Source organism: Amblyomma maculatum, unplaced genomic scaffold, assembly GCF_055883805.1.
Source record: "Amblyomma maculatum isolate TAMU_Amacu unplaced genomic scaffold, ASM5588380v1 scaffold_18, whole genome shotgun sequence".
Lineage (NCBI taxonomy): Eukaryota > Metazoa > Arthropoda > Arachnida > Ixodida > Ixodidae > Amblyomma > Amblyomma maculatum.
Genome location: NW_028146743.1, coordinates 2,477,908 through 2,549,996, shown reverse-complemented (window position 1 = coordinate 2,549,996; position 72,089 = coordinate 2,477,908). Strand labels below are relative to the sequence as shown.

At 46.2% G+C, this 72,089-nt stretch overlaps 1 protein-coding gene across 1 annotated transcript; it reads left to right on the top strand.

Moving 5' to 3' along the window:
• Positions 1-13,935: 13,935 nt before the first annotated feature.
• LOC146171715 (chromobox protein homolog 3-like) lies at positions 13,936-70,065 on the top strand. The gene is made up of 4 exons (XM_084586358.1): positions 13,936-13,999; positions 46,695-46,806; positions 65,026-65,127; positions 68,860-70,065. Exons 2-4 carry the CDS (start codon positions 46,718-46,720, stop codon positions 69,227-69,229), a joined length of 561 nt encoding a protein of 186 aa, XP_084442484.1. The 5' UTR covers positions 13,936-13,999; positions 46,695-46,717; the 3' UTR covers positions 69,230-70,065.
• The last annotated feature ends 2,024 nt before the right edge of the window (positions 70,066-72,089 follow it).

Sequence of the window (72,089 nt, the reverse complement as noted above, 5' to 3'; positions counted from 1 at the left end):
GCGTTTGTTTTTTAAGGCGAAAGCCGTTCTAGGCTCATGGAGCGAAAATCTGTGCGCAGAAGCTGCGCCTGTAATCTGTGCGTCGCATCTGTGCGCTGGTGTGTCAGTCGGAAAAGCGGACGTGCAAGGAGGGAGATTAAGAATGAAAATGATTGATGGTGATGGTTAATAATGACCAAAATGATTTGTAATGACCAGTATATCAAACTACGACATGTAATGACCGCAATTGATTAGAAATGAGTAAAAGTGCTTAGCGATTTGTGGTAATCACTATAATAGCTAGGCATGACTCATCATTACTGCTAATGACTACGAAATGACCAATATGTGAAACGACATGTAATAACCACTGCTGATTCTAAAGGAGTAACCTGCTCAGTTATGAGTGGTAAGGGCTACAATGACTACGCAGGCAGACTCATCATGAATGGAAAACGACCAATATATCAAACGACGACTTGAAATGAACTGTGGCAAACGATGAGAGGTAAATGATAGGAGAAGGGTAGGCTTTCGCCGTCCTCCGCTTAAGAGACATCTAAGAGACCCTCTAATTTTATCTGTTGAGCTCGCTTCAGGCAGACGCAGCAGCGAGGAGTGGAAATGCACTCGCTTCCTCTGAAATGAAAGCGGCGCTGAGGTTAAAAAGTCTAGATGCTAAAGCATAATGCCCTATCAGCTGCCATTGAATTTGCTACAAGGGACAGCAGAGTGGACTTGGTGATTAATTATAGGTTAACAGTGCAAACAACGTGACGGGAACACAGGAGAAGAGGACGGCACAACCGCGCTAGTTGTGTCGTCCTCTTTTCCTGTGTTCCCGTCACGTTGTTTCACCTATTTAGTTACCAGGGAGCTGGCCAGTGAACTAGGATGTTTAACGATGTATTGTGAAGCAGATAAACGCGATGCGGTAGCACCAGAAGCTTTTCTCGCAGGTTATGTTGCGAGAACGTATCAGAAAAACGTACGAAGGTTTTTCTTTTTATATATATGTATATATATATATATATATATATATATATATATATATATATATATACAAAGGTGGGCATTTGACCTCAAAAACTTCGGCCTCACCTCAAACTCAAAAAATATTTGGCGACCTCACTCAACCTCAACCTCATAAATTGAGGTTGAGGTCCCCCAGGCGACCTCACCTCACTTTTCAGGTGACCATTGGCGACCTCACTCAACCTCACCTCAAACTCAAAATGTGAGGTTGAGGTCGGGCGCTCGACCTCAAAAAAAAAAAAAAGAATCATCAAATTAAACCGTAACTTAACGCAAATATACATTTCTCGGTAATCCTAGCATATATAGGCAAGCCAGAATTTTGTCCTATGAAGGCTGTATTTTACTCTTAATTTTATACAACAATTAATATCCCGGATAAAAGAAAAACTCCGGAGACTCCATGTCTAATCCTGCACCAAAAGTAGCAATCCTCTCCCCCTCTTCGCCTACCATTTTTGGTCCGTTTTTTCTAAGGCCTACATGGGTACCACATTACTACGCATAGGTCCATAATGCAATACAAAGAGTTTATCCCATCCGACCATCATGAATAAAATCCGTATTAGAAATAAAACAAGCAGTTCTTACTATATACTGAAAAGACAAATGCTGTTGACCCTAGTGACGATGGCAACAATGACAATATGCTCTTTTTCTTAATTCGAAAAAAAGAACAAATTGATGATTGCCAAGCATTGTTTTTTAATACACTGTACATTGTCTTGCGACCGTACACATCAAATTGGGGAAAAAAAGTAGGAATACAGTCGTGCCTCGTTAGTATGGACACTTTGGTTTCCGACCAAAACTGTCCATAACGCGAGTCATCCATAATAACGAGTCATGATAAAAAATGAAAAGTATTTTTTTGAGAAAAACTTTATAATTAATGACAGCTTTTTAAATTAAATTTCTAATTAAAAACAGCCGAGCTGTCGAGGTTACCCCCTTCTCCATGAATCCGTCGACCCAAAATGTCATGTCTGTTCTTAAATCTTGTCAGCTACCCTCATGAGTAGCTGAAGTTAGTAATGCCTATACATAGCGTAGAATACTTTTTCTCAGTAAACATCCCTGTTTTACTGAACAAAACTTCCGTAAGTCATCACAGGTAAAACCTATCAAGACGAAGGAGAAGGAAGGGTGCGCACCCATAATGTTACCGAGGCAGCGAGCCTTCCGTTGAAGCATTTCGTCGCTCACGGCAGCACCATTCGCGCACACATTTCCGAACCACATTAACAATGCTGATTCCATTTCTTCGAACTGTGCTGGGCGCTGTCGGACTGTAGCTGACGCTGCGATGAGCGATGCCGACGTTGAGCCATTTATCAGAGCCCTGTAGTATCGATGCTACCGTCGACCTGGCGAGGCTGAGGCCTAGTTGAACTTGGGTCCAGTCCCTCGCGGCTTGGATTAACTGAGATGGCTTTTGCCGCTTGTATTCACAGATGTCCCGTTTCGCGCCTACGTTCAGTTCCGTTTTTTTTTTTTTTTTTTTCGTTTAATTCCCGCCATGCCAAAAGTCAGACTAAAGTTGAGGGTTACAGGCTCCTGATTCTTTGCACTCTTTTTGCCTAACCTCCCCGCCTTTCCGTTCTTCTGATTCTCTTTTTTCTGCCTTGTACTGTTTATGTGAGGAAGCGAGGGAGTCAAGTTGGCAGGCTGCTGAGGGCTATCGAACAGCCGTTTCTGTGCCGTTTGTATGTGTTCCTATGAAACAAACACTGCAAGCTGAAGTACAGTTTAGAACGACGGCGAGCCGACTACGAAGAGCTCAGACCTTGTCAAGGCCACACCGTTGACTCAAGGCGAAGCCGACATGCGGACCGCCCAGGGCGCGAAATGTGGCAGTTCGGCACCCCAACAGTGACGAAAACCAGGAGCATGAGAAGGAAGGGCGTCCAGAACGGGACGCCCGGTCCTGGTTGCATGCTCGCCGCCTTTCTTTTGTCGCTCTACTTCGTGTGTTTTAACTCTGACCGAAAAGCGTTAACGGCTTCATGGAACACACTTTGTGTTTTGGGAAAGAAAAACTTCAGTTCCCACCCCCACTTTTTGGCGCTTGTCTTTCTTCCTATTATTTCTTTCCTACGCTTTTACCGGCCTCTCTGTTCACGTTCAGCAGAATTTATTGCGACCACATGTTGCTGTTTTCCCGACTGCGGCCTCTCGTTGCGGCGCTGCCGCTGCACCCAGAAATCTCCCGGTTCCCTCCATTCAGGGTCTTTCTTACTTAGCTGACCCTCGGTTTTCTGTGTACGTTCCTTTCCGCTCTTGCGTCCCTCCCCTTCCTAAAACGACCACACGCCCGCTTTGGTTCTTTCCAACTCCACAGGAATCGTTCAGGCATTCGGCTGTATCGGCTGTCGCATAGGTTCCCGGCCTGCGCGCCCTTCTTTAACTTGCGTTCGGACTCCCCTGCTTTTTTCAAACGATGTCCATATTAACGAGACAAAAATACATGGGCCCAAGTGGGCTCTATGCATTCTTCCCCTGTCCATTGTTCAAACAGCGAGTTTTTACATTAACGAGGCATAAATACATTGAAAAAATTTCGTCCCCAGAAAAACTGTTCATAATTTGGGTCGTCCATATTAACGAAGCACGAATTTTTCATAAAAGCTATAGTCATGAAACGATCTGTCGTGATGACTAAATCCCCAACAAAACAAACAAAAGAGGAAAGACAGCAACACACCAAATAATCGCAAAACTCGGCCAACGCCGGGTAAACAAATGTACCTTCAGAAAATTTCAGAGGAACGCTGTGGATGTTACGAGGTCCCAACCGGTCACTCCTAGGTGTTTGTCTATAATTCTGTGATCCCGTGGCGTATTGCAAGAATTGGCGAAATTGCTTCTTCGAACACCACGCTTACATTAAAAAATTACAGGGTTCGGAACTGCTAGGAAAGAGGGTTAAACGTGAACCACTTTGCAGTCAAATTTCGCCGGACCAAAATGTCCAACTCCACCCCCCCCCCCCCCCCCCACACACACAGAATACTGGATACCATTTCTCCAACAAGTCTGAGACGAGCTTCTTTGTATTATTCACTTGTTTTCCTTTAAAGACTGAACTAATAGGTTACACGGTGGTGTCTCCGAAGCTACTTCGTCGCATGCACTACACGTGCATCCAGAGAAACCGTTTCCCCGTTAGTGTCGTGTAGTTACAGCACATAAATGTAAAATAAAGACAAGAACAACTGAAAGGAGGCGATCAAGCAGCCTGGACGGACCGCGCTCCCTGCTGTGCACGCGTTCCTCCCTTCGCCGTCCGTCTCTAGGCTCTAGGTTTTGCTCATGCAGTGAATGACGAACTGTCACCAATACACACCTAAGGCAGCAGCGAATGTGTCAGCTTCGTCTTCAGAGACTACATCGCGCTTTGCAATACTTGCAAAAAAATAAAAAATAAAAAGATAAACTAAATGACCGCTCCGGTAAGTGGAAAGAAGGGTTGTGCTATGGGCCTCTGGAGAGATGCCAAAGAAAGAGCCAAATTCGAGGGAAGAAGCCTGTTCTCTGTTCGCCAGTACACGAACGTAAATGTCATACAAGAAAATATATATAAAGAAATACCATGTTGATGAAAGTATGCGAAATTTCGCACACTAAAAAAAGAAGAGAACTGCGCTTCCCAGAGGGTATAGCAGGCTTGAGACATCGACTTAGTACCGCATTCCTCAGTGCTAGCATGTAATTGGTTTCATTCACATATATTTCAATGGATTTTTAAAGAAAAAACGAATGTCTGAATATATTACTCCGATATCTGACCACACAAATTTTCATCCGATTGATTTGTCCGTCTCGAGCAGACGGCAGCACAAAAGAGACACGCTCAGTTTGCCACACTAATTCGTCTGTCTAGACACCAAAATATTGAGTCAGAAAACATCTCAATAGTTTTTAACTTATAAAAACATGTAGGAGAACGCTTTTCTCTTCTTTTTTTTTCCTGCGCCTGAAGAGATTTCAAGATAGACCTGATATTATGGAGTTAAGAATCTCTTACCATCATCCTTCCTCCTGCATTGCTTGGTTTCACGAGAATTTGAGAGAGAAACAAAGGGCCTTAGCGGAGCAAAAAGATTTTTGTTTTCATTGGGCTTTACTGTATACAAGCCCCATATAAAATTTTTGCCTCTTCTACCTAGGCAAATGGTTAACATGCGCAGGCTTTTTTCCTGTATACCAGTTGCGTCTTATAAGCTGTGCCGTCCGTCTCATCCTCTTGCATGTTTTACCGCTATATTGGTTATGTAAGAAACGCTAGCACCTTCATCCCATGCAATTTCGCTGCACCATTTTCTGTTAAGGTTCCGTGTAATGTACAGCGGGATCCTTCATCGAATGTAAAGCAGCAGCCGTGACGTCAGCGCCTAGGAACGGGCATGCACACGACAAACAGTTCTGCTTTGCGCCGTCTGCGCAAAAGACAATTTGATTCGCTTTTTAGTTCCCTTGTTTGTTTGCTGCATCCGACAAAAGCATCGCGGGTCAGAGTGAGTTATGTGCTTTGCGCGCTCCTGGGTGTTTGAGCCGGCGGCAAGCATCAACACAAACAAGTCAGAGAAAACGGGGGTGGCGGGCGGGGAGCACGAGGAGTTCGTGTCGTAAAAGAAAAAAAAAATCTTCCAAGAAGACCAGAGGGAAGCCTGGACAGGGGCTACGGCATTCGGTCGTCCGAACGGAGGGTAACCGAACACCAAGAGTCGACGGGCACACCGCGGCAGTACGCTCGAACTCCGCGTCAAAAGGGGCGCTCTTCGAAGTAAGCCGCGGCAACAGCAAAAAGCCTGGACCTCACAATTTCGACTTCGCACAATTACGACCTCACTCAACCTCAAACTCACGCGTGAGGTTGAGGTCCAATTTCGTGACCTCACTCAAAATATTTTGAGCTATCGCCGACCTCACCTCAACCTCACCTCGCTCCGTGAGGTTGAGGTCATTATGAGGTTGAGGTCGACCTCATGAGGTCGAAACCTCATGAGGTTGCCCACCTCTGTATATATATATATATATATATATATATATATATATATATATATATATATATATATATATATATATATATATATATATATATATATATATATATATATAGCATACAATTTGTTCTAAATTTTGCCGCGCTATAGTCTGGGTGGCCTTGCAAGCAAAGGAGCCTGTGCATACAACATTTGTTTATACCCTTGAGACTGTCTGAGCCGATGCGATAAACTGAAAAGCCACGTTCCATAGAAAATCCGGCGCCTTCTCTGTCGGCGGAAAGTCGGAAAAATACCTCTCTGGTAATAGGCACTTTAGTTGGGGATATTGCCCGACACCTTTGGCGCAGTGAGAACACATGACATGTTCAATGTGGCAGGAGCTACTAAACCAGAGAGAGTCAGTAAAATGTAAGGGTGAAATGGAAATTATTGAAAGTGGGACCCTTAGATACCATGTCAGGCACACTATACTGCTATAGGGCACGTTCGTACGGCTTCGGTAAAGAGGGGCTTTATATACCTATGTGTAGGGTGCTGTTTCATATAATGCGGTGGCTTAAGGCTGCATTCTAAAGATATGCGACAGAGGCAGCAATTACGGGACACGTTGAATAAGCAGGTAGCAAAATGCGGCTACTCCAACGAGGCTCTGCAAAGTGATTTAAGAACCCCAAGTTTTGTTTATCACTACCAGGTTGTTGCTTAATTTATGCGATATTTAGTAATGGTTTCGAGGCGACATGTCAGTCGTGCAAGAGCCTGTTGCAGGAAATTTGAGTCAACTGGACCAGTTACAGGTTAATGAAAACCAAGAACAATGGAGGTTTGATGTACCCCGCTAAGGAAGTAATCAAGCTTTGTCAGCTTATGAGTACCTTCATTAACAGGCTGATGAAGTCTGAAAAGGTCCGGCGAAGTAGCAAGCTGTGTAAACTTTTGATTTCATCATTGTTTTCTCACTGCACACAGTACCTGCAGCTCATATATGAGAACAATGATCGTGCCCATGCTGAGGCGCTATGCAAGATATCGTTATGTTGCTGCACCCACTGAGAGCGAGCTGGGCTGGAAATGTGAACTCAACAGTAGAGCGACGTTTATGGCTATGGGATAAACCTCTCTCAAGAAAGGTTTTCCATCTGCGATTGGTAATTTTCTTCCTTTTTTGTGTGGCCATTTAATAAGCGTACTCGGCTGTTCGCTGAATCTCGGCTGCAGTTGCACTCTGAAGCGTGAACATTCTTGTGGTCGCAGCTAAGAGTTTCACAACAGGAACACTCGCTGCGCGTTCTTCCATTGAAAATTAAAAACCAGCAAAATTGTATGGGTTTACGAGCAGCCAATAAAGGTAGTAATAAAAAACTTTCGGCGCATATACGTAGCACCTTGAGGCAGACCGGCTCCATGAAGCGCGCTTAGTTCGGTCATTCAAAATGTGGGAAGCCATGACGGATAGAGTTCTGGCGTACAAAATTTAAGGTCTCCAACTGAGTCGAAGGTCCCAGGTTATCATGTAGATTTAACCTAATAAACATCTTCATATTTCCACCATAACATTTGTCAGAATGAGATAGAAAGGTTGGTTACATGTCGCATTTTCACAGAGGTTGCTCATAGTAGGACATTTTTTTATTTTATAGAGCTGTCAGCTTAGAACAGGTTGACATCAATTTGTGTATAAAAGCTGTATGCAGGAATGAGTAAATGATATAAAAATGACACACGTAATTCGCGACATAGTTAAGTGGTTATGCATTAGGCTACCATGGCAGTTGAACAGCTTCGAATTGTTCACAGCCGGGCGACTTTTTCATGTGACAAACAACTTGATCCGAATGCAACATCATGGTAATGCGAGCTCTCCAATCGAGTGGCCTTGAACCACCGTCATATTAGATTTTTCGGGGTACACTCCAGTATACATCGCTGCCGAGCAAGCACTAAGTGCTGACATAATCACACTAGACATGACAGTATATACTAATTCGTGTTGCCAAATTGCGTGAAGCGGAGCTCTTATATCCTAAAATAAAAGGCTTCTACCATGCCGACGCGTTCCTAAAAGCGCAGCCAGGCGCAGCTCTCCGCGCGCGGCTGTCCCCAAACGGTGGCGCCGCGGCGGGGGCGACGAGAAGTAGGCGCCTCCCGCCGGTTTCGGGCGATGTAGCAGGCCGCACCTAGTGCGCTTTCATCGAGCGGCCGTGCACATACATTGCCACCGAGAGAGAAAGCCAGTAGTGAAGTTCCGTTGTTGGTTCTTTTGCTCTGTGCACCAGGGATGCGCTGTCAGGGGTGTGCACGAAACAAGACAGCGTCGAAACCCAGGTCGCTATTCCCATGCAGTATTGCAAATGCGTTATCTCCCCCGCCTTCGAGTCCCCACGCTTTCAGAATCCCTTTGTCCTTCTCCCATTGCCGACAACCCGTCTTGAGGCTAGAGGGTGTTGCTTGAGGACGGCTCCCTCCTCACTCTTTGGAAGATTGGAGAGGGTAGGGAAGAATAGGCGAGGGGAGAAGGAGGGAGGCGAGGGGGGGGGGAGGGGGAGGGCGAGCGTTCTACGCTCTTTTGCTTTTTGTTAGTGTTGGTTAGTTTGTTTTCGACCTTGCGGGCGTAGACCGCTCGCTGATGAGGGCCGGGAGAGCCGATTCGTGCAGCGGCTGATAATGGCATGGTGTCCATGTGACACTCAAGAAAGAAGCAGCTACTTTTTAAAAAGCGCTTTAGTTCATTGTTCAAGGAATGTGAATCGTCAAATATGCAATTCGTATATAACTGTCATTTCTTAACATACACAGTTCTGTTCCCAAGCAAAAGTGTTCGCAAAGCGAGTTGTCTGTAATTTTTAATCGCGAAGAAAAGCAAGGAAAAAAATAGAAAGACCCTGTTAAAAACGCTTTTTTTTTAAAGCCAAATTTGGGCACCGAATGAGGGGAAGTTCAGCTGTAATTTTTAGTTTGCTCAAATGTCTTCAAAGCTGTCACTTATAACCTTCCAACGTGTTGCTGTGGATGAAACAAACTGCACTTTGCTTTGTTTCTGCCAAGGTGAATATGGCTCTTTTCGAAACAAAAAGAAACCTTTTATATTGGCCTCAAGATCAGCTTCTGTTTATTGCAGTGCACAGTGCAGTGAAGATTAGACAGAAGCCTCGGGCTTTGCTATTTTATTTTTTATCCAGTTGTACTCTGTATAAAAAAAAAAAGCGCGTTGAACTTCGACACGCCGAGAGGCTTATTAGACACTTGTAATAGCCGCATGATATGTTCACGTATCTTCTGTTACTGTGTTCACACATCATGGACCTCCACTACTTATATGCACTTAGTCGGTTGACAGCCACCAGCTGCTGTTTTAGACGTAGCAAAAAATGTTAAAATCAAAGGGTTTGGTGTTTCTTAAGCAAAGAAATTATTTGTACAACGCTCAAAGAAATAATGGGGAAGAAGAGGCCATTTTCCCCCTTTTCACAGAACCCAGTTGCCTGATCAAGCCCTATGCTGCTCTCGCCCTCAAGCGCCCTTCACCTCCAGTAGTAAAAAGAAAAAAAAAAAGAAAGAAAGAAAACGCACACAAGCTCGTCGCCAAGACGTCCGCTAAAACCATTAACTTCTGTGGTAGGGCGCTGACCCTTGCTCCCCGGCTTTTTCAACTGCCGACAAGAAGGGTGGGGTGAGAGGGGATTGTGAGCAGGGGGAGCCCACACACGGGGAAACACACGCGTGGCACTTACTTCACGGGATTGCGGAACTGCGGGGAGATGACCCATTGCCTCCGACACGTCGAAACCGCCACACGGGGAAGCGTGCTACACCCACATTTCTAGGGTTTTGTCAAAGAGGCACAGCTGAAATATGGAAGGGGTTTCTTCGATTTCCTCGCACAAATGAGCCCGTCATTGGTGGCGTAAAGCGCGGAGGGGACTCCTGATTCCTAAACCCCCTTTGCTAAGAGAGCGGGGGGGGGGGGGGGGGGAGGGGGGGGGGCAGCATGACAGTGTCCTCCTCCCTCGAGATTCGCCAATTCATCTCGGGACCATTCCGTCCAAATAGAATGATGGGAGGAGCACATGCACCAACGGGGAATCCGCAGGAGCGAGGAGCCTCATCACTTCTACAGCATGACTCAGCAGAATCATACTTTCAACAAATGGTGCTGTCATATAATTACAATCTGTCAACGACCAAAATATACGTCATGACTATCTTTTCTTCCATCCGCCACTCTGCGATCGATACAGAGACGTTAAAAGGTAGTGCGCATTTAAGGATATACTCAGCTCGCAGCTACAAGCACTCCTTGAAGCTTTCATCGGTGTCTTTCTTCTGTGTAAGGCGTAAGGAGAGGATAGCGAGAAGTACAGAGGGAAGCGATAGCAAGAAAGGACAGGTGGAGCTTTGTGCATTCTAAAAACCGGCAAGGCAAGCGCTAAGGTGTACGACACGCCTTGGTGGCATGGACAAAACCAAGCGTCTTAAGTCTTTCAGTGTTCTGTATGTTTTGTGGCAGCTGAGGAGACAGCACTCTGCTGGCGACGGAGTTTGTTCTCGGTTGAGGCTGAGATCATTCCCACAAGGGTTTGCCAGGAAGGTCAAGCATGTGTACGTAGCTGTTTCCTAGCATGGAAATAGCGCTTTTCTCAGCCGAGAAGGGGGTTTCTGGCCGTCGCTGCTATGTCCACCCGGCGGGATTAGGCATGACGGTGAGCCTCTCCTTTTCATGCGGTCGTGCTGCCGGGGCATCCCTCCCCCCCAGCCCTAACTTTAGCAACATATAATGAATGACCTCTGCCATCCTCAAGGCGTGGACCCCTCAGACGGCGGTCGCGCGCTGGCGTCCGCTTGGCGCCAGTGGAAATCGCCCTCTCCAGCTGCGTACCCGTAATTGCCCGGGCAGGCCGGCTCCCCCTGCTATTGAATCGCTGCACCGGTAGCTTTTGAAAGGGGTCAGTTCTGCAAGTGCTGGGCTGTTGCAAATCCATTTGTGCGGTTGCGTGCTTTCTCATTCGTGCTTGAACCCTTATGCACACGCATGATTCAGAGAATTGCGAAAATTTGGCTGCGCAAACGTGAAAAAAAAAAAAAAAAAAGAGAAAATAATAGCGCATCATGTCCACTCCTTGAGGCAAATTGACGAAAACGCCTTTATCATAACGGCGCTTTTAGTGTCGCAATTAAGTGGCAAGATCACTTATTACGTGGAATTCGAAGTAAATACCTTTTTCGATGGTCATCTTTAGAACATAAAAATTTGTTCGATGGCTCAGTCCGGTGTATGCAGCTTTGTTGACCTAATAGTTTGGATTTTTTGGGCGAATAAGGATGAACATTATCATTATTTGAATACAAAATGAGCCCTGAAGGCTATATTCGAGGCTGTAGAGAAAAACGATAACATTCACCGAATGTGTCTACCAGCTGTATGCTGGCTTATGGTTAAAATAAATATTTGGTTAACAGAAATATATCGTTAGCTTGGTTACTAAGTGCCACAGAGATAAGCAAGCGGTTGTTTATTTATGTAATGCTATCAAAGTGCACGCGTATTCTTAAAGCAACCTATTTACAGAGTCATCGCTATGTGCAAAAGCCTATTGATATGCAAGCATATATTTTGGCTTTTAACTATTTTTTTAGGTATGATTCAGCCACTTAAACACCAATTAGTTGCTAACGCAAAAAGGAATGGTACAAAAGGATAGAAGGACGGACTACGAGTTACAGTTAATGAAGTGTAATATATAAATACACACAATGTATAAGGATAAAATGCTAGGCACGATTTCGCACAACGAACCACTCGCGCACACGCTCGGACACACTGCTCCTTTGCCCGTTTTCCGCACTCCTCTCTCCGCACAAAGAGGGTGCTCTGCTCTTCGTCAAAGTTGACAGTCTCGCACTTGAAAGTTGAAAGAAACATAAACACGCCCCGAAAAAACAGAAACACACAGAGATAAGGGACGCACACGTGCAAATGTCTTCTCCCGAGAAACGTCGGTGGTGGAGCCGTCCCGCGTCCGAGCCAAGGTCGCTTGCTCGGAATTGGCAACACTGCGTCGGACCCCTCCCGCACAGGAACTCTCACACAAAGAAGGACCTCACTCCCCTTGGCCGTCAAATAATAAGAATGGCCATTAGAAAAGGGAACACACAGAAAGAAACGGACGCCCGCTACACTTGCTTACATCAGTAAGTAACGATAACAGATAAATGGCTAACTAAATGTTATGATTCCGTGCAAAAGTTTGGTAAATAAATGTGTGCAATAAATAATGCCATGCTTTTTGATTAGGATAGAAATCTTGCCTAGTTCGATGCCGTTGACGATGAAAATTTGTGGATGCGTCTCCTCTTTCTCTGTGCTTGTAAACTGTGCGACGAAAAGTTTCATCGCGAAAAAATTTTTGAGCATTCATGACTGCTGCCCTCCAAACCAACAGCTTACAAGAAGCAGTGGTAAATGCACTATAGGGCAGCAGAAACAAAAGCACAATACAGAATAATGGTCGAACATTCCTCGTTTTCATGCGCTCAAGGCAGAAACGAGTGGCGAACCCAGCGCCTTCCGGGCCCCGAGCTATTTCCACTGCTTGAAGCCCTCCGCGGCAGTTTATTTCTTCCGCAGTCTTAAGAATCGATCTCAGCCCCTTGTGCTCAGCAGTGTTCACACCATCAACATTTCCACATCACCAACCCTTCCTCGCCCCGTGACGAGTATATCTATAGACGCCACTAACCGTATTTACATGAATGCGACAGCCAGAGCATCGCATCGCATTAATTCTCTGAGGACGAAACGCCTGAAATTGTTAAGGTAGTTTCTTGAATCGGACAGGCTTAGCGAGCAAGCGTTATTTGGGCTCCATGGAGACATAATGCCAGTAAGCGCGGCATATTCAAACAGCTTCGGCTTGGATAAACAAAGGCGACGCTGTTTCTATTAATTATTATGGCTTTACTCTTACTCGGGTAAAAAACCAAATTTGGAAGATTTACAACCCGGCCCCACCGTTGCTTTCAAAACGCGACACCGCGTGCCGCTACCACAGCGCTAGAGATTATGCGCTACATGTAAACGATGTCGCATCGCATTACCGTGAGGCGCTACGAAATGTGATGCAATGCATTCCTGTCGCCTAGCCGAGGCAACAGGGTAAGTGCCACTGTGCGCACCTAACTAGTTTTAAACTCCGGCCTTGTTGTGACATCTGACCCTATGACCGCCTTAAATCTTCCTGCTTGGGGAATGGTTGCGACTACTCACAGGATAGCTGCAGTGTGAGAAACTCGCCCTCAGAGGATACTGCTGGTCTCAGGTGCACAGTTCTACTTTGCAGTTTCGTTACGCTGGCGCGAGCTTGCCAATTAAGCGTCGTTCCTGTGTTCGCGGCACTCTATCGTGTTGCCTATTGAAATAGCAGCACTGCGCTTTAGGAAAAGTAATTTCAAAAGGAATTAATCATTTTTGTTGGCAAATTCCTGGACTAAGGTAATGCATTAGATTACATGCTATAAAGAATAATAATTAAGTTAAAGAAATTTTATTACTGCTCATTACTGTAACTCAATTACTGCCATGTCTAATAGCATGTGCTTGTTTTGTTATATCCTCGTCAAAATGCATTCCACGATATTTCATCATAGGGTATGGGGATATACGTTTGCCCCACTCTCCTTACCATTGTCAGATAGAAACAGGACCTGGCAGGAGAACCTGCGCTATCCTGCGCAGCGTCCCGAGGTCACAAATAAAGGAACGCGGAAGGAGTGGGGGAGAAGGCATGCAAGCGTTTCTCTCCCTCCTCATAGAATGCGGCGACGTCACTGCCCCACGCTTTCCACTTAGGGAAGGGAAACAACCGACTGCTTCTCGGCTTGCAATGTCGAAGGGATAAAAAGAGGTGTTCGCGACCGGGAGGTCTCTTTTGCCAACATCGTAGCATCTTGCGTCTTGTCTTCTTCCGTCGACCCAGGTAAGCCTGCCGAACTTTCTATTTATCGATAGAACATTCTTCCGCGGTGTGTGCGTTGGGCTTGAATATTGACTATTACCTAGCGTGCTCTGTTTTTGCCTATTTCGTCCGAACCTGCTGTGGCTGTGACTCTATACGACGGCTTGAGAAAACTTGTCGCGTACGAGAAACACCTGCGCGCAGTTGGCTCGGAACCTGGCCTTCCAAGCAGGCTGTGCGTGAAGTTACAATTAACAGAAGGTTCGAAAGTTGCAAGTACAAGGATGATAATATGAAGCATGTAATAGATTTGACTCATTCAAGCCAATGTGTTGAATGTCGGAAATATTGAATTGCGTGTCATACAGTGTCTTAGAGAGTATATGTCCTTAACAGGAACCTGAGATATCTGGAGGCACGGTGCAACTCGTTGCTGTGTCATGTGAAAACCTGGATATTTCAACTTTTCAAGCATTAGTTGATAGCCATTAGTATCAAAGGGTTTTTGCCAAGTTGCTTCGCAGGTGGTTATTTCTAATTGCGACGCCCATATAGTGAATTACAAAGGCGCAGCGGTGTTTTTCCTTTTGTGTAGCGGTGATGTGTTGAGATTTCTAAGAGGTATTTTTTGCAAAGGGTGATGCAACGATGCACAAAATGGGCCCGCAGCTACTTGCGGTTAATGCACAAATTGTGCGCCTATAGCCTAAAGCTTGCGACAACAGGCTATGCGCGCAAACTTGTTTGCTTCACTACCGTGTGCGTCAGGCGGTGTAGTTTGCTACGATGTGTTATCTTCCTGAAATCACTGCACAAACGTTTTGCGCAGTCTTAATCCTTAAGAAACCTTAACACCAATTTAATTTTTTCTCGTTTTTCCGCCCCCCCATGTCTTGTGTTTCTTTTTTTTTTTTTCGCTCATGTTAGAAAATTTCGCGTGTCGCATGGAAGAAACGTGCCAGGCAGCCAATCGTAAAATGTCTTTAGGGTATTCAACTTCTGTTGTGTTGTTTGTTTGCGAGCGAAGTTTGCTTTCCTGGTATGGTTTGAGCGCAGTGCCTGCAGACGATCACTTCTTTTGATCCGTGCACATATGAGCGCATCGAGACAATTCAGTAAAAGTTTAATAGGGTAGTAAAGGGAAAAAAAGGGCTAGTGTGGCTAGATATTGTTACTGCTTGCGATGCAAGTCTGCATCGCAGTGTAGTAGCGCACCGCTGTGCTGTGACCTTTTTTTCTTTAAGGCGCGATGCGTTACAAGAAATTTTATCAGTGTTTTATCATAGTTTACGCTGTTTAATATTAGAAACGGGATATAGCGAAATTGTATTCCCTTTGACCGAACGAGGCGGCGGACTCTCCGATGGAGTCCCGTTGCTAACCGAGGCGGCAACCCCTGGCGATCCGTCGCGCGAGTAAGAATAACTAGTAGCCGCACTAGCGTTTTATTTTTCTTTTAGGGAACCAAAGCTATGCCCAAGCTCAAGTTTCGCCGCATTCCTGGCATGGTGGCGAAATGTGAAACGATAGGTCGTCGCCGCAGCAGACGCTTCACTAGCTTTATGTGCACGTGCGGCGATCGAGTTGCGCTTGGCGGTTATTTGGCGATACAAAAACGCTTCCGCTGATGCGAAACGGATATACTAAGTAGCATTGTGTCATGGGTAGCCACAATAGTAGGCGAATCGCCAAAAGACGAGGCTCACGTGTGGAACTTTGCAGATTTTATTGGAAGCGTTTCCACAAGACCTGTTTTCCAACCCCATGACTGCATTCTGAGAAGTCTCGCGTTCTTTGTGGAAACGAAAAGGGCCAATTTTCCCCTTCTCCATAAACTCAGAAATGTTCGACAGTTGACAAAGACGTCTTAGAGAGGCATCAAAAGAGTACAATGGTTTAACACCATGTGTATGAAGTGAAGGGGGAGGAGGATTATCCTGCTCTTCGCTCCGTGCGTGTCTTGCTTTGCCGATTTCCTGTGCTCTCTCCCTGCTTTGCGAGTGCTCTAAAAGCAACCAAATCAACAGATATCCAGCATGCGACTTCCGCGATCGACAATGATGTGTGAATGCACCCTACGACCAAAAAAATATCTAGGAACTAGACTTTTTTTTTTCTTGAAAGGGGAGGGGGGGGGAGGGGCACATGCCTTGCCGAGACGCTTTTATAGATTTCCGCAAATTGGCCAATAAATGAACCAACATTATTATTATTCATAACAAAAATATGTTGGAGGTGCAATACAAAAGCGATCCTAGTTATGGCTCGATTGACACAACTCGCACAGAGCACCCTATTCGCGTCACAGGCTTCGTAAATGCAAAGCAAATATAAATGAAGCACAACCATTTAATAAGAACCGAACTAAAGCACGATTGTAGTACAAGCTTCCTTCTGAGCCAGCGAGCCGGTTATGTCGCATGCAGCGCGCGGAGCACGGATGTGCTTTTGAGACTGCTAGCGTTCGTGCCTTTGAAGAAACATCTCCTTCGGACTATAGCTTATTCTTGTACTGCAAGATTTGCTTTAGTAACGTCGTAATAATAAAAACAAAACCGTATATAGATCTCATGCTACAGGCCAAAACGATGATCAACAAGCGAGCAGCTTTATTTCAGAGTACTGATAATACTTCCGCAGTTTTTAAACATATTATATACGACAATATAGTTGCATAGCTGACTTAACCCGATATAAACTTCCTACGTTTTCGCTAACGTGGGAAACGCATTCACAATCAATATTTACTCATCGCCGTCTGTAGTCTGCTCTATAGTGCAGACGTGAATAAAAACTTTCTCACCTATAATTATACGTTTCCTCCATGGAAATACGCGTCAGGTTGTCCAATCATCAAGACTGAATGCAGGCGGCATGTCGCGATGCGCCTGCGGGGCGCATCAGGGCGCGTGCTCATTCGAGAGCAGCACGTCGCGAAAGCAACGAGCCGAGCCTGTGTGTTTTTCTGCCAGAGATGGCGTTGCCCATCAGGAGCCACAGCGCCGCCCAGCGATGCTTTGGGTGCCTTTACTACCCTACTAAGTATATTACTAAATTGTCTCGATATAAGACGAAGTATGCGTCTGCAGGTTCTTTGCTCAAACCGGACTAAATAAACAAACATCACTCGCAAAAAAAAAAAGAAAAAGCAGAATGGAAGTTTAGTACCTCAAAGACATTCTGCGATTGGGTTATGGCGAGCATCGGTTTCTTTTTTTTTTCTTTTTTTTTTAAGTCACGGCGCACAGGTGCGCTACTAGATTGCGATGCAGAGTTGCATTTGCATTTATCGGAAGAGCGTCGTATAATTATTTTGTAGAGAAGCTCTTCTACGTCGCTGATATTCGCCTTATGTTAAAGCCATATCTATGTAACGATATATCTCTCAAAAGTTTTTAAAATTCGAGCTTTGAAGTGGCAAAAATAGCGCTCGGTATTTTACCCGTGCAAAATTGCAAGGTGCCCACTGCTTGTCCATTTGTGCTTTCTGTTTACGTGTGCGCCCATCTTTGTATTTTGGAGAATCTTTTGTTTAGGCTCTCAACAGAGGCGGACAGCATCGTGAAATCAATGTTGAGATTACATTTCACGTAGCGCTACGGCCCACCAGGGTTACCAGATGGGTGCGAGCACTCGCCGCCAAAGGTGTTCAAAATGTAGCCCAAATGTAAAAATGTTAGCCCAAAAATAGCCTAAATTAAATGTTTAAGAATATGCACACACATAAATGGTAACAACATGACTCCCTTTCCGCTTCCTCTTGAATCGCTTTGTTTTGCCATTCTCTTCCTCGAATTGTGCCGCCCGTGCAGCTTGTCTACTGCTTATGATTTTTTTTTTTTTTTGCAACATGTGAGCGACGCTGGTGGCTGGGTAGCAAATGAAGAGCGCTGGCTCGAGGTCATGCGAGGATCGAATCATGGTAGACGAATATTTTGAGTGGTGTTAAATGAAACTGGTTTTATTCCGCATGTAAAACGCACCGCACACTTCTAAACACACAAAAAACGTACATACATATTTACACAGCATATGATCTCCCCGCAGTGCCGAAATCCCGTGACGTAAGTGCAACGCGTGTGTTTATGCGTGTGTCTGCTCCCGCGGCAGCCAAGGCCGGTGGAGTTTTGAAATTAAAACACCAACCATTGTAATTTTTCCTAGAGTCTTTATTTTCCTGGCAAATGAACGTTTTATACTACTACTATCCCTCCTCACAATCCCCTCTCACCCCAACCTTCTTGTCGGCAGTTGAAAAAGCCGGGGAGCAAGGGTCAGCACCCTCCCGCCCCCCACAGAAGTTTATGGTTTTTAGTGGGGGGTCTTGGCGACGAGCTTGTGCGCGTTTCCTTCTTTCTTTTTTGCTACTGGAGCTCAAGGGCGCTTGAGGGTGAGAGGCGTATAGAGCTGGACCAGGTGACTGTTCTGCGAAAAGAGGGAAAATGGCATTTTCTTCTCCATTCTCTCTTCCAGCATTGTACAAATATCTGCTTAAGAAACAGCAAAGCTTTTGATTTTGACATTTTTGCTAAAAAAGAAAATAGTAAAGCCCGAGGGTTTTGTCTAATCTTCGCTGCACTGTCCACTGCAATGAATAGAAGCTGATCTTGAGGCCAATATAAGAGGTTTCTTTTTGTTTCGGAAAGAGCCAAATCCACCTCGGCAGAAACAAAGCAAAATGCAGTTTTTATATCCACAGCAACGCATTGGAAGTGATAGCATTGATGATCTTTGAGCAAACTAAAAATTCGGTGCCCAGATATGACTTTTTTTTTTCCGTGGGGAAGGGGGGCGAGGGGGAGGGGGGAATGCGTTCTCAACAGGCTCTTCCTGTTTTTTCCGTACTTTTCTTCGCGATTTATATTACAGACAACTCGCTTTGCGCACGCTTTTGCTTGGGAACAGAAGAAATGTCACTTATATACGAATTGCGTATTTGACGATTGGATTAAGGGGGTCCCGCTCCGGCAGCGCGAATGTGCCATTTTAGGCAATGTTTTCTTGAGCATTCTGCGCGTTGTTCTTTTTCGAACATCACAATGGGGGGGTAGGCATCATTCGAAAGCTTAATATATGCTGTGTCAAATGATGTGCACTGCTTTAGTGTGCCAGCGTTATCAACTGCATAAGAGGTGGTATTGCAGATGACAAATTCGGTAGCGTCGTTGGTATACCCTACTTCGGATTAATTTGCTGAATAAACTGCTGCACTTAGAACAGTTTCCTTTGGCCTACACATAGAATGGGTATTTATCTTGGACTGAATAACGCATAACAGTTTTAATTTAATCAGTATTTGATCGGCAGCCTTTTAAACATGGTAAAGTTTGGCTGTTTTGGGCATGAATATCTGCGCTTTATCAATGTGCACAGCAGGAAACGTTTTACCACTTCGGGCGCACATTATGATAGTTCAGTGTACGAAATTTCATCGAAATTTATTCGCTAGTTCGTTTTTTATTGCCTTTCCAATTTGAAGATTTCCGTAATTTTGCCTCACATCGCATAGCTTGACCAGAAAAACCGCTCATTCTACAGCCTAGGAATCATGCATGGCGAAACTAAAATAGTAGTTAATTGTGACAATGAGCTCAAATTGCGCTTTATAATTAGCACGATTATACTGAGCCTTCAAATATAATCAATTTTTCCTACATGGCATTCAATCGAGAAGGCCGCCATACTCAACAACGTGAGCCTTGTTTGAGTCGGTTTTTTTTTAATATTGTATTACTGTAAAATAAAGTTAAAATAAGAAGCACAAACCATGGTGATAATTAGTATTTGCACCTGTATTCGCTCATTAAAAGTTTTTGCTGCTAGCGCCATCTAGGTAAAAGCAGCGAAATTGTGAGTTCATTCAATTACCAGGAGAGGCGCCCCTGACTACGCTCCTTCAAAGTATTGAAGCCAGTCAAGAAACCTAGAAGTCAGCTTTTCTGCAGTGCAAAAATCCCTTCACCATGGCGGCCAAACCTGTTTTGGGGGCAGAAATCAGGTGCAGTGCAGTAGACCTCTATTGTGGCAATAATGGCCACCTCCATTTCCTGCACCCCTCTTCTTCTTGTCCCAATTATGGGATTAAGAAACCCTCTGTTTGTGAGTGCCATTCATAACACCTCCCCCTCCCCTACCTCCTCCAGGCTCTCAATAGTGAAGGAATTCTGCTCAACAAATTTGTGCATGACATCAGGCTGGACATAGAAGTATTCTGTGCTTCACCAAACTTCTGCCCTCAAAACAGGTTTGGCTGCCATGGTGAAGGGTTTTTTTGCTCTGCTGACTTCTAGGTTTCTGTAACCCACCTATTACTACTTTTGTGCTGTGAAGTGTTGTGAAGTGTTTTGCTTGTTGCTATTTGCATTGCTGTTTGTGAGGTGTCACGCTTTTCAAAAATTCATTGCCTGTCCAAACAACTTCTTTTGGGCAGCAGATCTGGTTTCAAACATTCCATAGAGGAAGAATTTCCACAATCTTTCACCTGATGCAGAGGCTACAATTTGTGATCTAGAGGAAAGCAGAGTGTCAGTGGAGTGAAAGGAATGAATGAATACCTGGAGGCACCACTGAATCCAGGACATGGTGGGAAAAGCCCACTGGTTCTGGAAACACAAACAGTTCATTAGAGAAGGACAGGGAAGTGAAAGTTTTTTTTAGGGGACAAGACATGACACACACACTGCATGCATGCACATGTTTTGCGCGCATACACTGTGGTTTATGCGGGGGCTATTCTAGCCTGCAGTACTAAGCCGCTAACCTTCACGCCCAATCGCTGAGGGGATTTGCGCTGTTTTGTGCTTTTCTGAATATACTTATTTCGCTAGGCGCTTCAGGCTCCGATAGCAAGTGATACAGCTAGCAAAAACCAAACAGAATGCGCAGAATCTTCCGGTAAATTTACATGTCTCCGGCGTGCTTTTCGGCTTGCGACAGAGGTGCAAATGTATCAAAATGAAGACATGCCTTGAAAGATTGCAGGTTGCTTGGACGAGGTTCTTCATCCGTGCGCGCGGTTCGTAGCCAGTGGCATTTCTCGCAAAATCTAGACATTATGTGTTTGACAGCGAGTGCTACGGATGTCGCCACGTTATTTATTTATTTATTCATATACCCTTAGGGCCCGAAGGCATTAAAGAGGGGAGTGGGAAAGATACATTGGTACAGGGTACAGTGCAGCATAGAACAACATAGGAGAAAAAATAACACGGCGAAAAGTGATAAAAAAAAGATTAACGCAAAAAAAAAGCGAAAAAGCAGGTGAGACAAAAAAAAAAAAACATTTCCGACAGTCAACAACGTCGCCGAAAACGAACAAAAACAATTGACTACCATCTATAAATATAGATTACATACGGCAGTCTTAAAAGAATTTGGGTCCGTAATATCAGCAATGTGCCTAGGAAGGTGGTTCCAACTGACAGAAGTGTTTGGAACAAAAGAATAAGAGGCGTGTTTAGTACGACATGACGGAACACCTACTTTGTGAAGATGATCAATGCGACCTCAAACATATGTTGGGGGTAGTTAGTAGCCGGCTCTTAAGGACAGGATTGTGGTAATAGATTTTGTGAAATAGGCATAGGCGAGAAAGTTTCCTGCGTAGTGAAAGCGGTGGCAATGATAATGTTTTCATAACGGTAACACTGGAGTTACGGTAATAGTTGGAAAGTATAAAACGTGACGCGCGGTTTTGAACAGATTCGATTTCAGATTCTAGAGATGCAAGGCCAGGGTCCCAGACAGAGGCTGCATATTCCAGTTTAGGACGAACAAGGGTTTTATAAAGAAGCAATTTTATTGAACTAGAAGAAAGGTTAAAGTTTCGGCACAGGTACCCCAACATGCGGTTAGCATTGTTAGTAATAGATTCCACATGCAGATTCCAAGAAAGATTAGAAGTTATGTGCACACCAAGGTATTTATACGAAGACAGTTTCAAGAGGAGTATTATTGAGGTTGTAATTAGCTACTTCATTGTTACGACGAGAAATACGCATATGTTTGCAGTTAGTTAAGTTAAGCTCCATTTGCCATAATTTACACCACTCTGAAACTTGGTTAATATCAGACTGAAGAACAGAAATGTCAGTGTCACTGTTAATTTCGCGGTAAATAACACAATCGTCAGCAAAGAGACACACAGAAGAAGCAATGGTGTTAGGCAAATCATTAATATAAATTAGAAAAAGTAAGGGCCCTAGTACGGAGCCCTGGGGAACGCCTGAGCCCACTGGAGAGGAACGAGAGTTCGATTTATTTGCTGTCACGTATTGAGAACGGTTAGTGAGGAAAGACTGAAGCATTGGGAACGCGTATTGCGTCCCGGTCCTGGGTTTTCTTCCACGTCACCAGACAGCAAAAGCAACTCTTTAACAACCATCACGCACTCGCGTAGCAAAGACAAAAGTATTCCCGGGCGTGGGAACAGCAACAAACAGGCATTGTCCGATTTACTAGCGTATAGACAAGAGTCGTGACTGACCTGGGCAAAGAAACGGACGAAATTGAAGAGCCGCATCACGTAGCTGCTCCCACGCCCACTGAACAGTTCCGGAGCACGCCAGCAGTTCTTATCGACGACGGGTGTTGATGGCACAGCCGATCCGGACGCCTTGATCCACGGAGAGGTTATCCAGCAGGGTTGCCGGTGTTGGTCAAAATTTTCATCGTGAAGGCTGACGAAACGCATAGGCGCGTCACTGCAATCCCACGCATCCGAAGTACACTGGGCGCCAAGCTGTAGATAGGAAGTAACCTGGGCAAAGAAACGGACGAAATTGAAGAGCCGCATCACGTAGCTGCTCCCACGCCCACTCAATGCTGCATGGTATGCTGGCAAAATGCTCGCACGTGACATCACGATACGCCAGCTGGCGTACCACGCGTATGATCCACCGTTAGATGTTATGTGCGTCATGCGACTCTCAAATATTGGTCGAAAAAGGAATAGGACAGTGGACCACAAGAAATAGTTTCGGCCAGCGGTATCGAGCGGTTGTCTCTTTCACATCTTCGTTGGTGCGTGCTCTGCTCCCTAGAGCTTTCAGTGGCACACGTGAGTCGGTAGCTGTGCTCTCGGAAAGCACCGTTTTGAATGTAGCTTCGCAGCCGCTACAAGAGACACAACTGCAAAAGGACGACGTCGCATACGGAGTACACATGGAAAAAAAAAAAAGAAAAGGAAACGAAGGAGCTCGACGCTGCTGAACCGAATGTCGAGCGTTAGCTGAAATGAGAATGTATACTGTTTTGGTTCAGTGCTTTTCATGCTTATAAACATTACAAATATGTGCTCATAGATAATCAAAACCCAAACGTCATCACCGATAATCACCGTAATGAAACGATAATGAAACGTAACAGCCGTTGTACGTCTGTCTAATTGTATTTAGTCACTTACGAAGCTTGCATGGACATCTTCGTAAAGGTGGGACAGTTGACAGCTCTACGCTGCGTGGAGAGAAGTTTCGATTGCAGACAGCGTAACATAAAGTGACGCCGAGAGAGCAGCTGGGAGTATTTCACTGTGACAAGAGAAAAGTGCTTGCCTACATGTAAACCGAATTACCGGATTCCTTTGGCGCACACGCAGTGGCATTAGTGGGGCCAAGTAGGGCTAATGCGCGTGCGCAGCCGCCACTCTCTATTTCTCTGTGCGTGAATAGTAAGCCTCGAAGCCGTGGATTCATTTTTCAAGGCCAGGGGTCTGTTTTTTTTATTTTTATTATTTTGCAATGCACCGTAAACACTTTCGCGGACATTTAGTGCATGTGGTCGTTTGACAGAACGAAGCGTGTGTCTGTATCGGGCGGTCGAGCAGAACACAGTACTGGGCCCGCTTGCACAAAACAATCTTAAGACTGTCTTAGCTAAGTCCAGACTTAACTGGAGTCTAAAGAATAGGCCACTAGCATGGCCGCTTAAGACTGGAGTCAAGACTGGGCTTCAGTTCTGACTTGAATAAGTCGCTTGTATGACTACGACTCTAGTGCTGTCTTGGTTAAGACACAAGGACGCCAGGGCCGGCTTGCACGATAAAGTCCGAGCTAAGTCCAGACTTAAATGGTGTCTTTAGAAAGACCAAGCTTATTTAGGACGGCTCGTGTTCCGAACGTCGAACGCTTCGGGTTCATGTTCACCAGAGTGGCTTCCCAAAACGGCCTCAGCAACCACTTGGGGCATTTTTCCTCGTAACACAATCTTAAGCCGCAAAAAGCAATGGCACGGATTTTACACAACGCAAAATTGACGGAATGTGTACATCTTACACCAGGGACAGTGCCAGTGCATCCCTGTATTTCCCTAATTTCTCTACTTATACACCTGGCGTCCTTGTGTCTTAACCAAGACAGCACTAGAGTCGTAATCATACAAGCGACTTATCCAAGTCAGGACTAAAGCCCAGTCTTGACTCCAGTCTTAAGCGTCCATGCTAGTGGCCTATTCTTTAGACTCCAGTTAAGTCTGGACTTAGCTAAGACAGTCTTAAGATTGTTTTGTGCAAGCGGACCCAGGTGTCTAAGTAGAGAAATTAGGGAAATACAGGGATGCGCTGGCACTGTCCCTGTTGTAAGATGTGTAAAATCCGTGCCATTGCTTTTTGCGGCTTAAGATTGTGTTACGAGGAAAAATGCCTCAAGTGGTTGCTGAGGCCGTTCTGGGAAGCCACTCTGGTGAACATGAACCCGAAGCGTTCGACGTTCGGAACACGAGCTTGGTCTTTCTAAAGACACCATTTAAGTCTGGACTTAGCTCGGACTTTATCGTGCAAGCCGGCCCTGATATCCATTGTGGCACACACACATCGCAGCTGTTTTTAGACTGCCGCAATGAAAAAAATCGAACGTATTTATTAGCAGAATGACAGCCTCCCTAACGCATTTGCAATACTGCATGGGAATAGCGCCCTGGGTTTCCACAGTGTCTTGTTTCGTGCACGCACCTACATGCGTACTATACATATACAACATATTCCACTGTGCGCATAACATTTATATAATGACGGGAAAGCATATATGTATAAGAATGAATACAACAGAAAATGAATACAATGAAAACTAAACCTACATTTCGATAGTGTGCATAATCACAAAGAAAACAATTTCAATTATAAGTTCCCGAACTTTGGGAGCTCGAATGGCAGTTCTGAATACAACTTCATGTGTCTGTCGTAATCGTTGTCGTGTCTGCGTTGAGATAATTTGGTCATAGAATAAAACTCCGGTGAAACTTAACAAACTGATTTAATGGCTACATGGAAGAAACTGTACAGAAATTCAAACTGACGACCGTTTCCTTCGGCGTCTTGCAAGCTACTGTCCGAGGACTGTTGGCCGTGTTTCCCTCTCCAGGCATTCATTTGTTTCTCTAGAGGTCCCCCGCTTGCGTGGGCCCTTGGAGCCTGGCAGTCGCGGCGCTCACTCGGCGGTGTCGATAACGGAGGAATCCTCCTCGCGTCCCCGGTGCTGGCCCGCAGCCTTCTCGTAAGCTCGAATTTCAGGGCAGGCGGGCGTCCGCGTCTTGTTAGGCCGCCAGCGCGTACACATGCCCAGGCCTGGGACGCGGCTCAGCCCATCGCTGTGCCCGCCGGGCTTCCAGGAACCTCTTCTGCCGACACGTGGGGCAGGCCCGCCGAGTTTGGCGAGAATTATGGCCCCGGTTGTGTCTTCGACGGCGCCAGTGGAGCGGGAGGGACGCTTTGAGGGGGGACGAGCCGCTGGTCGACTGGCCGGCAGTGGCAAGGAGCAGCCGTGCCATTACCAAAAAAGCACTGCGGCACACACACACACACACACACACACACACACGCACACACACACACACACACACACACACACACACACACACACACACACACACACACACACACACACACACACACACACACACACACACACACACACACACACACACACGCACACACGCACACACACACACGCACACACGCACACACACACGTGCGCGCGTGCGCGCGCGGCGCGCGGGCGGACGCGGACGCACACACAAACACACACACGCGGACGCGCGCACACAAACACACCCGCGAGTGGCCGCTAGGCCGGCGATCAGGGAAACGAAACAGTCGTCTTGTGACACGTCCTTCGGATCTGATGTTTGTCCGTTTTTGTCCCCGACATCATGAGGCCTGCGATGAAGGGCTTGCCGTTACATCAGCCGTTGTTCCATAAAAAATATGAAAATTGAAATAGGCGAGGAACTCTTCTGGTTGGTTTGAAATCTTGTGCAACATCCGCATGTCCTGGCTAGCCCAAACTTGACATGCAAGACACTTTCTAATGTCTCGTTTGTCATTCTATTCCTGAGATTTGGATTTGTCAGATACATTTGACTGAACACACGCTCAACGGCTGCATTAGATATCGGCGGTGCCAGTAGGTCCCTGCGAAATCAATAAAAACATGGAATTTCCGGCAGAATTCTCGCTTGACCAAATCTGCGTGACACTGTAGACATGCTGTCAACGTTACCCTGCAGGAGCAGGTGATCAGATACTTGTGCAGGTACACTGCTGGCAGTATGAATTCGGCGAATGTGCGGCGGAAAATGTCAAAAGGAAAAAATCTTCGTTCTTTGGCTCTAAAAGCCGGATGTTTTCAAACAGCTTCATTTCATCCCGTAATCGTTTTAGCACGCTCTTGATACATACCGAAATGAATGTTCGTCACCGCTCTAATAGTACGGTTTTAGCATTTTTCTAGAGTCGAGGAAAACCCAGCGTGCAAGCTCTCAAACGACGCTCTTGATTTTCTGGTGTTGAGTAAGGCGGCAAAACTATGCATGCCATAAGTGTTTTAACGAACAAGCTTCAATCTGCATGAAGTTTTACAGGATCTTCGGATTGAAAGAGATTGTTTAATTGGCCGGAATCGTCAACAGTGGGGCTCTTCGTCGCTGAGCATTTCGCTCAATAGCTTTGCGGTATAGCATCGTTCTGCCGTCTTTCGGCTCTCAGGGCATCCCATTGTTTGAGGACCGACCTCAGTGCTGGTACTATGCTTTGCCAACGCGTAGCAAGCGCCGATGAGTTTGTTGTTTGTTGAGTAACTAGCCAGCTTCCATTGATGCGTAGGTAGTTTTGTACACCTGTTGTGTTTTCGGCGAATGCGAGAACCAGTTGAAGGTCTCCCGGACAATATTATTTATATGTGTAGGTGGCACACCAACTGTTTCATTACAAGCCAGTTGCAAGGAATGGCAAAGGAACCTGATCGCACCGTTCTACCCTTCCTTGGAAGTTCAAAAGTAGTTCATTTCTTAAGACGTTTCACCTCCCAATCTTCTGTTCTGATCGAGTGTTTATAGGCACGTCCCCAGTAAATCGGAGCGTCTGTCGTTAATTTGCCAACAGACTAGACTTACAATTTGTTAAAATTGATTGAAGCGAGCGGTGGGAGAGTTGTGTATGAGGCTTGACTGAAGGAGGCCTCCAGAGACTCCGGCCTAAAGTGTAGCAGAAAGCTACGGCCTGATTATACTAGCCCTCAGCGCAGCAGTCTAGCTTTTTATGTCATATTCCATCTGACGAAAATGTTGTAAATTACTGCTGTAAATAGTGCAGAGTCGACAAGGAACTCATCTCCGTGCCGCAATGTGTCGCTGAGCCACGGACACAGCGGTGTGTCACCAACACCACTCACAACGGGACAAGAAGTCGAAGAACAAAAGAGAATGAAAGATAACTTTCGGCAGCCGACTTAATCGGCTAGTGATCCGAGGCAAGTTGTCGGCATTGGCTTCCTGCCATGTCAGCAGTGTGGTTCGCATCGAACGACCTAGCTGAACGTCTAAATGCCGCACGCGCCACAGGTTAATGGAAGGAGACTGGTAATACGTTGGCCCGACCGTTATTTACGAATTTTACGGATTTAAATGTTAATTTACGAATTTGCCTTTTTTTTGCTTTTTTTTTTGCGAGGTTGTACAATTTGCGCATAGTGTGGATCAAAATGCTACATGTTATTTACTGTAAGTGCTTTGTGAACATGCTAATATTTTTTAATTTGTTGCTATTCACATTTTTACTGACCTCTGTTGAATACCAAACCGAATTAATCTGTAGATGATGTGAATTTAATGTGCAGCCTCGCGCAAATTACTTTGAGGGCTAAAAAGTTTGCAGCCCAGGGCCTCATTTCCTGCAGAGGGAGAAAGGGGTCCATTTATTGTAATTAGCTTAATATACAGAACCACAAATAATTGAGCATCGAGCGCCACATATAAAAAAAACAGAACGGAGATATGGGGCCCTGCCTAGAGTAACGTTATACAGTGCCGTCTGGGGAGGAGAAAAAGAAGCCAGCATCCAAGAAATGTTATTGATACGATTTGTTATATGACCAGGACAATCTTCCTTTTTTCGCTGCCAACATGAAAGCCGCTCAGCAGTTGCAGAATATTTCCAATGCCCCCTTTTTGTAGCATTCGCAGCGAGAAAATTGCAAGGGCGGGCCACGGTGTCTCCCGAACAAGTGCCTCGTTATCTTGCTGTCTCAACGTTGAGTTTGTTCCGTAAAACTATACATCTGCATCAGTGTCACGTGAATCCCAGTGAGCAAATTTCAGTTTTTTTTTTTAATTTACTGCAGTTAATATGAAATCGGGCGTAGATACTGTTGCAACGTGGCACGGGTGCGGGACGGCATCACCAAGAGATGGGGAAGGGAGGAGGCTACATGCGCATTAGCTCAGGGCCCCAAATGTTTTTTTTTTAATCTGACCCAGAGCAAGCCTTCGACGTTGAGCGCTTCGGCACCCAAGCAACAAAAAGACAAAACGACAGAATACGACTTCATGGCTGCACTAGATTGGGGAGAGAGGAAATTCATCCGTGCAGAGAGGGGAGTCCGAAACAAAACCAGCCGCCCGCTCGGGTTTTATTTTTTCAAGGAAGGCAGGTGGAATGGTGGAATCTTGCTGTCTCAACGTTGAGTTTGTTCCGTAAAACTATACATCTGCATCAGTGTCACGTGAATCCCAGTGAGCAAATTTCAGTTGTTTTTTTTTTTTTTTTTTAATTTACTGCAGTTAATATGAAATCGGGCGTAGATACTGTTGCAACGTGGCACGGGTGCGGGACGGCATCACCAAGAGATGGGGAAGGGAGGAGGCTACATGCGCATTAGTTCAGGGCCCCAAATGTTTTTTTTTAATCTGAGCCAGAGCAAGCCTTCGACGTTGAGCGCTTCGGCACCCAAGCAACAAAAAGACAAAACGACAGAATACGACTTCATGGCTGCACTAGATTGGGGAGAGAGGAAATTCATCCGTGCAGAGAGGGGAGTCCGAAACAAAACCAGCCGCCCGCTCGGGTTTTATTTTTTCAAGGAAGGCAGGTGGAATGGTGAGGAGATCACTCCATGCCATTTTGTCACCCTGCCGCTCGAAGGTCGATGGCAAGCGTCCTTCTGAGCTTTCCTGACTAGTGTGAGAGAAGCGCGTGATAACAGCGCGAAGTTTGGCGTTGTTCGCAGTATTTTTGGAGAGAGCTCTTTTTCTTACAAAGTTGTCTTGATGCCCATGAAAGGAACCCTTCGTACCATAAGACCGTGTAAAGAGCCAACTCGCACATTCTCCATGTTTATTAATGCCTGGCGTCGGCAGCGTGTACCTTGACACTGGCCTAGAAGAAAAATGCGTAAACGTAAAACAAAGAAAAATAATTACTCCCGTGCTTAATTGCGTTCTAAATCAAAGCAGCGTGACAATTGTGGACCGCGATTCATTTCTGTTAGCCAGCGTCCTTGTTTCTTCGCGTTGGGTCCATAGTGATCCTCTAATCCTGTTTTCTTTTCATTAATTTTGTGGCTCTGGACTAAGGGCCCACTTATCTTTCTTTTTGTCTTAATGAAATAAAGTTCATTCCTTCCCTCACTTATCCTCTTTGACTAGCGGTGGGGGTGACTAGCGGCTCTAGTTTTTTTTTTTTCTTCGGAAGTCGGAAGGTCGAGGCTTCGTACTGAGTGCTTACTCCGTTTCCACAATGGGTCGAAGTGAACGAGGGCCCCCTCGCTCTTTGGTCACTTGGAAGGCTAGCTCGCGTGTTCGTGGATACGTTTGTCGAAGTCCGTGTGTTTCAAAAGCATTTATGTGGTGTCATAGCGTTGAGCTGGAAGTGTGGGTCAATGTGAAACGAGGGATGATTTCGAGCGAGCGAGGATGAGTGTGCGAATCAATTGTTGGGGATGAGAGCGCGCATTTTAAAGTTGCACAAGCCGCGTGCCGGCCAGCGCAGCTTTACGGTGCGCCTCGCCAGCTCTAAAATTTCAGCCTCTGTTTCGAAAGTACGTGCCAGCTTCACGAACTGGTTTTACCATCAGACCGGCCTGGACCGCAGACTGTGCTGTTCTTTGTGAAAATTAGGACATCGTCCCCATGATGTTTGGACGGATGTTAGATCCCTTCAATAGCGAGACGCCTGACAACCAACTCCCTTTTTCATCCGCACTGATGCATTATTTAGGACAATTGATTGCACTTTTAGACAGCTTTACCCTTGGAGCAACTCGCCGAGTCATTCTAAAGCAACGCCAAACCGGCCTTTAGGCAGCAATAATCGAGGATGCGCCGCATTTTCTGCGCGTATAACGGTAGGGAGGTGTAAGGACGCGAGATCATTTTGTTTTTGTTTTTTTATTTATTTTATTACAGCTTGCGGCTTTCAGACCACAGTTGTATAACGTAAAGGACCGTTTTAAATATCTACTAGTGTCAGCTGCGGGAAGTAACTAAGCAAAAAAGTTCATAGAAATGAATTTATTTTCTTAAGCAGATGGCGTAATTTTGGAGTTTTGTTATTGCTTCTAGACGTTATTCTGGAGATCTTCTTTCAGTTAATTTTAAGGGATGAGCATTAAGCGAAGGAAGCAAAGCAAATTATCTCTTGTACCGGATCTTGCAGAGGGAAATGTGATGAAGATGATGGTTGCAGATGCTTGACGCCTTACAGGTTCGATGTTGCTCAATCACGTTACTAGAGGATAGTTACGGAAAACCATTTATTAACAACTATAAACATACAGAAGAGATACAACCAAAGAGAAAACATATTTACATTTGACTGACCAATAGCTCGACTGACCCAATCAGATACGTTCACAAATAGTCACCTAATAAGTCCCTAGAAAAAGAACATTATCAATGACTGAAAAAAACAACAACAGACAGGGGCAATGAAGTATGCAGGGAGTTTGCAGGCTTCTCCCAGAAGCGAGGTGTTCACCGCGAGTCCACTGTCACGGGGCAGATTCCGAAGGGGCGGCCAAGGTCAAGGGGCAGCGTGTCGCGTTTGTATTTATGACGGTCGCGCAGGCGGCCATTGTTCTGAAGTGGTGCCAGAACTCGTGGGGACGAGCGACGCCGCCGGCTCGGTCCTTCCCCTTTCTCGGAAAGGTAAGCTCGCGCTTCGACCGTGCCGCGAAGGAGGTAAAACAGAGCAGTTAGAGAGCGCTGCGTAAGCGCAGTTGTGGGATCGGTGCTAACAGCTCTGTCGGTTTCTCGCTTTGAGTGGAGAGAGCGCGGATGTCATAAATCTCCGAATCGCGGCGAAACATGGGCCGGGGAGAATGCGCAGCAGAGGGAGTCGCTGCCGGTGTCTTCTTGGGAAGACGCCTGGACATACGTCCCTTTGAAATCGCCGCCCGCGCGCAACCAAGGACAGTGATCGGAATGTTTGGGTATAAGGTTGGTGTGTTGTTTTTGGAAGCGCAACCGTCGGCGTGGGTTATCACTCTCTGGTGCACCTCAGGTTTGCCTGGAGAGATAAAGATCACACTTCAGCAAGGTCTCGACATTATTTCCGCCTTTCTTTCCAAGGCCGGCCTGAGTCCCGCACCAGAGAAGTCGGAACTCCCTCCTCCGTACCCACACTAAATATCAGCGCACACACAACAGCCTTATCTCTCTCACTTTGAACTCGCTACCCATCCCCACAGTCTCAAGCAGTCGCGTTTTAGGCATGCCACTTCATTAGCACAAAAACGTGCAGGCTCTCAACCAAGCTCTTTCTACTTGTCACACGGTCACCCATCTTGTCCGCCGTGTAGTCAGACAGCACTGCAGCCCAGGCCTGTCGTCTTGTTCAAGCCCTAGCACTCAATAAAATCCTTTATTATGTTCCATATCTTTCTCTGATGCAAACCCGGATAGACAAATTGGGATCTGCTCTACGCACCCTCTACAAAGTGGTCCTCCAACTTTCAATACAAACTTCTACAGAATGTCTCTTATGACACCGGCTTATTTTTCCCTACTCGCTCCCTCCTTAATCTCCACCGTGACCATCAACTTGCTCGCCTGTCCTCTACACAGCAAGGCAGATGGATCCTTTCCCAGGCTCAAATCAATCACATTCCCATTGCACTTCAGGTACCTGGGAACCCATACGTCTCCAACCCTCGTATAGCACCAATTCCTCGCAATATGTCCCCAATCCTTTACCCTGGAGGCAGGCAAGCCCAGGCTGCCCGACACACGCCGCCCCTACACAGCCGCGCTCTAGCGTACACCGACTCCTTCATATTCGGATCCCTGGGTGCTGCAGCCCAGGGGCCGAATTACGGTTCTCGCTCTAAAGTTATAGAGCGTGACGTCAAAATGACGACGCCGTGACGTCTCGGCGAGACGTCAACGCGTGACGAAAATCGGAATCAACCAATGATCGCCAGGGTGCCGCCCCGGGCCGCTTATTTTCACGGCAACAGGTTTATTCGCACGTCAAGAAGCCGTTTGCTAACTTTTTTATAGATATAGCGTGTGAATAAATTAACTTAAGTTTTATATTTTCAAAAAGCCACATTTAAAGTTCAATGTCATAAAAAAAAACAAGAAGCAGCTGCAGTTTTGCAATTAAACGCTCTTGTGGGTAGCTTCTTTTGCCGCGAGGGCGCGCTGGCAGAGGTAAACAAACCGTAAAAATGGCGATTTTCAGTAAAACAGCTGATTCCACGGCTATAGTGCCGGCTTTTGCGCATCGTCTGATGTCAAGGTACTGTGTGATTGTCCTAAATGCGCGGAGAAATCATATTGAAAGCAGTGTAATCGGGGCTTTGTTTATTTTTCTTTAGGAAACAGAAACAAAAGAAAGATCGATCGCGGAGCACAGGCAAAATAAACTTTTATGTCCACACGAACGTCTCACACACAAATGCTTGTTAGAACGAGCACGGAGAAAAGCAACGCGGTTGAGCGTACACTACCAACCTCGCTCGTTTTTATTCGTTTTGCACTGTATGTCGCCTTCGCCTCCGCCTTTTGCATTGGGCGCACTGCGGAGCCCAACCACCCTTCAGCGCCAACTTTGCAGTAGTTGAGTTCAGCCATTTGACGCACGCACTTGCTCACCATCAGTTATGAGAGGCCGACTACCTGTGGAGACGAAATCCTCCGGAGGCAAAAAAGAAAAAAAAAAAGATCGAAGCACGCATGACAGCCGCACCGTCAAGAGCGGTCGACTGCGAGCTTCATCACAGTTCATCGGCGCATTCATCGCACCACCATTCCGCTTTCGCATTTTCAAGTCGAAATAGGCGTCGGAACAACTCGCCGAACAAGTAGAACGCATTCTCACACACCGCCCTTCGTCGTTGCTCGCGCCGGCGTTGCCGCTTCAGCGCCGGAGCCACCACTCACACCACTCCACCGCGGACGCCGCCGCCATTTTCGCTCTATAACTCGCTCTAAAACGTTTTAGACCGTCTCATCGCGCTCTACAAAAATAGTCTAAAACTACGGGCATAATTAGGTGCGCGACGTCATCCGTTTTTTCGCCTCCGCGACGCAATCGCAGCATCCCGTGACGCAATTTTTCAAGATGGCGACGGCGACCAATAGGAGCGGGCGTTTTAGAGCGCTCTCAATTATAGAGCGGTCCGTAATACGGCCCCTGATCATGCATTCGCCTCTTTCACCTGATCCTCTCTATTCTACCAGGGGTCCATACCTAGACCCGCCAGACAGTACTACCTTGGAGATTCTCTCGATTGTGCATGCTGTCCAGGAATTCACTAATCTTCCCAGACCCAACAATATGTTGTGTACACTGATTCCCAGGACCCCCTCCGTGCCTTTCAAAAGAGAACCATACCCCCAAACATACACGTTGTCCTAGATATGGCACTTTTTGATCTGAAGCCTCGTCACATTGAGATGGCTACATGGGCATTCGGGTATTACTAGAAATGAGCTGTGTAATCGGCTCACCTGCGAAACTATTAACCGGGCTCCAGCGATCCTCTGGTCCAGCCCATCGAGCGACGAGGGTTTTCTGATCCGGAAAGCCATATCGCAATCCTAGCTAGAATTCAGACAGGAGCTCGCCATTCTCCCTGCACCACACTCCCGTCTCTCTGTTTCCCAGGCTCATGCAAAATTCAAACAAACTCATTGCACCAGCAAGGCTATACCTATACTGTTTTCGCTCTGACCCGTCGTGTCCCAACTGCCCTGAGCTTTATGCGGATCTTGCACACTGCCTCTTCCACTGCCCTGTCGCCGTCCAATCTCCTTTCTACCCCCTCCCTCATCCCCAGTCCTCTCCTGGCATACCTGGCTGGCGAAGAGGACCAGCTCGGCCTGGTGTGGCAGGCGATCTTCATTTTGAGCAGTTGATTCCTGCTCTAAAATAAAGTGCTTTTATTACTACTACTACAATCTTTGCGACTGCTTGGCGCCTTTTGCGTGAACCGTGGGAAGATTTCGGGAGTGTAAATCGCAGATGTGTGTGTTTGTATGCGCAACCACTTGCTGCTTAGTGCTTGCTTTGTGTTTGTTTTACTTACTCTGCGTAGGAGAGAGGCATATGTGGCACAGTGATTGACCAGCCCATTTAAAAACATTGCCGCATGTTTTTGGCCACATGATTGTCATTCGTTCATTGGTCTACGCACTAGACTGGATTTTGAAAACGGTTTGAAGAATTGGGCTCCGACGAGTGTCGAGTGCAGACGGGTTGTCCGAGGAGGGGCTAAGCTGACGGAGGCCTCAAGGGACTCCGGCCTAAAGTGTAGCAGAAGGCCAAGGCCTGATTCTGCTAGCCTCTGACCTCCGATCGTTCACTCATTTGCAGTTTAGCCCTCTTGATGTCGCATCTGACGACGTTTATGTAAATAAGTTGTAAATAAAGGCGTACAGTCTCCTAAGGGAAGTGTGTCGTTGAGCCACGAACACAGCGGTGGTCACCATCCCACACTAGGTGCGATGCGGAAGAAGAAAACAGCAAAAACAGAAAGAAAAAAAATAGGCGTTTGTTGTGATGCACCGCCGTTTGTGAGCCGAGTGGTTGAGCCTGTCATGAGGCTCGCGAACGGCGGTGCATCTCAACAAACGCCGTATTTTTTTCTTGTTAGTCAGGCGGCAGTCATGGTAAAACATGCTAAATATTACGGTCTAGCGCACACAGCCGCCTGTGATATCTAAGCTACCTAGCCCTTTCGCACATAAAGAAAAGAAACGACAAAATACATCGCCATCAGGCCCCGGCGCAACAAAAGCAATCACGCACCGAAGAAATCCTCATTGCTGATATCACTGGTGCGTTACAGGCTGGGTGCGAACTCCAGTAGGTATCATGCATATTTCCTTTAGATGCATGCATACCTGTATATCTGTTTTTGCCGCTCGAAGCATATGACGCACTTGACACTCTTCCACGACGCACAGCATTTTTTTTTTTTTTACCTTAAAGGCTTCGTGCACGCCATTCGGATTTTGTTCCTTTGGTGTTGTCGCGACGCCGGACGCACAGGACCGGAGCCGAGGGTAGCGTTGACCGGCGAGGCGTCGAGGAACCGCGGAGACGTGGAGCTTTCATTAGAGCTGAATACAAGTAGTTTATTTGCATGTGTACACTTTGGAGATTTCAGAAGGAAGCCCTCTCCAGATGTCGGACACCAGGTTTTATTCTTTTGGGTCTCTCTAGATCCCTAGGCAGGGAATTAGTTCATCTTTGGCACGGGCCAATCGCAAAGTGCGAGGTGACAGTTTGCGCACTGCATCACTGAACCCCGCCCCGCACATTCTTGCACGTGTACCACTACACTTTAACAAACACGTCGCCAGTTCACAAGCGACCCCCCATCGTTCTATGCTCACGGCTTGCCTCTGTTTTTGTCCGTTCGGTTCGGCGCCCTGTGGGTCTCCCCCGCAGCAGCAAACACTTCAGCCAGCAGGCCAGACCTCGCGCGAAGCCGACGATGGCTTCTCCCTCCGCTTTTGTCCGACGTCGAGTACCGTAACCCGACACCGCGCGGCTCCGACGACGGTCGCTTGCTCCGCCGCCGCCCCTTTGTAGGTCATTAACAGGCCAGGCTCTTCTTGGGAAGACAGGCCGTTTCTTCACAAAGCGGCCAAATCGGTGCTTCGAAATGGCCATGGGTGAGGACAGCGGCTGTTGAGGCGTGCGTGCAGACCGGGTAGACATCTGCAGACGAAGCTTGCTGAGATGCCCGTGGAGCGAACGCAGACACACCGACGCCTTCTGAGCAATAAATTAGCTCGGACACAACAGTGTACGCAATCAGATGCACTTCGTTAGGGAGCTTGATAATCGTCGTCATCGTCCAACCGTTTGCAACGGCAAGGAAACCACCCGGCACACGTCTCCTGGAAGGTTCATGCTCGTTCACTTGTAGAGTGGATCACTCTGGACGTAGAACAGGGTGGGTTCCTGACCGAGATGCGCATCCGATATGTAGGAGATGCACATGTGTCACCAAGTCGTTGATTCCGCAGAAATCGTGGCGGAGGCAGAAAGGTTGTGGATCCTTTCACAACAGAATGACCATTCTCTGTGCACCGATAACCTTTTCACCACTGCGACCACATCCGTTCTGATTCCTGAGGGCAGAAACCGGCTACAAAGCTGAATCATCCCTTGCCAGAAAAATGCCGCGTGTTTCCTGCAGGTGTGCATTCCGGCCGGGACAATGCCCTTTTCAGGGGGTGTGTATAAGTGCCTCTCTGCCGAGCTTCATAGATAAAATCCTATAGCTGCACGCTTGTAGATGACGCGAGGAGGAAGCGACGCCCACTGCGCCATGCCGGCGCCGCGGTTACCGCATTGTGCTCGGTAACTCAAGACACCCCCCGTTCATATGCGCCGCTAGAAGTCACAGGAGACGATTCCACCTAGCTCTGCAGCATCAAAAAACCCCGTTGCTGCTTTGCCCTTTGATATCCCTCTCTGTCTCTCTCTCTGCCTCCGCGCTCTCCTGTCAGCCGAAAACCTGCACGCTGAGAGCGTCTCATTCTGTCACGTCGAAGACGACCCGCGCTACACGCTCATACAATACGAAGATAGTATATAGATGCCTTATGAGTGGATTGTGAAAACTCTGTACATTCCCCCATACTGCGTGAACATGATATACTGCAATCACTGTCACTACTTTCCGCCCCGAGGCCAAAAAAGGGGGGCGCTTTCGCTTTCTACCAGCGTTGGCGTGGCCATTTCGTATCGTGCGCTTTCGCGTCGTCTGCTACACTGCCGTCCAATGTGTTTCTCGCCCGCTCCCGCATCATAGCGCCACATCCTCCCGCAAAAGGCGGATTACGGGAGCGCAGATGTGAGAAAGTTGGCTACCGTGCAGGCTGCTTGCATTTTATGCTTCAGGAATGAACAGATCGCTCGAGATTATTGAGTTATGTCGATCTCGAAATGGCGCCAAATAGTGTGCCACCCAAGACACGCGCGCGCGCGCGCACGCACACACACACACACACACACACACACACACACGCACGCACGCACGCACGCACGCACGCACGCACACGCACGCACGCACGCACACGCATACGCACACGCACACGCACACACACACACACACACACACACACACACACACACACACACACACACACACACACACACACACACACACACACACACACACACACACACACACACACACACACGTGCTCCACGACACTAGTTGTAAACGCACAAGCTTGACCTTCAGAGAACACGCGATACCGCCTTTAACGTGCATCTTTCCATTCCACGGTTTTTTGTAGGTTTTATTAAGTTAGCTGCTGGGGGGGGGGGGGGGGGGGGGGGGGGGGAGGAATGTGCAGTATCTCACTTCCTGGTGGACACCTATAGACTTTATTTGTGAACGATGCCTCCATTTTTCCTACCATATGTTCCGAATATTTCCAACAAAATACCGAATCCAATACTGGGGCAGGGCAACAGTTTTTTGAGAGAACGAGCTGTGTGTGCTTCGCGGTAATATATGTTACACGACGGTACACTTGGTGGATAGTGCAGAGTTGAGGATAAATGGAGGTCACCAGTCTTCATTGTTAACACAGATGTGGTCGTGATAGGTTCGAAATAAAATATAAAGGCGTGCCCCGCTGATTCTCCTGTCGATCGAAACCTGTCTTCATTTTGAACACAAATATGGTCGTTAATGCCTCAAAATAAAAATGTAAAGGCGTCCAAAAGAGCTGATTGCGCGGCTGATTGCCCTGTCGATCGCAACTCATGCGTACGCCAACGTGCAGTATGCAGAAGTCTGTTTAGAAATTTCAAGGGGATCGCGCTTTGCAAATCCAGCGTCACAGGCGAGAATCGATCTACTGCTGCATAGACGGTCGTCTACGTACGTTTTACATTCTTCGTCAATATCAGCCTGACACAAAGAAATATGAGATAAAATGCCAGAATATACAGCCCTAGGACGTTTCAGAGAATTTGAACCAACATTTTTTGAAAAAGCTGACGTCAGCTAGGGGTGGCGTTGGCCATCACCATAATATCGCAGGAAGCACTAAAGAGATTTAGGGAGCCTATCGCTTAGGAGGGTCAGGGGAATTGTGGAGCGACAGGGCTCGCACGTGTTACCTTTCCTAACCAAAAGTTCGTATAAAGCTACCGAATTCCTTGAGCCACACAAAAGCGAAGCTCTGATAGTCTTTTCCATTCATATTGTCTCTAAATCTCTCTCCGACTTTTTGCTCCTGGGATGAACATATTTTACAGAAATTTAGATGCCTATAGAATCTTGCATCGCGCCTATCCTAAGTGATATGCTCCTTGCGTCATGCAATCTATAGTTTTGAAAAACAGCGAGATAGGAGCGGAAGCCCAGGGTAGCCTTTACACCTTCTTAATTCCGTTGCTTAAAAAGTTTAGAAACAGACAACAATAAACATCGGTCAAAATGGGGAGGCTTAGCAGTCAACATTTATTCAATGGAAAAAGAAACAAAAAGTTGCCATTATTCCACAGTGCCACACTCTCACGTTATAAGATCATGGGCCTCTCAGAGGTGAAAGCGGTCTTTTTCGCTCATAGAAGCTATCCAAGATATGCAATAGCGTTAACCCTCGGCAAGAAAAAACAGCTAAAGTAATAAGTATCATAGAAACCGTTTTGTTCCATGTGATAAGAAACTGGTTTGTGTGGCAAAACTTACATTAGGCAAAGGGGCAGCTGCCTAAATGACTGTGTTAACATAAGAATGACGTAAAAAATGGTCCATGTTCAAGCAACAGCGCAAAAGGACAGAGACGAGTGGAAGGAGGTACACAACGACAGCGCTGAACTTACAACTGTCTTGATTCGGAAAAACACGTCAATTTGTACGCTACTCAATCAGCGCACGTGTGCAACGTCAAAAACATGCGTCAAACCCAGACGCACTTATCAGGATAAAATTACAAATCAACATGTGTGTGCAATGAGCCTTAAACCTTTGTAAATCATTTCTCTGGCTGATAAAGACACGGATGGTGTGCTGACACACCCGTCTGTTTTTCTGATGATATGGAAAGCATCAGCCAGTTCCTCTTGTGCGCCGGTCATTATGCACAAACAACACTTGTGTACGTATCTACAAAAAATGGAACACATGAAAAGCAATGTTTGGCTAGGTTTGTGGCTAGTTTGTCTAATGCATTAGTGAGCCTAACGTTAACGTTCGGCCGCAAGAGAGCGGAATTTGGCACACTACACCCTTGTGACACAGAACATACTTACTTACATGATTAATGCTGTACTTTCCTTTGCGTCCTTCACTCTTCCTTTGAACGGCAGCCCCCAATTTTTCTAGTTGGTTAGGGGCTGAGCCCGAACCTCCGTTCTTCTACAGTAAAAAATTGTGTCAAAGGCCACTAAGCGGTTCATTGCAGAAAATGTTCCTCCCATTGTCATCACAAAGACCAGTTCTCAAGATAGGTGTTGAGGCTTGAAATGTTGTTCAGGAGAAGCTTCTTTAACCACCCTTTCCTTTTCATGTCTTCTCTTGTTTTTGGTTGCTGTTTAGATCGCCTAAAAAAATTCTGCATTCGACTTGTCGGTTGTAACTTGTAAGCCAGTGCCCGTGCGTGTTTTGTTTGCGTCCCCCTCTCGTCCGCATCCATTGCGCTGTACCAAGAACTTTGAAACACCAACACGCGGAACCATCCACATTATCATTCATTTCGAAAAGCGTTTGGGCTTCCTTTTAACATGAGCGCTTGACTGCCGCACAAGGGCTGCAAAGGCGCGCCTCGCGGAACACGTGAAGCCTTTATGCAGCGGCGGGAAACCTGAGATGTGTATATATATATATATATATATATATATATATATATATATATATATATATATATATATATATATATATATATATATATATATATATATATATATACACGCTTGCTGTCTCTGGATTTCACATCCTGGACGCTTATGAGTCCCGTAATACGCCGAGAACGGGACAGTTGGGTTTCTTTGCGCAATTTATGACTGAACGCACACTATTGGGGGTGTGCTGCAGACAAAAAGTTACAGATGTCACCCCTGAGAGAGCGAGGAGGAACATTTCAACTTCAGAAGATGCATAACGCAAACTACTGCAGAAATGCTTTATCTCAAGCAGAAGTATACGGTCGTGGGGCCATCCAATATCGAGAAATTGGGCATCAAATATTGTCGCGTAACTCTGGACCAGTTACTGCCTAACATTTTTTACTTGTATTTATATTACTCTGGTAACACTTCCTGTTTCTAATCTCGACCGCCTAAACTCACTTTATGTACATAGCCACGAGCCATGAAATATGGAATTAATGCATGCTTAAAAATATGTTCTTTATTTTTTATCCAAGCAAGCCTTGTTGTCCATGTGTCACCCCCCCCCCCCCCCCCCATCTCTAGGGTTTTCCCATTGTTCTCCTCTTTTTACATGCTTCTTACAATGGCGTCGAGTCCAGTCAACCCATCCCCTACGCCGGCGTTGCCTCGACGCGACCCCACAACTTCTCGACCCGACCGGATAGCCTTAGCATAACCCTAGCCCTGTTTACATGAACCCAATGCGACGAGCGCAGAACCGGCTCTGGACGAGCATAGGGTGCCTCGATGCGCGCACTTACCCCCTTCCCCCCCGCCGTTGCAGGGTGGGGACAACTGCGTCGTCTGACGTATGCCATTACGATGCCCGCTCCGTAGGCAGCCACGGTCAGCGGAGAGGAGAGTACGCGCATCGAGGTACTCTACCAACAGACTTTGAGCAGCGACATGTACAGATTGTTGTGATAAAACGCGTGCTGCTTTAACAATATGGGGTGAAACGAAAATTTACGGATCAGCAGTGCGCAGGCCTCAGATTAATATTCTGTAATCTATGTTTTTAAATCGCAATTTTCGACTGAACTTCCTGCAGCGGGAAACTACCGTGCAGGCTAGCCGCGTAAATACATTAAACGAAGGTTTTGTTGGGCTAGTTGGCTTCATCAATTCATATTCAATGAGCGAAACACCGAGTCCCATCTCGTTCGTTGTGTCTGTGAGCTTCCCCGCATTTAAGTAAAAGCGTGTAACGACTTCTGACTGAAAGACGAATTTCATTCAGAAGAGTGAGCTTGTAGGTTAACGATCATTGTGGAAGAAACACAGGACGGAACGAAAACACCAGAAAGGCGCTGCTTGGTCTCACTCCGTCCTGTGTTGGCGCTGTTTCCAGCATGAACTTCATTCAACCGCATGCCGCCACTCAATAACTGCCTTTCCACATCTTACTTTCAAATGGCCCTGATAGTAAAATAACTCTGATGGGGTTTAGTGGACACTGTCTGCCATTCCAGGATTATAGAATGGTTGTTCCGAGGGTCATGGATGCAACTAATATAGCAGCAGGGGGCAGTGGTTCCACGCGTATCTAGCGTTTTCCATACTGTTCTCTTGTCCCACTGTAATGCTAGGCACTAAAGTAATGCTATGCACATAAGCTAATCCGCGAACAGCTGTCATACCTCTCACCGTAAAACGAAGCTCCAAACCCGCGGCACAAAGCTTCCGCCGAGTACCAGCGCCAACGAGGCTGTTAAAGATGCACCAAACAGAAAGAGCGAAGACGCAAGTGCAAAAATCATTCTTCCTCTAAACCACAGCCATCCGTTGTCGAGTGCATCCCCCTCCTCTCGCCGCCAGCCATCTCGACATCCTCCTCTTTTTCCCCAGTAAAAAACAAAAAACAAAAACAAAGCATGAAAGGCGTCGTCTCCTCTAAACATGGTCGCGAGGTCCGTGATGTCCGTCGCGAGGTCCGTGAGGGTGTCATGTCTCCGCCTTCGAGGAGCAACCAATCCCGCGAGGCCCCGGCTGACAGGAATAAATTTTCTGATTAGAAAAACAAGAGTAGGAACCTGCCCCCTTCAGTCAATTGTAACCAAATTTAAATTCCTTTGAAGGTAAAAGTCCGGGAACATTTTATATCTTGCTAATTGGCGCAGTAGTCGATGATTAAATAGCGAGAAGTGGTGTTTTTCAATGAAATTCTCATTTATTTTTCGATTGCCCAGGAAACCTGTGTGTTCTATCTATACGTAGATAAAATAATTACAAGAAGAAACTCCACGAAGGTTATAAGTAGTAATCGGGGGAAACAACCGATAACTCTTATGCATGACGAGCTAGCGATTTTTTTTACTGTCCAGGGAAGGCCCTTTTAAGCAAAGGAGCCCAGTGTTTCGGTCAGGTACCGGAGATAGTCTGTGCAAAATGCTACAGTGACACGCGCGCCGCAATGCATCGAAAATACGATTCAAAGCTCTCTCATGCTCTCCTTTGGGAAGCCAGCTTCCCCATATCCTGCGCTGACCCGACGGTCCACAGTAATGATATGGTAATGACGTACGTACCGCGAACGACGTCCATTGGTCCGTCTCGCTGACTGACGGGAGAAGGATGGGTGTCTACCGCTCGCTTGGCGCTTTTCCCTCGCCACGGCCAGACTGAATCCAGCGGCGCGCGCTCCCTCGGCCGTTTTTTTTTTCGCGCTCGCAGAGTGACACGCCCCACCTCCCGCCAAACGCGGAGGAGGAAGGGGACTTTGTCTTGCGGAGGCTAGACGACCTCGGGCAGGAGAGTGAAAAACCTTTGCGAGGGAACGGAAGGAGAGAAGCATTACAGAATCGGGTGATTGCGGTGGCTGTAACTGCGTTATTAGTTACGCTTTTCAAAAACATTTTGTGGCCTTGCGTTCTAGGGGCGAAGTCTCACAGTCACAGTCAGAAAATATTTTCGACCGGAAGGTGGACAGTGGGCCTTTAAGCGGCATCGCGCCGCTGGCTGCCGCAGGATGGCGCGAGGTGCTTTCGGAGGCGCGTGAGCCAGAATCCTGGGGTCGTTCGGGTGATGTGAGGGTGCGTTTTCATGAAACTAATTAGGAATTTTAAACTATAGGTAGATGTGTGTTTTCCAGGGCTCTCATTAAGTCCCGGTGAAGCTGATTTGAATGTGTAGATAAAACACGACTCTCACTTCTCTGGCATGGTGTGTGGAGAAGTTTGATTCCGGGATGGTTACCTTTTAGTTATTGAATTCATGACCGGGAATATTAAGATGCCTCGATAAGGGAAAATTAGGGAGGGACTTTGGGTGTGCGCGATGGTTAATAAATGTTATTCTGAAGCGTGTCAAATAGTGGTAAAATAGGGAAGGTACGAGAATAGGGCCTAATTATGGTAATACTTTCATGGGTATCTTAGAGGAGGATTTTCTTTGAAAATGTGGTGACAAACTGCTCTACTATAAACGTTTCATCGACGATATTTTCTCTCACCCAGCTCACCCTTCAAATTTTCCCGCCACTATTCGCGCTGCACGATGAATTTTCTTCATATGACGATCACGGTCTCTCAAAGCAAGGTCGTTACCAAGCTCTGCCGGAAGCCCACGGATTCTCAGCAGTGTTTGCACTTTGGGAGCAGCCACACAGGCACACCGATTTAGGCGCATCTGTTCAAGAAATGATGACTTCACATCGAACTGTGCAGAATTCAGACACGCTCATAGGTCAAAAATACCGGTGCCAAAGACAGAGCACCAAAACTCAACCGCGAAGAGATCCTTCGTGCCTCGAATGGGGCTACCCAGAAATCGAACCGCAGGAAACTTGTCTTAAAGCACTATGCCTCCGTTCCCAATGTCTCGCATTGCGCGCACTACAACATACTCGAGCAGAGTGAACGCTGCAAATATTTTTTTAAAGAGCCACCACAGGTAGTGTACCGACGAAACGGAAACCTTCGGGACATTTTAACGTCAAAAATCAGCATTTTTAAAACAGCGGGCTGTACACATTGCATAATAAGCCTCATTGCCTGGTCTGCAGCCACATGACCACGCTAACCAGTGCTGTCAGCACAGCCTCCAACTTTTCCATAACAATCAAGGGTAACTTCAGTTGTGACGGCTAAATAGTGATCTCCTTCAGTGTTCCACATGTCAGCTGCTGTATATCGTGCGAACACAGACACGCTTCAGAATAAGCCAGGACAGCAGCTTGAGCATGTTGGTTATTCATTCTTGATGGAACAGCGCAAAACATCGGGACAAGAGACAAGCGCTGCGGAAGAGTTCAGAATAAGGTTTAATATTCATCGTGCACACATAGTCACTCCTTATGATTTCCCCAGGCATGTTAATATTCCCTTTCACGAATTCAATCTATAAATTCAAATCAGCTTTCTCACATACCTACCTGTAGTTTAAAATTTCTAATTACGTTCATGAAATCGCACTCGCACATCCCCCGTAGATAACAACTCCAGAATATTTCACTTTTCTCTTTTTACCTTACTTCTTTTCATTAGTCTCCTTGTTGGAAGCCTTGTTATCGGAAGTGGGCTTCGGAACTCTTCCTACTGTAGGCTGTGGAATGACCGGCTGGAGAATCGGTCGTTGTTGCGTGCACTGCTGTGACGGTTCAATGGGCGTTGCAGGAGGTGGAGACACACGTTCCCATACCGATGTTCGTGGTAGCGTTGATGTTTGCACGGGCGCAGATGCTTGGTGCTGAATTGTGCGGCATGATATGTCAAGTCGTTGATGGTGCGGTGCCTGCTGTTTCGCGTTTGTCTTCGTTGCTTGTGCTTTTCGCAGCGGCTCTGTTAGTTGACTGCGATTGTCGCGCTTGGCGGGTGATGACATCCGTTTGATGGGTTTTTGCAGGTTTTTGCGGAAATGTACTCGCTGGTCGTAGGCTGCTTTGTCCTTTTGATGTTGCACTGAGCATGTAGGGTCTAAAGAGGGATGTGCACCGCCGCAGTGATAACACTAGGGAACGCATTCATGTGTTGTCTGATCTTGATGTAAATGAGTAGCACACGTAGGACACCTCCAGAAAGGTTTGTAGGCGCTCATGGCGGCCACTTCCCCACTCCCAATTGAATGCTCCACAGAGTCCTCATTTCATTTATTCGCTAGCGCGCGCGCGCGCGCGCGTGTGTGTGTGTGTGTGTGTGCACGCAATTAAAGGAACACAGTATTTTCAGGCAATTAGAATAAAATTTTAACAATCAATCTCCTAGAAACATTTTTCTCCTGCAGAATTTCACTCGACACTGACATCTGATGTGAAAAGTAGCATGTTATGGAAGACGCTGACCTGTCCTGCTGCAGCTTCCCGTGATGATGCATGCGCTTTCTGAACCAATATATTGGGTGGACTACTGTTCATTATTAGCTTGGAGCCTACTTCATTGTACTCATTTCACAGGGCACACACGTATGCAACAAGTATACTTTAGTTTTGAGCCCGCCTTTCGGCTTCATGTGTTGGTAGTAAATAATGTCGTGATGTGACACTTACTTGTACATTCAAACATTTGCAACATAATGATCAGAGCCCAATTTTTACTCCATGCAAGAGCGCCCATGCTTACCAAATGTTTTCCTGCGAATGCCAAACGATTAGACGCATCGATCAGATCGCGTTCTGTCAGATTTGGCATGTGCTATAATTTGTGAATTTTTCCATACCAATGCAGTACAGTAGTTTTGCTTAATGTGGTCAAACGGAAGCACGTTCTTTGTATGCTTCGAAATTCTCACATGCCGTGAAACAATGCGCCGTAAGCTTCTTTCCTGTCTTTAAATTCTTTTTTTGTCATTTATTGCTGTTTTTACATAACCGGTTATAACAATTATTTTTCACAACAGTCATATTTCGTTGGCATGAAGTGTATTGTTAGTGGGCTTGACTGTGATTTTCTTGAATGTGATTTTATTATGGTAAGTGTAACAAGGTGCCCTCGTAGTCAAAATTGTCTGAAGATCTATTAAAGATTTCTTATGATTCCCTTATATCATAGTGGAATGAGTGCAAAATGAGGTTTATCCATTGCACTGAGCATCCTGTTTTCACACAAGCTGCAGTTATGGATGGGCACTAAGTTGGTGTGCGGGTGTTTCTTTTTAACGCAGCCCATCTGCCAGCAGCCAAGATCATGAGAATAAAACAGGAACCACCGGAGGCTGAGGAGCTTGGGCCGAAGGTCGAACGCTCCGTCAGACAGCAGCCAGTGAGAAAATGCAAGTACGTACCCGCAGAATTTAATAGCTCAGGCACACTGCCAGCAGAGGTGCTGTAACCTGTCCAGTTGCCACTTCGGTGACATACTGCAACCAGTGAGATAGCGTTTTGTACTATGCACAAACGGTTCACTTTACATTCAGTGCCAGTCAGGTAAGAGCTTTTGCGAGTGTTTTGCACACTTCCCGGTTGTTTTTGGGCTGTGTGGAGCATGATTTCTCAATTTCGGCTGTTGCTGTTGTGAATGCATGACAATCATAAATCATGGTAAGGCCTTGTGTCATGTAGATATTTCCATGTTGTTGGCATAGGCTTTCTTGTGGACAAGGGGTCTCTGTCTCTGTGAGGAAATTAGTAGTTCAGTCGACATTGCTTACTGGTGTGGTGAATGGACAGCTAGCCCCGGCTGCAATTTTCAATGCCCAGTGCGGAGATGAGTGACGGAGCAACCGGAACTACACGTTCGAACATATCGAGATTAAGGACGCCCCGATTTTGCCTATGTTAACCCATTGCTGTCGTAGAAGGCTCACGTCTTCCTCGTCTTCTTTTTTTAAATTGTAGTCCATCCCAGACAAGTCTAGTTTGCTTGTCCACAGCAAAGTGCTAATAGCTGCCACGTGAGAACTGTGCAGGGTTGCATTATTTCAATGTTGCAACCTGGAAACACCTGGAGAAAACGCAAACTACGCACAAAGAAAACAGCTTTAAACCAAGCCCAAGATGGCGGCGCCGGCTCCCCCGTAGAGTAGTACGGGGCGGCGGCGGCGTCAACTCGACGTGTACCCGGCATGCAATCGCGCTGTAATTTGAACCCATGGTGTCGTCATCGGACAGCGTGGTTGACGTTCCCTGCGCATCTAACAATTTCGGCATCGGCTGTAACGCAGGTCCCGACGGCACGCCTGTGGCCGGCGTCTTTTTCTTTTTTTGTTTCTACGGCTTCCAAAGGCTCGTTGCGTGCACGATTATAACCTACTGTTTTTCAGCATATCGATCGCGAGAAAAAACTGCAGAAAGCTGTGCATCAAGAAACACGAGTGAAAACGCAGACTTGATTGAAGCGGCAGCGACGAACGCAAAACATGAGCAAACAAAAAAATGACGCGCCTCTTATGCTAGCCAATGGGAGACTCGGAGCGCGTAAGGGCCAATCAGAGACCATAAACTGCTTTCGGAAAACTGGCGCGCGAAGCCAGTCCGCTTGAGCGAAGCCATTTTGAGATGGCGTAAATTCCGCAGAAAGACAACAGTTTCATCCATACTCTCTGACGGGCACAAATAAAGTGTAGTATATAAGAGAAATGCGCAACAACTTAAACAGGACACAGGAAGAAACACACACATCGGCCGACCGTGTCTGCGGCAGACCAAGACGTCACACTAGGCCGACGACGACACCGACACGACCGAAAACCAAATGTCTTCCCAGCGTGACAGGCTTTGAGGCCGGGGACACCGACAAAACCAGTTTGCCGACTGTCGGTGACCGAGTCTTCCCGAGATCGCCAGCCGAGAAAAAAACTTTCTCGAAACGGAAAGCCAACTCAGTACACCACGTCGACGGCGAACACCATTCAGCACTAATTAAGTAATCAATGCATAATCAACCAAAACGCGAGCGTGAGCCGCCAAAATACTCGGGGCCGCCGAATGCGTGTGGAATATCAACGGCAGCGCTTTCTTTTCGCGGCGAGTGAAGAATTCGGGGCGCATTGATTTGCGGCGCGCGTCGGGACTGTGAGCAATCTTTCCGCGTTTCCGAACTGCACAGAATAGTGCAAAAGGAACATTGTACGTGACAAAGAAATGATGAAAAGAAGCGATTATTTTCGTGAAGCCAGCAGAGATGCCGATCTTCCTGCGCACTTCGATCGTTGTGTTTACAGTCATAACGTCTATCCTCTGCGTCGCTACTTCGCAAGCCAATTTAAACGCTACGTTACGCATCACGCAATAAATGTTTGTTCCGTAATTCAATGTGTCAAGAATTGTGTGCGGTGCGCAAAAAAGCGCGGAACTTGCGTTTAAACAGAACCGACAGTAGCTGTGGTCCCGCGGCCGTCCCTGTGAAATACGCTGTTGTGCCGGTGGGGTTATCACACAGTAGCCCACCGTCAACAGGGTTGTGCCAGTGGATCCTGCAACTGCCACCAATGTTGTGCCGGTGGGGTTATCACACAGTAGCCCACCGTCAACAGGGTTGTGCCAAGGAGTTGGTAATGCAACGCTCGTCACCCGTTTCGTGAACGAGGGCTGTCAGCTCCCTGGGCGGTAGCGATGAATCCGAGTCGGCGTTGGTGAGATGAAGAAAAGGCTTTATACACTATTTACAGGTATTTACACAACAAGATCGGCTCTGGGGCCGAAAGCTAACATAGCCATGTGCGACTGTTCTCGCGCAGCGACGGCCGGGGAGTTTCCGCCGCGTCCGCACTGTCAGGGGGCGAACTGCTCCCGATGGACGCTCGTGACGAACTCACACTCGGAGTCTCGAACGGAAGCACTTGAGACTCCGTTGCCGAGAACCGTTGACGCTCAAAATGGTCCAATCCGACGGCAGCACTTTCGCAGGGCCAATGGGAGAGCTTGCTGCGCTCTCGCTTCAAATATGCCGCGGGGCGAGAAGGGGTTCACCGCCAGGGCCACGGCGCGCCGTGCGGTCTGGACGTTCAGCGCATGTTGAAACACGTCGCTTCTGTCCCTTTGGTACGGCTCGCCTCCAGTGCATTATTGCTTTGCAGAGAAGTATCCAAAGTTTGTGAAGGAGGCGTTCGCCGAAGAAGTTTGGCGTCCGGCTGAATTTCTAGGCGGCTTTGGCCAGGCACAACAACGCCTAAAGCGTGGAGCGTTTTTTGCACGCGAAAACGCGTCGCACGCCCGACGCCCACGCCGGCGTCGACGATTTCACTCCCGCATGGTCAGCATGGCGTTTTTATCGGGTGATGCTACATTCAAACAAAATCGGTCTAGGGGCGGGGCCTCTGCTTTTCACGTGACCAATGACGTCATGGCGTCGGCAAAAACACACACACACACACGCACACGCACACACACGCACGCACGCACGCACGCGCACACACACACACACACACACACACACACACACACACACACACACACACACACACACACACACACACACACACACACACACACACACACACACACACACACACACACACACACACACACACACACACACACACACACACACACAGCTTTGCTCCGGCGCGGCGGCTGCGTGGAAAGCGTCGCCGTGGTAAGCGCCTGCTTCAACTTTTGAGCCATGACGGCCGCTTGTGTACCCTGCACTGGTTGTGGCAAGCCAGCAGCGGGAACCTAAAATTCCTTATGCTAGCATAAGCAGTCTTTCCAGCTATTTATTCACTTTTTTTTTTGCAAATCGTCGCCTAAAGAGCGCACGAATCTCGTTCAGTTTTACACTATAATATAGCTGCGGCAACAGAAATGTGAGTGATGATTAAACAAACTTACTATGTGCACTCGATGTGAGCTTAGCTCAGGTGTTTCATTCAGTCTTCAATACCATATCCTGGGGCGAGAAAAATATTTTGCTTCCACTTAATGAACAATAATAATTAAACCGGTAAGAAAAAGAAATAAAGAAAATAAGCTAATTATAACAGTAATGTTTACCATGTCTCTCACAGCAGCATTCATGAAAGCTGCATTTTTATTATGCCTGCTCTCATTTGATCATACCGTTCTAATTTAAACAATTTAGACATTTTTTTTAACTGGACAAAAACCTTTACCAGCTTGTTAAGCTCATGGGGCTATTCTGGACTTAACTGGCTCTAGCTGGCTCTAGCTGGAACCATCTGAGGATTTTTCCATAAACTATACCATAAATGGTGAAGATTTTTTGCTTGATATTGTTAAAAAAAAAATCTCAGAACTGAAAGCATATCCCCATGCCCTTCATAAATTTCGCAGAACATACAGTACCTGCAGCTTTCACACCATGCATCAACTTCTATGCAAGTAAAAGCAATCGATACATTCATTTCCTCGAGGAAAAAATGAAGCCATGTGCAGGAATTAAAAGAAAAGACGAAACAGATCAACTGTGCATGCAATAAAAAATACATGAGAAGCATGCTTTTATTTCCAGATATATAGTCTGCACTGTCTGTAAAAACCAGCTAAAGAAAGGTTAATCTGCACATGGCATACAGTGCGTGTGACTCAGATATATGCATAGCAATAATGGCATAACATGGTAAACACTTTTTTTTTTAAGTATTATGAGTGCTTTCCAATGCACACCATTGCCATCAGGTTGACCGTACCCACGGCAGGGCAAAGGCCTCTGCCATATACATCAGCTAATTAACCGTGTCTTGAGCCAGCTGCACCTGCCTAGTCCTCACACACTTCCCGATCTCATTCACCCACCTTTCTGCCTCCCTCTGTGACGTTTGCCTTCTCTTGAAATGCAGTCAATTACCCTATAGCAACCATCGGCTAGCTTGCCTGAATATTGAATGCCCTGCCATGTCCATTTCTTCTTGGTTTCAACTAGAATATTAATAACTCACGTTTATTCCTGACCACTCTCTCTGCTCACTTACTGTCTCTTAGTGTTAAATATCGTTTTCTATATCAAAACTGTCTGCATTGTCTAAAAGTTGTGTTGAAACCTTTTTATTAGCCTTCTCATTGCTGCCAAAACGATACAGCTGTCAGATATACTATTTACTTTTTGAGGTATACTACTGGGCAGCTGCCATTCATGATCTGAGAGCTAGTACCTGCCAAATGTACTCCAAGTCAATTTTATTCTTCTAGTTATTTGACTGCCATCGAAGAGAGAGGCGGTTGCTATACCCGTATTTATGACATATGTTCTAACCACTTCGAGGTCCTTGCTACCTATCGTAAACTCCTATTTGCTATCCTAGCCTGTTAAGTGTTACTTTCATTTTCTCCATATAAAATTTTAGTCCTATTGTTCTACCTTACCTGTCTAAATTGGTACCCTGAGTTACTTTGCACCATTATCAATGAATCACAGGTTACTGAGGCATCGTCCTATATCCTTCAGTAAAAAAGAAAGAAAAGCCTGCTGAATTATTTGGTGTATGCGTCTCGTCCTTCCCTTTTGTCCGTGTGTAGATTGCGCTGTTCCCCCTTGCAATGAACCAACTAGCCCGCAACGTCTTGTTCAAGTTTTTTTTGGTGAAATGAGACATAGGGCAAAACTTTGCCTTTCTAAGCCAATGATTGTAATGACATCATTTGTCGTGCAGGTGCCTTCGTTTAGGGAGAGGCTGCAGAGATTAACATTCCTTACTGGTGAACTTTGTACATGCAAGCCAGAACTCTGGCACAGAACTGGCTAGCCTTCTGAAAGCATAGTAAAAAAATAATTCATTTCGGAGAGAAATTTCTCGTCATGACAATGATAAAAAATTGAACTGCACTTTTTCCAGCCTTTCACAATTTTTCTATGCATTTTTGAAGGCCCTGTAGGAACTGCTGGCTCAGACACTGCAGCCTCAGAGGTTTCTGTTGAGTCTTTATTAACTGTTTATGGCCATGGAATGTTGACGCAGTCGATGCCCTCGCATCAAGCTCTGTTCGTTGTACTAACGTGGACGAAACTTTTCAGGGCGCGTCATGGAATCGACGACGAATGTATATAACTGGTGTCAAACACATAAAAGTTGGACCCGCATATATGTCGCAGCATATATGCGGCACTTTGCAGAACAAAAATATTTTCTAGTGTCCTGCAAATTTTTGCCGCCGATGAATATATGCATAACACCGCTTTTACAACATATATATTGTAACAGAATTCAATTAACATCACTAAGCTGCCATTGTCACCCGTTAATAATTATGAGGGATTATTATCAACAATGCGCCCTTAACGGTGCTCACACTCCCAGACACCCTTAGAGTGAGTGGGGGTAGCTGTTCCGGTCGCAAAGGAGATGCCCTCGAGCTGCGTGGCAAGCTCAGCCGGAATTCAGCTACCTTGTACTGACAGAAGGGGGTGGCCGTTTGGTGCCCAGCTGTCGCCGGTTCAAGCCAGAGTGAGGGAGTCAGAAGTAACAAACAAAACAAACTTTATACACAGTCTCTGATACAGAGGAATACACAAACACTAAAATTGCACAGACGAGAAGTTCACAGAATTAACAAACGCTAAGCATGCAACGAGAGTTACATAAGCAAACACCAAATTGTTCACCGGGCACTGTTGCAGTCCGACGCCTCAAGAGTCACGATGTGGCCGCCATACACGACGAGCGCTGCTCCCTTGCAGGTCCGTGGGCTTGCCAGCAGCGGGAGATCCACGGGAGTCCAGCCGAAGCGCGCGCCGCAGGGGCCTCGCGCCGCGCCGGCTTGATAAAAATGTGCGCCGATTTCGTGACACTGCCCCTCCCTTAAAGAATATTGTCTTACAATATTCACAACAACCACGAACATCGGGCGCACATGCATGCGCTCACAAATTACCTGGGGCAAACGTCCACATCACATACATTCCACAAATTTCACAAACTGCAATAACACATTACAAAATTCACACATCAATCACACATCAATGCCATGATGTTCACAAACATAGCAACACACTGTTGTCAGATACACATAGGAATTAACAACACAGAAACACAGTTATTCAAATGTGAAGCGCACAAACCTAAATTTCCGAGCGTAATTCCAACCTGCGATCAGTGCGTGACACGCTTCTGTCGGTCAGGCATTCTTCCATCGCTCTATGCTCTCGCATTAGAGGTGCTTCCATGTTCCCAGATCGGGCTACTGAAAATTCCCTAAGGCATGACTTATAGACCTTTTCACGACCCTGGGAGAAACCGGTTTGACTGGGCTGAGAACCACGTGGGGGGGGGGGGGGGGCGGGGGAAGAATCCACAGCTTTTTCCTGTGTTGAGTACAGCCCAGTCTCCTAATATGGCAGCGCCCTTTGGCCAATTTTGAAAAGGTCTATAGGGGCCCTTGCAAATCACACAACCAATGTGTGCCGATAATTGCCCCTACAACCAGTAGCGCCAACGGATACACGGGAACCTGTGCCAACGCGCACAGACCAACAAAAAGAATCACTGTAGTAGTGTTCTTTCCTAGGCACCGGTATTCCTTCCGCTGAAGGTGAAATATTCCAAGTAATGCCCCCATAAGCAGGAAAAACACTTGGGCTACCTGCATCAACGACGGCCTAGGCATTCCTGACTTTATTTGCTGTGTTGTATCTTTCTTTTCGGTCTCCTCCTGAGGTTCTTCCTTTTGTTTATCTTGTCTCGAGGCTTTTCTTCCGGCTTCTCACGGCCTTGCTTTCCTCGTCCTGCCTTTTTCTTTTTAGATTCACTGCAGCGCACAGGCGTGGGACCTTGATCAGGATCCTCGGGAAATGTTGCGCCCTTGATATTTCCCAACACCAAATCATAGATAGGACGTTCCATGCACAGGGCTGTCAGTTTTCCAGAATAATATGGCGTCTGTACTCCCAATTTTGCCTCAGGTAGCGATTGAATTGAGCCGTCAATTAGCCTCACAGGGCATTTCTCACCAGTCAGGTCATTCTCATGAATCAAACTCCGTTTCACAATTACGGCACTGCTACCTGTATCTCGTAGCACAGAAACTGATTTTCCTCCTATCTTTCCCCTCGAAACCGGCATCCGATTCACCTCAGCTCCAGGTTGCGCGTGTACTACGGCGTTCACCACCCGGATTTTCTTGTCTTTCCGATTAACCACCTTCTCTGCTTCCTCCTGCTCTAGGCCTTGCACCACGCGGACTTTCCTGCCGTTCTTAAGCTGAACAAGCCATCGGCATCTTCTTCCTCCAGGCGGTCAGCGTCGGGACACGACATCGCTTTGTAGCCCGTCTGTCCGCATTTCCAACACGAGGATGGATTGTTGGTTGCGAGTTTGCGGCAGTTAGGTGCATGATGGCCTAGTTGTCCGCAGAGATAACAGCTCGGGGTTGACTTCACGCAAGGTTGTGTCTGCCGGAATTCGGGCTTTCGAGGGGTTTCAGAATTTACAATTTTGCTCAAATTTTCGCCTCCCTGGGCTTCCAAATACTGGTCTGCGAGATCCATAATGTAGTCCAATGTATGCGCTTTTCTTTCTTTTAAATAAAGCGACAGACCAGGGTGACAGCTGCCCAGGAATTGTTCTTTACTTAGGAGCTCGCGAAGTGCGCCATACTCTAGTTAATTTTTGAGAGTTACAATCCAGAGGTCAAAATAATGGCTCAATCGCGCAACATACTGTGTTGCCGTTTCACCATCCATAGGTTTTCCAGTCCTGAACTCCTCACGAAACCCATCCGTCGTAAATCTAAACCTTTTAAGCAATGCAGCTTTCACCTTGTTATAGCTGCCGGCATCCTCAGGAGGAAGTCTTCCAAATACACTTAATGCTTCGCCATTAAGGCAAATGCTCAAGATGGTAGGACATTCACTGTCTGTCCAATTTGCATTTATGGCGATCCTTTCGAAGCGCAAGAGGAACGCGTCGAGATCGTCTCTTCTCTCGTCGTACTTCGGGATCAATTTACTTGCGTCTATCCGCAAGCTGCTATGTCCTTCACTGGGGCTATGCACTTCAGCTAAACCGTTGTTGTTCCCCGAGTTTTGGAGCTGAAGTTTCATAGTAAGTAATTCCTTTTCCCGCTGAAATTCCTCTTCTCGCTCCTTTCGAGCCCTCTCTCTTTCTTTCTCGGCTATTCTCCGAGCCCTCTCTCGTTCTTCCTCGGCTTCCTTCCGAGCTCTCTCTCATTCTTTTTCGCTCTCTCTTTCCTCTTTTTCTCTCTGGCTAACCCGTTTGCGCAGTTCGGCACCGGACAACCCCAGCTGGGTGCCAGCCTCAATCAGCTCTTTCAGATTCAGATCTGAAGCGCGAACCGTTTGGGTGTAGCCTAAACACTGCTTAGCGAACCTCGCCTAAATGCTTTCACGGGGCACTACCTATCGCTATCGCTCTGCTGCTACACAGTTTAAGACCTTCGTAAATTCGTTCTCCGTCCTCTGAGCTTGAGTGCACCAAACGTCCTGTCGCGGACGCCAGAATAATTGTCACCGGTTAATAATTATGAGGGATTATAATTAACGATGCGCCCTTAACGGTGCGCACACTCCCAGACACCCTTAGAGTGAGTGGGGGTAGCTGTTCCGGTCGCAAAGGAGATGCCCTCGACCTGCGTGGCAAGCTCAGCCGGAATTCAACTACCTTGTTGTGACAGAAGGGGGTGACCGTTTGGTGCCCAGCTGTCGCCGGCTCAAGCCAGAGTGAGGGTCGGAGTCAGAAGTAACAAACAAAACACTTTATATACAGCAAGAGACGATACAGAGGAATACACAAACACTAAAATTGCCCAGACGAGAAGTTCACAGAATTAACAAACGTTAAGCATGCAACTACAGAATGATTCAATAACACAGAGGCTTTACAACACAGATGAAACACGAGAGAGTTACATAAGCAAACACCAAATTGTTCACCGGGCACTGTTGCAGTCCGACGCCTCAAGAGTCACGATGTGGCCGCCATACGAGACGAGCGCCGCTCCGTTGCAGGTCCGTGGGCTTGCCAGCAGCGGGTGATCCCCGGGAGTCCAGCCGAAACACTGGCGAACACGCCGCAACCAGTGACTGACTGACTGACTACACAAGCGGCGCGGTCTCTTTAAATAGGGCGCGCCCCGTCTGTCTGTTAACACGGGCCAAAGCTAGCGCGCACACACACTTAGCTTCGCTGGTTAGAGCGCTCCCTTTTCCTCCCGTCGAGCCACGCGTCGTCATTGGCCACGACCCGTAGAAAATTCTGGAGATCTCTGGCGTATTCCTGTCTGATGAGTCACGGTCATCCCCGGGCAATGGGAAAGAAGGTGACGGCAACGCGTACAAAGCTACGCGCTTTCTCGCGCGGGGAAGGAGGCTTTTTCTCGAACGTTGTGGAACCGTCCACGCGGCGCCGCGGGGGCCTCGCGCCGCGCCGGCTTGATAAAAATGTGCGCCGATTTTGTGACAGCCGTCAACACTACTGTTAATATTTTTTCCGCGCGCGCTTCAACAAAGAAATGCCGAGTTCTTCCGAAATACCGCGAAATACCGAGTGTATATGCGCGCGCGCACACACACACACACACACACACACACACACACACACACACACACACACACACACACACACACACACACACACACACACACACACACACACACACACACACACACACACACACACACACACACACACACACACACACACACACACACACACACACACACACACACACACACACACACACACACACGCACAGGGCCCCTGATATCATTCTTGAATTTATATATATGCATGTGCATGCAGATTTGTATATGTAGTTACCGGCGGTTACAGGTGAAAGGCTAAATTCCTAACGCTAGTTGAATGAAAAAAAATAAAATCAGTTAGGTATAACCATCATCAATTTCAGTGTGTTGCACATACCGCGTTGCACTCTTCCAGTATTCTTCGCTGAGGATGCAGAGTTTTACAACTTCTTTCTCTGCCCGTAAAGGCACGTCCATGAGAATTTTTCGGTCATATGATGAATCATGGAGAACATGTAAAGAGACTCATTTATCAGGTTCGTATAATTGACTCCCGCGCGCGCGCGCGCACACACACACACACACGCACACGCACACACACACGCACACACACACACACACACACATAGGGCCCCTGATATCATTCTTGAATTTATATATATGCATGTGCATGCAGATTTGTATATGTAGTTACCGGCGGTTACAGGTGTAAGGCTAAATTCCTAACGCTAGTTGAATGAAAAAAAAAATAAAATCAGTTAGGTATAACCATCATCAATTTCAGTGTGTTGCACATACCGCGTTGCACTCTTCCAGTATTCTTCGCCGAGGATGCAGAGTTTTACAACTTCTTTCTCTACCCGTAAAGGCACGTCCATAAGGATTTTTCGGTCATATGATGAATCATGGAGAACATGTAAAGAGACACTCATTTCTCAGGTTCGTATAATTGACTCCCGCACACACACACACACACACACACACACACACACACACACACACACGCACACGCACACGCACACGCACACACACACACTCTCTCTTTCGCGCGCACGCAAATAAATTTTGCACAATTCTTGCTACAAACGAAAACCGAAATTATTGCTCTTAGTTACTGGGTAATGTTCACATTACAGCATTGCACAGTTCGCCTTAATGCTGCCGTGCTGCAGCTAAATGGCACAAGAAAAATCGAGTGATGCTTGCATGCGTATAGGGACCGGGCGCCCGTTGTATGGCGCCACCGTCGCCTCGGTGGAACAGCGCCGCCAGCGGCGGAGTGCCGAAACAGCGGAATGGCGAGGCAGCTGAGCGGCGCAGTCGTTTCCGTTCTGCGAGGCGTTTTTGAGCCTGTCCATACCCGTCGTTTTGCGGTGTGGCTTTGAGCTGCTTTGAGTAATCGCAAGGAGTATTTTTTGACGGGGAAATCTTGAAAAAGAAAAGGGCCGTTCTCGGCAGGGCGTGCGTGTTTTTTTTTTTTTTTTTGAAACCGCGCGGCGCATGGTATTTCTGTTATATACTCGAAAATGCCGCGCGCGTGATTTCACCATGCGCTAGGAACACCTTCGTTAGGCGCTTGTTAAGGCGACTTCGAAGACGGGAATTGCGCCTGCACTGTGCGTCTATCTTATATTAGGTCTAGTATGAATCTGCCTGAGGATCAAATACCGCCGAGCCGTGTAGCCGTGTAGTAGTGTTAGTTGTAATGGTCAGCGTTCATGTAAAATGAAAAAGATGCTGCACCTGTCTTTTTTGGTAATAGCTAGCCTCAAATGATTCAGAGCAGAATAATAGCAAATGACATTCCAGTTTCTACCTTGCAACGAGAGCTGTAAAAGGAGAAAAATAAACAAGCAAGACAAAAGTAGGATCCTATTTATGGTTAAAATAGCAAACACACATATACTTCCCAGACTTCCTGCACAATTATGCTACAATAGCTCACTGAACCCGGCCTTGAGACCATCAAACTTAATCATAATATATGCCAAATGAGTAATACCACCTCAGCATCATTTTTACATATACGGCAATGCTCTTGTTGAACACGTCGGAGCTGCTACATATCATTGACTTAGAAAATATTATACTATGCATGCCTTTCTCCCGACATGCTGCGGAGGCTGTGAAAAGAAAAAAAAATTAAATTTCTTGCTAGCGTTTTCTTAGCGCAGGAAGTTCAATGCGATTGACCGCACCTGCCTTGAACATCTGAAGGCAATAGTCCAATGCTGTCAAACTGTTAAATACAATCGAAAAAAAAACAGTGTGATATGTTGTAAGATAAGCCACCGACAACTAAGAGAGCGTTCTATTGTTAAATGAATCCCTCTGATGGCTCGTTCGCTAAGGTGGTCTACTTTCTCAGCGTATCACGAACTTGCAGGGCCGATACCTAGCTGACCTCGATACCTGATAAGTGTGAGGGGACATGACCGTGTATGTAGTTTTCTATTTGCACGTAAATGAATCCGGATAACAGAAAGCCATTCCTTTTACAACTTTGTCACTGCAGCTTGCCGGACTGCTGCTAAATCTGTTTACATTGGCCATACCTAGAAGCAATTTCTGAGAGAGGTAAAACGGTCTTGTCATACTACGCCACAATCAGGAAATCTCACGTTCACTAAAACGCCGATGAGAAACACATGTATTTAGGCGGACCAGGAAATGGACACTGCTGAGAAAATACGTAAAGCCGTGTCAGGTGCAACGTGAATGCGAAAAAAAAACTGCTACACGGCCTTCGAAATTAAAAAAAAAATTGCTACGCTTATGCTCGTTTCCACAAATTAAATTGTATTTTTTTTCTTGTTCGACTTTTACATGAAGCCGATAGCAGATTTTGTGACCATGCGGTATTGATTGAGCTGTGAAATGAGTGATTTAATTAGGCGAAATGGACATACCACAAACAAATGTTAACAAATTCCAAGAGTATCAACGCAGAGCTCTTAGCGTATTTTCATTGGCTGACAAACGAAAAGAGGAAAAATGACAAGATCATATGGCAATAGGAATTGTTCATGTCCCCTATCTGCTCTTTCTGTTAAGAGAAAAAAGTACATTATCTTTGACTATGTCAGCGAAAGTATCCGCACAAACATTGTCTTTGCCCATCACTGAAGATCGTAACGCAGCCCGAACTACGATTATGGAGCTGCCTTTTCTTTTTCCGTGCTGGGCTTTTCTTGTACACAGGCGGGGAAATGCTAGCGTTGTAACTTACGCTGTTGGGTTACTTCGATTTCCAATTGTCAATAAAGTGACTACAGATGAAGGAGTGTGGCTTCGGCTCGGAGACTCTCGTGCCGTCACCCCTGGGGAACAGAAGGTACAGAGCATCCGGTAGCAAGCGGAATTTTAAAAATTCGGCGCTTCCCATGACCACACACCAAATACGTAGATTCGTGCCTTTGCCTTTCAAAGAACCATGATTAGGTCACCCGCCACTCATGCTTCTTTGGAAATCCGTAGAAATGAATCGACTTAAAAACGTCCGACGAGTTTGCGTAGCTGCCAGTGGAGCCAACAACGCACCGCGTTTCGCCAGCCTTGTTCGACCAGACTTAATTTCACTGGACATATTCACACAATTAACTAGCCCAACTTTCTGTTCTCTTGAGGATATATTCAGGCACAACGTAATCTAAACCTTAGGATTTCTAATTTTCACACAAACCAACGACAAACAGTACCCTCCAATGCGCTGGCAATGCGCCGGCCGGGGCCGGCGCATTCCGGCGATTGAGCGATGCGCCGAGAGGCGGCGCCACCCGTTCAGCTGTCCGGTCCCTATAGACATACATATATTACTGGCTACAAGCGCCGACACTGTGAAAGGAACTTACCTTTGGGTGACGCATCGAACTCTCATGAAATCCGCACAGCTACTTCACGTTGTCAGCCAAGATCTCTCCAACTTTTTACAATCTTCTTCGCATTTCAAGTATCAATGTCAGTAGCCTCCTTCCTCATGTATGTTGCTGAGGTAGCGTCGCAAAATGAGCTTCTGACGTTCAGGAGCGTCACTCATGGTCGCTAGGAAACAGTGGAATGGATAGAGAAGATCTAGAAGCGCGCGCGCGGATCGACGGCCGAAAAGAACACGCGGAGCGCGCTTTTTTATTGTATGTATTTTTTGCCAATGCCATGACGTCATTGATCACGTGAAAAGCGGAGGCCCCGCCCCTAGACCGATTTGGTGTGAATGTAGCATCACCCGTTTTTATCTGTTCAGCCACTCCGGCGGCAAGAAAACGCTCCGCTGCCGTCGACGCCGGCGAATCGCCCGGAAAAACGCTCCATGCGGGCCATGCTTAAGGTTTTACGAAATCCGCCGAAGGTTTTACGCACTACACGGCATAATTCAAACTATCTGCAGTTTACTCTCAGCAAGCTGGAGAGTCAGTTAAGCGGTAAATGCTACTACTGCCTTCGAGACTTTCACATAGCAAGACAGCATATCAGCTAAAATCATATCTCAACTTCTAAAGCGCCAGTTAGGCGCAGTTTTTGTGTGCAGTGGTTAGCGCAGCTAGCTATCGTACAGGAGGTCGTAAGTTCGATTGCACGGGTAGAGACTTTTTTTTTCTTTTTTTTCTGCTTTTAATATACTGTCTTTTATTCGCCGTGGACAGCTTTTATTTTTCGAACACTGCCTTTCTGATCCGGCAACCACAACCGTAAAATACTGGGCAGTATTCAGTCTGGGCCCATAATCATGAATGGTGAGGCGCTTGTTTTGGTATGGTCGAATTTATGAAATAGAATAAATAAGCGTCTCTTAATTTTATAAGAATAAACCAAGTAAAATAAAAACGGGAGTAGGTGTAGAAAGGAGAATCTCGCATGGCAGAAAAAATAAAAATATTAAGAAAATAAATTGCATAGTATATAAGAGAAATGCGCAACAACTTAGACCGGACACAGGAAGAAACACATACAACAGTTCACGAGCGTAACTACCAACTGTTTAATGGGGAGAAGCAGCAACAGCATATATACAGAAAAGCAGAGCATGCGTAAAGGTAGAGCAGGCACACACATCACAAGCACCGCAATTTTACACAAACAAATCAAACTTCAGCATCATAGATCTGCAACGAAGCATCACTTACACAGCGATCAGACAGTTTCTTGACATGGAAGGCCTATAAGACAAGCCGGGCTTTCACATTGGCCCTCCTGCCTAGAATATTTGTCAACTCAAATCTTGCCCTACACGTACGAATGCAGGAAAAAATGTGCCTTACAAGGTTTGAATTTTTATCATTATTGTCTACATTTTTTGCATGCTCCCGTAGCCGGTCATTAACGCAACGGCCAGTTTGGCCTACATAGGAAGAGCCACAAGAAAGGGGCAAGCTGTATACTACTCCTGTGGTGCACTTAACATAGGAGGTGCCATGCCTTTTTTTTTGCTACCCATTTCACAAACGCCAGAAATGCGGCAGCAAAGCTTTGATAGCTTGTTGGGGGCTGAGAACACCAAAGGTACATGGTGTATACCGGCCACTTTCTTCCTGCATCCTTCCTTCAAGTTGTTGCGCATTTCTCTTATATACTACGCAGAACCAACTAGCCCGACAACACGCTCTTCTGAACAAATAAAGTGGTTTCTCTCTCTCTTCAAGCCAAGCCAGGATGGCGGTGATCGGCAGGCTGCAACGCCCGTGGCACGCGAGGGAATTTCGAACAAATTTCCTCTTTTTGGGGGGCATTTCATAGCTGCCGTGACGTTGGGAAAGCTGATTTTATCGCATTTTCTGGCCGAATTCAGCGTTCATAATTTGAGTGCAGGTGCTCGAAAGGAGGAACGTTCGAGTTTTTCTCAAAATCTAGTTTTGAGCATTTCTGATCGTTCTAAGGCTGGCGAGTCGTGTCTTCCTTTAATTAACTCTACGGCTGTTGTCTAAGAATTTTCCCACAGCAAGTTTTATTTTCCAGGTGACTAGGGCATTTATCAACAATCTGAAAGCTTGCAACTTAGGTGCAGTTTCCTTCAATGGCCGTGGGCGCCGCCACTATTATGCACCAGGCACCCTTTGACCACTCAAAATCGCAGTTTTTTGATACATGGGGCCTATTGGCCAACTGGTAATATCAAAGAGCTCTGCTGAGGCTGAGATCAATGCACTTTTAATTTTCAGTAAACGTTTAGACGTTTTTAGCGGCCATTAACACTAATAACAGCCTTTCACTATTGTAAAATGCAGAATATGATTAATAAATAGGCTTTGTTGGGAATTATTCATCTATGCTCATTATCATTAGCAGGTACATTTTTGAGCGTCTTCACTCGTCGGGGAATTTGAATCGAAATAGTGAGGGAAAACCTTGAAAAAATAGGGGTTTTGAAAATAGTGGTTTTCTAGACACCCTGGAGCAAGCTTTCACCTTCATACACGTAGGCTGTCTGCGCTAAATTTTGCCTTTCTAAAGATAAGAATGAACTAGATTTTCTGGTCGGAGGAATTGAAGGGAATAGTCTTGGTTTAAGCGATTTCCCCAGCCCATGAAGTGTTCATTGTAGCCTAACAGTGCAGATATGAATTATGAACACATTGTGAGGTGTTGGAAAGCTACCAGTACTTGTCATTGTTGGTACTTTTTAATGTATGTTTGACTGGTATAAAAAAAAGAAGCAAGTGCACAGTACCTTACGCCACACCACCTGTTCTTTGACAGTGTGAAGAAGCCAAATGCGGACGTCTTTGTGCGAGCAGCCTTTGTCTGCTCAGGCTGTGGTCTTCTGTGTTTTCTTCTTTCTGAATCCATTGACCCTAGAAGTTAGCAAGAGGCGTTTGTAAGGTTGGCGACTAAATATCAGGTAGGGGACGCAAGGAAACTAAATCGAAATTAAACGAGGGTGTTTAAAGATAACCTGGAAATGTTGTGTTATTGTAGAGTTATTGTTGTCTAAATTAAAAGCATAAAAAGAAAGGTTGAGCATGGTGATGACTGTCAGCACTTCGTTCCAAAGGGGACGCTCAACATCTATCCATCCATCTATCCATCCAGAGCTCCGCCACCGGCTATGTGTTGTATATCGCCAACTGCTTCTTCAGTGGCTGGCGACCACACAAAAATGTAAATGCCAAGGTGACGTCAGTTAGCTTTGATATTTGCCACCGTGTACATGGAATTCACTGCTGAAAATGCACCTCGTGTGTACCATTAATGTAGCAAATTTTTCTGCTATTTGTACTTATTCAAACCCACTTACAATACCACTTATATCAGATATAACGGTGGACTAACTTGCCATACTCAGATTTTTTATGTTTTCTGCGGTAAAATAATCCGGTTATAACAATGCTCTCTAGCAAATGCTGTCTAGCAAAGGAACCAGTCTTAAGAGCAACAGAAACATGGAAATGGTGCAACCACACCATCTAACCACACGCATAATGCAAATGCTTTCTTTTCAGTCATCGCTATTTTCTCAGTCCTGCAAGCTCATCGACGGGCTTTATTCACAACGCCAGTGATGGGAAGGTTTGCAAAGCTCACAACTATGTATTGGTAAATCAACGGTGGCCTGTCAAGACTTGAAGAATCCTTGCATGTTGACAAAACATAGGCATGGGGATCAGAAGGCCATGCAAAAGACTCCTTACAAATTATAGTCCCTCCGGGATTTCATTTTGGCTAAAAGTTCTCCACTTGGGGATGTGCAGAATTAGGCACACCACAAGATGTGAACCAAGTGCGCCGTGAAACAGTCAAAGCTGTATCAATTTTTTCTTGCAAAGAAATCGACATTGTAAGCTACTTTCCTGTCTTTAAATTGTTTTTTGTCATTTATTGCTGTTTTTACATAACCCGGTTATAACAATTATTTTTCACAACAGTCATATTTCGTTGACATGAATTGTATTGTTAGTGGGCTTGACTGCGATTTTCTTGAATGTGATCTTATTTTGGCAAGTGTAACATGGTGCCCTCGTAGTCAAAATTGTCTGAAACTCTATTAAAGATTTTTTATGATTCCCTTATATCATAGTGGAATGAGTGCAAAATGAGGTTTATCCACTGCACTGAGCATCCTGTTTTCACACAAGCTGCAGTTATGGATGGGCACTAAGTTGGTGTGCGGGTGTTTCTTTTTAACGCAGCCCATCTGCCACCATGAAGATAAAAAAGGAGCCACCGGAGGCTGAGGAGCTTGGGCCGAAGGTCGAATGCTCCGTAAGAAAGCAGACAACCAAGAAAAGCAAGTACGTACCCGCAGAATTTAATAGCTCAGGCACACTGCCAGCAGAGGTGTTGTAACCTGTCCAGTTGCCACTTCGGTGACATACTGCAACCAGTGAGATAGCGTTTGGTACTATGCACAAACGATTCACTTTACATTCAGTGCCAGTTAGGCAAGAGCTTTTGCGAGTGTTTTGCACACTTCCCGGTTGTTTTTGGGCTGTGTGGAGCATGATTTCTCAATTTCGGCTGTTGCTGTTGTGAATGCATGGCAATCATAAATCATGGCAAGGCCTTGTGTCGTGTAGATATTTCCATGTTGTTGGCATATGCTTTTTTGTGGACAAGGGGCCTCTGTCTCTGTGAGGAAATTAGCAGTTCAGTCGACATTGCTTGCTGGTGTGGTGAATGGACAGCTAGCCCCGGCTGCAATTTTCAATGCCCAGTGCGGAGATGAGTGCCGGAGCAACCGGAACTACACCTTCGAACATATCGAGATTAAGGACGCCCCGACGTTGCCTATGTTAACCCACTGCTGTCGTAGAAGGCTCACGTCTTCCTCGTCTTCTTTTTTTTAAATTGTAGTCCATCCCAGACAAGCAAAGTGCTGATCATAGTGGAATGAGTGCAAAATGAGGTTTATCCACTGCACTGAGCATCCTGTTTTCACACAAGCTGAAGTTATGGATGGGCACTAAGTTGGTGTGCGGGTGTTTCTTTTTAACGCAGCCCATCTGCCACCATGAAGGAGCCACCGGAGGCTGAGGAGCTTGGGCCGAAGGTCGAATGCTCCGTAAGAAAGCAGACAACCAAGAAAAGCAAGTACGTACCCGCAGAATTTAATAGGTCAGGCACACTGCCAGCAGAGGTGTTGTAACCTGTCCAGTTGCCACTTCGGTGACATACTGCAACCAGTGAGATAGCGTTTTGTACTATGCACAAACGATTCACTTTACATTCAGTGCCAGTTAGGTAAGAGCTTTTACGAGTGTTTTGCACACTTCCCGGTTGTTTTTGGGCTGTGTGGAGCATGATTTCTCAATTTCGGCTGTTGCTGTTGTGAATGCATGGCAATCATAAATCATGGCAAGGCCTTGTGTCATGTAGATATTTCCATGTTGTTGGCATATGCTTTTTTGTGGACAAGGGGCCTCTGTCTCTGTGAGGAAATTAGCAGTTCAGTCGACATTGCTTGCTGGTGTGGTGAATGGACAGCTAGCCCCGGCTGCAATTTTCAATGCCCAGTGTGGAGATGAGTGCCGGAGCAACCGGAACTACACCTTCGAACATATCGAGATTAAGGACGCCCCGACGTTGCCTATGTTAACCCACTGCTGTCGTAGAAGGCTAACGTCTTCCTCGTCTTCTTTTTTTTAAATTGTAGTCCATCCCAGACAAGCCTAGTTTGCTTGTCCACAGCGAAGTGCTGATAGCTGCCACGTGAGAACTGTGCAGGGTTGCATAATTTCAATGTTGCAACCTGGAAACACCTGGAGAAAGCGCAAACTACGCACAAAGAAAACAGCTTTAAACCAAGCCCAAGATGGCGGCGATCGGCCGGCTGCATAGAGGAAGGAAAAATTCGAGGAAACTTTGGCGATTATAAAGTGATGAAAGGCGAAAGCCTGAGTGCTGCGCCAAATTTACGCCTGTCCTCAGGTGCAAGCATTTCGAGATGACATCAGCTCATTAGCGACGAGATCGCGCTCTTTTTTTCGTTGCAGTTCTACATTTACTGTTGTGTGGTTGATTTTACCGGGTGCGGGACATTAATTAGTGGTTAATTATTAATTACGCAAACGTCACTACTTTGTAATTAAAGGACCCTAATTGGTAATTACCTAAATAATCATTGATATATAATTAGTCATTATATAGTAAATGATCATTGATAGGAATATGGTCATTAAGGCACGCATTCGCGCATACTGTGTGGTCGTGGCATTAATTAGTAATTAATTATGCAACTCTCACTAATGAGTAATTATTTTGTTTATTTTATAATATAAATGTTGAATGACAATGCTAGTCGACTCGAATGTCCGTCATCCATCGGACGGCCAACGGCCATCCGTTTCGAATGTTTCGGATGGCCGATGAACGTCCGTGAATGGATGTCCGTCGGCCGACCCAACGGATGTCCATTTCGGACGTCCGTTCCCGGATCTTTCTCGGATATTCGCATATATGATGCATGCATGCTTTTCTATTTTATTGCCTCGAGAGAGTTAAAAAGCAGTTTAAAGTACAGTAGGCATATTTCATTGTAGTTATACATAAGCACATTGCTGAGTTATTGTAAAATGTCTAATTCCTCCATATGATGTAAAACTTGAAGCGCACATCCACCTTCTATGATTAAGTAGAAGCAAACAGTTTTTTGCAAAAAAAAATGAAGAACAAAAGTTACTCTTCAAGCCTACACCAAATTTCAATAGACCATTACCTCTGAAATGCTCGGCAACCTTGTCTTGATATTCTCATTAAAACCAAAATAACATAACGAGGTGAGAGAAATAGCCTGTAGCTTATTCAGAGCATAATAATCCTTGACTCGAGGTTTTGTGGAGGACAATAACAAAGAAACAGTGCTTCTCATATTGTACCTGCCCGACAACACTTATTACAAGCAGTCTCAAATATCAGCGAGATTCTGCCCTCTTCTCTCTCAGTTCACGCCAGTGAAATCGCTCAGTCGTGGTTCTTATTCGTGACCCTATAAACCACATCACGCCAATCTTTCTGGTCTTCCGCTATCTTTCGAATATCACATATATTCATTTGCAATCCCTGAAGGATAAGCTAAACCTCAAGGATAAAGTAAATACGCGAAACAGTTAAGAAGGCAGTATCATACAGGCCATACCTAAATTAAAATAAGCTGATAATTACACGCGCTTCAATAATTTCCAGCATTGAAAAGGCAATTCGCTATCTGAAATGCTGGTTATTGTAGTGGTGCACAACAACTTTCTATCGCATTGTACAGGAGCAGTTATGCATTAGTTTTCACTGTAATGCGCTGCAGCGCAGACTGTGCCCTCGCAACCTGCAATTTTCATTAAGCATAGTGAGAACAACAAAGCACTCCACTTGCGAAGGCAAACATATTAAAAAAAGGAACCTAATTCTTTGAAGACCATCTGTTTAATTGACGCTTAATTTGATTTACCAAAACAAGGAGGAGCTTCGCACGATTGCAAGAGTGGAACGTGATAGCACATCCGGCAATTTCCTAGTTGACGTAGAGGAGAGGGAGAGCCAATTCACTCGACGTTATACTCGGACGACTACGCCTGGTTTTCGCTGTAACGAGCTCCCTAATGCTCTCGCGTTAAAATGTGTGAGTAGGTTCACTGCTCTGTTACATATTCATACAATTTTCGCTGCGCAGGTTTTCACAAAGCTCGATCACTGTACTCACTTTCAAACGCTTTCACCTGAGTCCTCCGTCCTGATGTGCTATCGCCGTGAACCACTGTTGCTTCAGGGGGGTAATCCTTTCACACTAGGAACTGGCACAAATGCGGAATCGTTTTCCAGGTGACATCCGAACATACTGGGTGCACTCGCACAAAAAAGAAACTGCGCGGCGCGGCACAAAAAGAAACTCTCACATGGCGACACCACGTGGTACGAAACTACGGCACAAACACTGTTTCACGCGCATAAAAGAATTTGCCATAATAAGTCAACACTATATTTTTACTGCATATTGTTAAATTTCTTAAATAGGTTGTCCTTTCTTCAAATAGGCGCACTCAAGAAGACCCGAGCAATGGCTGCAGGGGAAACACTTTTGAGCCGAAGGAGGATCCCGACAGCCCAGGCCTGAAAGCGCAGGTAAAAGAGACGCGTAAGCGAAAAGCATCACAGCCCGCGCAGAAGAGAGAAAAGAAGACCGAGGGTGACGCTAAACCACGTGGCCTCGACCGGGGCCTGGAACCGGACCACATTATGGGCGCAACCGATTCATCAGGGGAGCTGATGTTCCTCATAAAGTGGAAGGACTGTGACGAAGCGGACTTGGTGCCTGCGCGAGTGGCCAAACTCCGTTGCCCGCAGGTAGTCATTCGCTACTACGAGGAGTACATTACTTGGGACACCGATGGAAATCGCGAGTGAGCGAGTGTCCCCGCTTCCACTGCCGCCTTGTTTTTTTCGTGGTCGAACCTTTTTTTTTTATCTCAACACATCATCACGCGAGATGCCCGGTTGACAGGCTGCATTGGTCGGCGTCTTTCCCGGGGAACACTCCCGGTATTCTGCCTTTTCTTTTCATGTGGAGACGAAGCCTTGTCTTGTCCTGTCGTTTGTCTAACCTTGTTTGACCAAACGCACGCAGGACGTCGTGCAAGTGTCAACCGTTTTACAGCGCCGCGCTTCTTGGGGTGAAGTGTTTACTGTGGTTACTGTGTTGGCCCGATATGTTCGGTGGAAACCGTCCGTAGCGACTTGTTTTGATGCCCCATTTCTTCCATTCCTGCAGATAACGCTGCACCTTCCTTTTCCATTTGTTACCTCTCGTTTTCTTTCCCACGCAATCACCCGTAATGCTGTGGGTCCTGCGTGCGTTTGGTCAAACAAGGTTAGACAAATGACAGGACAAGACAAGGCTTCGTCTCCTCGGTCACCTCCGCTTTTTTTTTTTTTCAGTTTCTTGAAATCATTATTTAGCGAAGCGTGAATTGAAGCTTCTGTTTAAGTAATCGAAATTCAACGTCAAGAATACGCTACAACTAAATAAAATCAAACGGGGTCGCAAAATGTCGCGCTTTCGATGTACTGTTTTTTTTTTCCTCATTGCTTTGTGTTGGAGTGTTTCGCGGGTTTGTATTGATGTATACAAAATAACAGAAAATTAAAGTTTCACCTGCATTTGTTGGGGGCGAAAAAAATCGCTGCAGTCTTGTCATTTTCAGGCGTGTCTCGACTTGTCAGCTGTCAAAATCACTGCTGGCTTTGAGCAGCGTCATGCTCTTAGACACGCCTGTTCTATTATGGACTTATTTTTTTTTTAAATATTGGTAACGTTTGGATTTAATGTCATCTGCTAATCACAACATGCTTATACATAAAATTCCTCTGATGGTTGTGGGTATTGTATTTTCAGTTATTTGAAAGGCTTTGGCAGGTGCAGAAACCATGTGCTGCTTACCTTAAAATGTAACATCCTTTGCTTTTGCTTGAAGAGCGCTGATATACGCAGGTAATGTAACCAATTCCTTCATGCCAAAGAGCCCATTCCATTTCTGTTCTGGCATGCTGCTTGGGGTCCTAGTGTAAATTTAACTTGTAAAGTTGTGCTTGGGGGAACTGCTGGAACCTGGAGAAAAAATGGTGAAGTACAAATTATGGCAGACTCTAAAGTTGTCTTGTAGGTTGGGTATAAAGAGGTAGGAGTTAGAAAAGAATTTTGAAGCTTGTGCTGATGCTGATGTTTGGGTGCTCTGAAACCCTCTTGTTATGCATTGGCATGCACAAACGGGAGCAATAGAAAGTTACTTTTAGAGGGCCCTGAGTCGGCAGCAGGGTTAGAGCACTTAGCTTTAAGTATATTGTTTACCAATCAATCAAAGCACACTTTCGAAGAGAAAGTTACGGTACTGGAATCTGGCGCAGACACCAGGCGTTCGTACCTTCTAAACATTATCTTTTCAGTTATTGGTAGTGTTCGGTACTGTGGTCCTATGTGACTGATTTTCATTGAGGGGATTGTCTTACAACTACACGACTTCACTGTAGTTAGCCTCGCCAAGTCATGAAGCCAACGCCTTGATCTAGCGATTTGTGCCACGAAACGTGTTACCTGTATGGCTTGGCGGGAGTTGCTCTGTAGTATTGTAGTTGCTCTGTAGCGCATAGAAGCGTTACATTTTTTTTTTTAACAGGACTAAATTGATTTTGGAAAGACTCAAGCTAATAATGTCGGCCTCTTTCTGTCTGTGGGATGTATTGTCTTGTTAATTCCATCAGGCTTTCGTCATTCCGTTTGAGCAGCAACTGATGTGTGCTGTATCGTGCTAATGTACGTAGGAACAAAAAATATTCTTACCCGCGCTGAGGAGGTTGCGCTACAGAGGATCTGGGCCGGGGTTGCCTTCACACCTGTGCACATGGCCGCAATATCGATATTTATATCAACGTCCAGGATGTCCTGTCTGAAAGCCACCAGATCACGAGGCAGATATTCGCCACTTGTTCTGGGTTTGCCCGGCACTGAAGCCGACAAGAATTCGGCACCTGACGGCAGTGGGCCTTTCGCCGAACAACTCATCTGCATACACTGCATGGACTCAAGGACCTTATCATCGCTCTCTCTTGAACTTTATTAGATCAGCTAACGTTTTTCTTTAATTTAATACCCCTTTATTTTTACATATTCGGTTGTGCCCGGAGGCAAAAACAACGTTAATAATAATAATAAAAAAAAAAAAACATTTTGCATCTCCTAAATGTAGTTTCATTGTAGCGGTAGATTTCATTGTGATGCTCGTACCCAGATTTCGCTAGATTTCGTAAAGGGCCAACACCCTGCCTTCGGTTTTTTTTAGTTAGATAAGGGTATGCGCCAAGGAAAGCGAGGCCATGCGATCCAAACTGCATAATACACTGATACAAGTGACCGTGCAACTGCTACAGGCATTGAGCTCCCGCTAGAAGAATAGATGGCATCCCAGCCAATGCTGCTTGCGTGGCTTGTATCTTTTTGAGCTGCGCATGCTGATCTTTAGCTGATCTAAACAATGAAATGTTACCTGCAAAAACCGTGGATATTGGTGATACACCCAGAGGTGTACAATAGGTGTACAGTACTCACTGCTGCGGTGATGAAGACATTGCGAAATCAGGGGGTAGACGAGCCGTACGTGAAAGTGCTGGAAGATATATATAGTGGCTGCACAGCAACCATAGTTCTACATAAAGAAAGCAACAAAATTCCCATAAAGAAAGGTGTTAGGCAAGGAGACACAATCTCCCCAGT

Coding starts and splice junctions, on each gene's coding strand:
- LOC146171715 (XM_084586358.1), top strand. CDS start 46,718: ATGAGAATAAAACAGGAACCACCGGAGGCTGAGGAGCTTGGGCCGAAG. Junction 46,807..65,025: donor CAGCCAGTGAGAAAATGCAA/GTACGTACCCGC, acceptor TTTTTAACGCAG/CCCATCTGCCACCATGAAGA. Junction 65,128..68,859: donor CAGACAACCAAGAAAAGCAA/GTACGTACCCGC, acceptor TTCTTCAAATAG/GCGCACTCAAGAAGACCCGA.